We start from the raw sequence: 72,089 nt of genomic DNA on the forward strand, positions 1-72,089 counted from the left end.
TTGAAATTTGCACATAGCAAGGAATTAGGTTTGTGTTTCAAGAGCCAGGTGTAAAACTGTGATTGAAGGTGGATATCATTATATTAAGTACCTATTGTCACTTGTCAGAAGTATCCTAGAATACTTAAGGATTGGTGGATTTTGCCCACAGGAATTTTGTGTGTATGGCCTTCAACAAGCTTCCCTCTTTTGAACCGTGTGCACCGTTTGTAGAGTATATGCCTCTTTTTACAGATTTAAGTATATATTGGAATGACTAGTAAGATATATCATAGAAGACTTTAAGTATTTGGAGAAATCTGCCATCAGGTATATTAACTTCATTTTACAGATCTATAAGCAGCTCGGATCAAACAATAATTAATATTCAATATGTGTTTTTAACACCTTAATATTAAAAATTGCACTGGTTAGAGCCTGAATTAAATATTTTGCTTTGTTATGGAATTCCAATTAAAAAACTCCTTAAAATTATTGGAAAAAATGCTTAAGCGCCTCCTAAAGGTCATGCTGTAAACAAAAAAAGTGTATCAAAATTTGAAAAGTATTACCTCATTCTCTAACCCATTGGATTTTTATGATCTCATTATTTTGATTGAAAGAAGAAATGATAATGGGCACAATTTTTTATATGAAATAACAAATAATGGAAAGGATGGTAAAATTATTGCAAAGGTTTAACTAAATGTTCCTGACTTAGAAGTGGGAGTGACAAGAATCTCATGATTACATGCATTTGGTCAGCTTCACTGGTCTTAGGTGAAAAGGAACACATTCAGCACAGAGCACGTCAATTGACATGCTCTGCTGGTAGGGCTGGGAGCCTTTTCTCCATACGTAACTAATATCTGCTTCCGAGTCTTCGGATTGTGTGAATGGCCTTCAACAAGCTTCCCTCTTTTTAACCGGGTGCACCGTTTGTAAAAAGCAATATTTCAATAGAAATTATGTCACAGAAACTCCTGCTATGTTTCTTTCATTTATTATATCGGCCAATTTTGATGACTTAAATGAAAATCAGGCCTGCATTGAATGTGTTTAAGAGGGTCTCAGTACTATTTATTTTGCCTTAATTTAGTGACACCTAGCATTCTATTCTAGTTTCATGTGAAAGAGGAGAAAGAAGACCCTCTCAGTGAAGGAATGTATCCAGCGATGTATACACCAGATCCACCAGAAATTTCAAGGGATGTCGCAGATCCATTGGCAACTGATGAATTGGTGAGTGTACTCTTGCATGGGTCAGTGAAGTTGCGCTATCATACAAATTCATTCCATGGTTGAATATTCCCAGTGCCACTCAGCAGGAAAACACAAATTTTTCCTTAAGTTGATGAAAGTTGAATCATAGAGTACAGAGGTATCATTCATGACTGTACCCTTCAAAACGAACTATGCATTGTGATGAAAAGAATAAGTTTGTTCTGCCTCTCAACTTGGCTCACTGCGGGTGCGATACAATGAATTCCACATTCACTCTAAGACACTTCAGACTAAAGTGTTGCGGAGCACCACGCAGGGGCTATTTTCTCTACAAGAATTTCTTTTCAGATGGGTCAGGAGCATAGTCAAAATGTAGAATGAATGAGGGGGCTAAAAATGTTAAGAGATGGTTTTGAATGCAAATTGAGGTAATAATTATCATTGAATATTAATGATTATGGTCAAATATCTTTAAATTCCAATGTCCTGGTTCCACAAAGTAGAGCAAGTAACTTAAGACAGAATTTGTCACACCTACCCCACATGCCATGAATGTTGATGAAACTCATTACCCTGGACAGTAAAAAGTATTAAATTGCTTAAAAAAATGTAGAAGTTGGCACTTTTTTCTGGTTTTCCAACAGTGGGAGCATATGTATTTCCCAACCAATTGAAGTTTCAACTTCTTTGATAATATTTCCAGAAATTAAGAATAAATTGATCTCTTACAAGAAACTTCCAACATGATAGTGCAAAAATTAAAAACCAGTGAAAACTGACTTTTGTCCCTGGGATCAGAGAAATAGGCTATTTTTAGAATTTTATTCAATGGCCATTGTGAAATAATGACATAGAATTATGAAAATGAGTATTATTTTTATTTGCCAAAGTTGATGTTAATAAAACGAAGTATAACCCGAAATGCACTAAATCTCTAACTAAATTCTCTGATATTGAATGTATAAGTTTTCTGTAAATATGTTTTAATGCATGGGTACTGAAATCATATGCCAGGTACTCCCTACAGATAAGTCATCATTACAAATAAGATGGTATCAGGAGGTAGACATCTCCAGAATATTGCTCTGAGGATCATTTTTGGCTTTTCACAAATTTTGCAGTGCAAAAAAGAGGTGTTATGAGTATGGCAAAGATAACCAAATGGCAACATGCAAACCAATTTGTAAGCAGTTAAATTTCCTTACCATTACTTCCTTGAGACAGCTTGCAGAGTAGACTGTAGATTTAGACAAACACTATACATATAAATCAACCTCTAATTTTATTTCTGTGACTAACTCAACAAGGTGTTTCCTCATTTTTCTAACTCTCTCATTATTTGTGCACTTATTTTATGTGGATTCTTGTGCAGCCTTTGACCTCTACTCCTTTCCAAGAAGAATGGTTGGAATGTATGGCTGAAAGCACAGGAGCCATCGTGACAGACTTTGACTGGAAGCTAGTTGGGGCTAAGGAAGAACCATCCCCAGAGGACAAGGATGCTGCCAAGGTATCCCAGACATTCATCTAATCTATTGATATTTGGGTGTAGGTGATACATATAAGGAGACATGGTGACTGATGTTCATGACTTGAATGCCAATCAGAGATGATAAATTTTAATGTAGTAAACCGTAATGCACAAACTGTAGGAATGTTTTCTCTTTGGATTTTTTGCACAATTTGTGCTTTGTGGGTGACTCCTGCTACAGTTATTGCCGTGGCTAATCCCGGTGTACTTTAAAGTATTCAAGACCGAATGCCTCTATGTGTTCAAAGTTCAGACTTTGGTCTCCGGCTGTGGTGCCATGTGCACAACTTGGAGTGCTTTTGGCATCATATGCTCAGCATTCCAGCATCACCTTGTGCAGTATAGTCCACAAATATCCAGAGGGGACGGCTTGGAATGTTCACTGGCTAAAAACACTCAGGTGGAAATCGAGGGATTGGAGCTCGAATCCAGGTGTAGGTGAATGACTTTTTCCCTCTGTGGATTTTTTCACGCAATAGGGTGGTTTCCTTTTATTATTTTATTGCCTAAATCGAAAGATTATTACTCCTGGAGTACGTATTTCGCGCTTTTAGATTTTAAAATGACAGTATCTATTTTTCGTGTTTAAATGAAAAGTGAAAATTTTCAAGCGCACGAAAACGCGACGCATAAGTATGAATGCCGGGAAATCTGTCGGTGCGTCGTATTTCTGGTTCCCACTCCCGCCCGGTGAGGTGACCTTGAGGCGAGGCTTAGCGCTGATACGTCGCAGGATGCTAGTAGGTAGCTGAGTACCCTTCTTGCAGGTAGTGCTTTGCTCAATTAAGGATTATTAATACCTCATCAAACGAAGAAAACTTTCCGACCCTATCCAGTTTTGATAAGTGATTATTAAGTTACATTTTCCTGAGCTCTGTGCCTCATGCATGCATTGGTAACCTCAGACGATGTATAACTCCTATCTTCTCCTATAGAAACTAGGTCCCTGTGAAGTCACGTGGAGTGGCATCGCATGGACGCCAATCTTGTCCTTTTCAAATGAGGATAAAAATGAACCATTGCCATTCGTCTAAAAGGCATTTCTAAAACGAAATAATTTGTGTATTGTGAATACACTTATGTTGGGTAACGAATGGCAATTATTTCCTTTTGTTTTCTTTGATGAAGGAAACTACACTATTTACAACTTTCATTCAGTTGAGAGCCAATTGTGGTGTTACAATCACTGTTAGAGGCTATGCATTGTGATTGGCTGAAAGAAAATACTAGCAACGGAAAAAGAAATGGGATTTCCATCCCTCAAGCTGTTGAGATAATTATCTGTAAGAAATAATAAATAATGGAAAGAGCAGTTATATACTACTGGAGTTGAACTGCAAGCAAGGAGTCATAAAAAACTTATGAGTACATACATGCTTTTGGCTAGCTGAAGTGGTCTCAGCTAGTAGAGGAGGTTTTATTATTATTTTATTGGGGTTATTTTTATTGTTTGACCTATATTTAGTGACACTCAGCTTTCTCTTATAGTGTCATGTGAAAGAGGAGAACAGAGACCACCTTATGGAAGAGAGTTATCCCATGCTGCACGTACGAAACCTTGCCAGAATTTCGACTGATGTCACGGATCCATTGGCAACGGATGACGTGGTGAGTGTACTTTTGCATTGTTTAGCTCAGTTGTGCGATGACACAAATCCATTCTCAGGTGGAACATCCCCACAGCACCACTCAGCAGAAAGGCGAGACATTTTTCCTCCCTTGACCTAACAGGAGCAGAAATGCTGTGTTTTTCATGAACGAATCATTTAAAATGAATGAATTGTTGCGACAAATAATTAGGTGTATTTTACTATACTGGTAGCTTATCTTACTGTTATTTTTAGGTTTGAAACTATTTCATTGATTTTCATCCATTTTTATTAGAAAATCACAAAGAATTTTTATAATTAAGTGGGCAGGGGCCATGAGAGGCGGAGATACCAGGAATTGACCCACTGGATGTATCAAATCATCCACTTTCAGGGCCACTAGATCACACCAGGATAGTATAAGTCTTTGGCTCAATGTGGGCAGACTCAGGCTGTGCTTCCTCCAAACAGCTCTCCTCACCCATATCCTTCTCCTCATGCTCTTCTTCTTACTCTGGTGGCGAAGTCATCTGTAAGTTGAAATACGCCATTCGATGCATTATAAGGTGTCCCTCAACAGAAGTCATACGATCAGTCTCAGCATCTCCTTCAACTGAGCGGCAAGCATTGAAAGTTTTACCCTAGTCGCGACATGTACCATTAATCACATAATACTTCTGGGGAAACTGAGGATCAATGTCACCCCTAAATCCCTCAGATGCCAATGTGCACTGCATCTCAGCTGCTTGTATTTTCTCCATTCCATTACAGCCATGAAAAGGGGCCAAACGATTGAAATGGACTACTCTTTGCTTCCCTCTTGGAGGTTTCTTGATCGTGTACACCACATCATTGATCCTGGTAACTACCTCATGCGGTCCTTCCCACTGTTTCTAGAGCTTTGCAGAGTACCCACAAATCCTTTTTGGGTTGTAGGGCCACACCAAATCTTCATCCTGGTAGCCACCCTGGTCAGTCTTGATATCATACCTCTCCTTCATTTTGCCACTTGCTTCCTCAAGATTGGAATGCACTCTTTGATGGGTTTCATCCATACTCTTCCTGAGCTTTGTGATGTAGTCTTCTATCTCCACATCCTCCCCAGGCCTGCACCCAAATTGGAGATCACAAGGCAAACGCAGATCTCTCCCATAAATGATGCAAGCGGGTGTCTCTTTGGTTATCTCATTGAGAGAACTTCGGTAGACCACAAGGAAGAAATGGAGATGCAGATCCCAATCATGTTGATTGATTGTTGAACCATTTTTGTCAGGTATCTACCTAGGGTTCGGTTCATACGCTCAACCATGCAATCAGACTGTGGCTGAAGTGCTGATGTCCTGGTTTTCCTGATACCCATCAACTCACACACTCGGGTGAATACTTCTAACTCAAAGTTTCTTCCCTGATCAGAGTGAAGCTCTAATGGCACCCCAAAGCGACTGAAGAATTGTTTCAAAAACACATCGGACACTGTAGTAGCCTCTTGATTTGGAAAGGCATATGCTTCAACCCACTTACTGAAAGTGTCCATGGCTACAAGGATATATTTGTTCCCATCCTTTGTCAGAGGAAAAGGTCCAGCTATATCAATAGCCACATGCTCCAAAGGTGCCCTTACATTGTAGGTCCTCATTGGTGCTCTTCTCTTTTTCAGTGGACCATTTGCCGCTGAACACACTGTACACTTCCTACACCATTCTCTGACGTCCTTCTTCAAATTTGGCCAGTAGAATCTCTCCCAGACTTTTTCTAGTGTCTTGTGTAGACCAAGATGTCCTCCAGAAGCACCATCGTGCCAACTCCTCAAAACCTCAGATATGGGGTTTTGTGGAACGATAACCTGATGCCTCTTTATGCCTCCAGTTGAATTTTCAATCACCCTTTTCAGCACACCATCATCTTCCACAATCGACTTCCACTGAGCCCAGTATGTCTTAACACATGGTGAGAGAGGAGCCACTTCCTGCCAAGCTGGTCTTCCTTCACGAGAAAATTTCCATCCCCAGAGATATTTGAGGTTAGGATGTTCCTCCTGGTGTTCCCGAAGTTTGTCACTTTCCCAAAGATCAGCAACCACAGTAGTTCTTCTCAAGGTGCCTTCCTTGTTGTCATGATGTGAGCAAAAGGATGCTACTTTTTTTATTGTTTTTGGGGTCTTCTTGTCGCGGGTTGACAGCTGCCCCTCCCTATCAACCCTCTTTAGTTTACCTGCACCTTATCAAATGATTTCGCAGTGCACTTATTCCTTATGTGCCCAACCTCACCACAAGCCCAGCATCGAATTTTCCTCTTCTTATATTTTAAAATTTCCAACAACATCTTCAATATCTCTTGAATACTACCAGCTCCAATGGCGTCAGCTTCCAAAGCTCGTACTTGGAAATGTCCTGTCACTGATTGCCCAGACGATTGAGAAACTCCAATGGATTCGGTCACCTTTCCTTGATTAGTGGAAATTCCGGCCCCACACTCAAGCCGCCTTGGTCGATCCCCAATTGCTTTCAAATCATCTTTGATTTTATTCAATTCTTCATTCATAACATCTCCAAGTCCTGCAATTTTTTGTCCAAAGAGTCTTGCAATGCATTCATATCCCCTTGGTGAGCTGAAATACTTTCATGAACTATCTCCTGCCAATTTTTCAAGGAAGTGAGCAATTGGCTTATATCTGCTGTCTCAAACAGAAAACTTAAAGGGTCCTTTCCTTCCTCCAATAAGGCTTATCTAAGTTGGTCTAGTAACGCAGACTTCTTGCCCGAAGTATCCAAATCGCGTTCCTCCAACTCGCGTTTTAGGTCGGCCACTTTTAATTGACTGAGTGTAATTTTTCCAGCCATTTCAATTTAATCAAAAACAAATATCCCACTTCAGACACCAATTGTTATGGGTTTTCAACTAAATAAGCTGGTTACACTTGCGAATAATGCCGAACTTTAATTAAAACACTTTAAAACAGTACGATATAATATCACAACCATTTACTTCCATCACAGGAATCAATCCATGTCCATAAACAACTTGTTACCGAGCGATGCTACAACACACACAGGCGCCGCTACACTATATTAATTGCTTAAGTTATCTATGTCAGTTGTTTATAAAAAAATTAAGTGCTTGCTTACTTAAATTACCTGCTCATTCAGATAATTTTTTGTTAAATGAAATTTTGTGTACATAATTTTGGTGCTAACTAAGATGGAAGTATAGTTTTTATTTATTTCACGGTAAAAGTGGGACATTCCTATAGGTATGATATTTCTAATAGATTCTTTTGTTGTGAAGTACTATTTTCTATGTACAGTGGCGGAAAAAATTAACGCAAAGCTCGTTGGCGTCTGAGAGCGGCCAGTTCAGGAACTACTTGTCTTGCAAAATTTTGGCCTCGTAATATTCTCATACAACCGGGAGTTTTAAAAGCAATATATCCCTTGTACCGGGGAAATAATCATCCCCGTCGCATTATGACAAGGCGCAAAAAATCCAGCTACGAATTCTTCGCCATATTCTCCGAAGTATGCTTCGCCATCGACTCACCTACAATGGAATCTGCTCTCGTCGGGACATCGTGGACACAGCCGACATATTGGGCATTGAGACTGCCTGGGAACTCAATCGTTCCGGTGGTGTAGTGGGTAAAGTATCATGCTTCAAATCAGAGGTTCCACGGATCAAGTCCCAGTGACGGATGACTTGATGCTGCACACAAACACTGTAAACATTTTTCTGATCTTAAAACTTCGCAATACCTATCAATAGGTCCATAAGATGTTGCATGGCAATTGAATTCTTACGCGCTTATTTATTTGTTGAAATTCAACCACCGTATTGCATAACCATTTGGGCAGTTGACTGTGGAGTGAATTTTGACTACCATTTCCGCGTCGTCCAGCACCGTTTCAAGACCCCTAACATTAGCTGTATGTGCAATGTGTCACGGCCTACTACTCCTCCCTCATTTCAAGGGAAAACTCCTATAGAGCTACTCAAAGCAGAATGAAAGCAGAATGAAGTTGTTTGTTTTCAGTTCAGTATTGCACTGTTTTGCTCAATATTCTAGTCCCAATAATAGTTTCCCGAGGATTATATTGGAACAACTTGTAACATACTGCAATTGAAAAGAAGTACGAAGCCGAATTGATTGGGTAACGGAATATGTTATGGCCATTTTAAGGTTCAATAATTTCTTTCATGTAGTTATCCGAAGAAATTGATTAATTAGGTCAGTAAACGATTTCTTTAATACTTAAATGAGAGGAGTAAATAGAATTTTTTGAACTTCATAATATCTTTAAAAGTTGATTTTTAATCACAAAGATGACCCATATGAACGCAATATTTGATTAAGAACTTCAATTAAAAATTAGATCTTTATTAAAATAGGTGTATAGGAACTAAGCGTTAATTATTATCAATTTTATAAACTAACATAAAATGAGAATCAGAAAAGTATTATAATTTTCACTTATTGAAAAGTTATTTAGGAAACTGGAAAGACTACGAAAATTTGATTGGGTGGAAAGGAACTTCATGGAATTCGACTCTATTTTTGAGTTAATAGAAGGGAATGAATTTTATCTTGAATTTGTTTCCGTGGTAATCGAATTATTATTAATATTTTCTTGCTACAAGTTGATACATCTCATGGACTGATATATTTTTCCTTGTGAATTTCTCGTTCAGGCACAATCAATCAATTGATTTTCGAATTTATTTCTCCTAATTCTAGTGAATATTTTTTTGTTCAGATCCGATCTTTGATGCTAGCTTTCTTCATCAATTCCTGCATAATTCTCCTTTACTCTGAAACACACATGCTGAACCTTGCAGTCATTTACCTATCTACTCAGTTTTTGTGTCCGAATCGTTCACCGCAAATTATTTAATGTCCACAATTAAACTCATTTACTTTTCTTTTACTACCTAGACTGCTTCAAAAGTCCATCTTTGGTGCACATTTCAATTATGCATCAATCATGGGATTAAATCCTTCGTAATAAAGTGAAAAGAAAAAGTCTGCTGCATATATGGTAAATTTTTGTGAGCATTGCGTGGCTTACTGGAAATATATGCTTTGAGGAGACAATAGGAAAATTCGGCCACACACTATAATTCACGGGATGGTCAAAAAAACTACATCGCTCCTCTTCAATGAATAGAGAATACTGGAAATTCGGCCATAAAATGAAGATGTCGCAATGAATAGTTATTCATGTAATTACAAGAATAAAATTTCTTCATTGATAGGTAAAGATAATGAGAAATCATTTTTATTTTTTTTAAGTTAGTTTGTAAATTAACATAAGTGTCTTACAACCGCATTTCGGACGTGAAATAACCTCGAATAGTTAATTGTGTGATTTATTCTATTCCTTAACCTATGTTGAGTGCTAAAAGTAATCAAAAGTTCGAATTAAGGATTAAATAAATAGCGGAAAACGCGAAAAGTCCAATAATTCTATGACTTCGAAATAACATTAGTTCCATAATAATGACGAAATATTTTTAAAATGTATGCATAATTCTCAATTTGTTGGAAAATTTAAGGGTAAGTCTAACCTCTGCTAACTTAACCATTTGCTTAATGTTTCTGATGAAATACATACGCAGACGCCCAAAATTACCCGATTGAGAACTACTGAGTTTGGACGGCTTGATGTTCTGCCTTCGCTCAGGTCTGCAGAACTCCGAGGAATTTTCCCTTGAAATGAGGGAGGAGTAGTAGGCCGTGACACATTGCACATACAGCTAATGTTAGGGGTCTTGAAACGGTGCTGGACGACGCGGAAATGGTAGTCAAAATTCACTCCACAGTCAACTGCCCAAATGGTTATGCAATACGGTGGTTGAATTTCAACAAATAAATAAGCGCGTAAGAATTCAATTGCCATGCAACATTTTATGGACCTATTGATAGGTATTGCGAAGTTTTAAGATCAGAAAAATGTTTACAGTGTTTGTGTGCAGCATCAAGTCATCCGTCACTGGGACTTGATCCGTGGAACCTCTGATTCGAAGCATGATACTTTACCCACTACACCACCGGAACGATTGAGTTCCCAGGCAGTCTCAATGCCCAATATGTCGGCTGTGTCCACGATGTCCCGACGAGAGCAGATTCCATTGTAGGTGAGTCGATGGCGAAGCATACTTCGGAGAATATGGCGAAGAATTCGTAGCTGGATCTTTTGCGCCTTGTCATAATGCAACGGGGATGATTATTTCCCCGGTACAAGGGATATATTGCTTTTAAAACTCCCGGTTGTATGAGAATATTACGAGGCCAAAATTTTGCAAGACAAGTAGTTCCTGAACTGGCCGCTCTCAGACGCCAACGAGCTTTGCGTTAATTTTTTCCGCCACTGTACATATTGAGTAATTTGTCCCATATAAGAGTCCTCATTATAGTGGGAGTGGATATTAACCTCTTCCGTATGCAGGGCGTGATTTCACGGCCTGAATTTTCTGATGCTAAAGAAGGAAGGCCGGCTATTCACGGATTGAATTTTTCTAAGCAAAAGGCAAAAGGTCGTGTTTTCACGGTTTCGCGGTGAAGAATGCCAAGTGGGTCCCAACCGCCATTAGGGTCCCTCGGTGCGAGAGATTTGACCCTTTCCTATTGTCCGTGTGGAGATTACCTCTTCCCATTCCCGCTCTCAGTGTCCCACTAAAGGAAGGTACTCATGGTCACTTATTTGTTTATAAGTTAAAATAACTAAAAACGTTCATGTTGCATTTATTGAAAATCAATGCGAGGAATTACATTCTGTATGTTCTTGGTTTCAAATTGGTTTCAAATTTCAAATGGAATTCTAGCGTTCATTGTAACAGAGTTGATCATCACCTAGAACAATTTTTGGAGACGCTAATATTAGATGTTTAATTGTTATTTTTATAACTTACCAGCAAGTTTAAGGGACGGTATTGTAATGATTTACATCTAAAAATATACGTTACTCTGTTAGCTACATTCTAAGTGTTCATTTGCGGTGAAATTCGATAGAATATCCGATTTAACTTCTATGAAAAAAAAGCCCTCATAATGTAATAAAATATTATTCTCTCAGTTCTTTGTCGTGAGCCAAAATTACAGTGGCTATTTTTAATAACCTCTTGCCAACCTTTGCATACAAAGGTATTATAAACGAATTTCGCTATAAGTACTGATTAATGCATATCCTAAAAATTCGAAAATTTAATGTAACTATAGGGAATGTTTTACGTAGACATTCGTTCGGTGTCTTCTCTTACTGAAATATTTTCGTGGAAGATGATAACCTCACGCTTCTCGGAAAAGCTCATTTGGCTATGATATAGTGCCGTTTTGCTGGAAACCCTAAAAATAACCGTAGAACTTTGTTTAAAAGTTCTACACGCATGGCAAAATGAAAGGAATACATTGATGAACTGACATTTAATGCAACAGTAACAATTATAAAAAATCAAAATTGCACTGGCAACAATAAACTAACCGCAAAAGTACGCCGGAATGGGCTGTCTTCAGGGAAAAGGGTCGAGGATAATATTTGCCCAGTTTCCAAGGAAAGGGTCCGGGACTCCGCCAGGAAAGGTCATTAAGGGGAGGAAGCGACTACCTGCACTGTCCCAAGCCAAGAAAAAACTCTGTACGGGGCGAAAAAGAATTTCTCAAACCCTTCGCACAGCCAAAAGCAACTTCCCTGGAAGGAGCTTGGCGCGAAAAGGTTAAACTCTGCATTGCTTTTTAAATAGGTAGGAGTTGTTGCTTTACTGTTCTTGTTCAAAGGTTTGTTTACACCATACTTTTACCTGTAAGGTGGGATGAGTGTAACCCCTAAATAGCATATATCAACTTTAACTAGCCTAGGAAATTTTTCTAGGCTTGCTAAAATCCTGAGATTCAATGGAAAATATGTATTAATGACCAAAAAAGAAAATTATATTTACGTTCCTCTCTCAGTGAAGTGGTAATTTTTATAAATCATTTATTAAAATCTTGTCAAGGGATCGCACTTGCCCTGTGTATGGAGCACGTGCATCCCATGGCTGATGTGTCATATATTTCCACATGAAGTGGCACATGGGGTAAGTGTGATTTGCCCAGAAATTCAGTATTACATTGCTTTTTTAGGTACCAAATTATGTTTAACCATTCTTGAGAAATTGGCTTTTATCTAAGGTAATGGAAGTAGTTATTTTTGCATCTTCTGGTTAATTAGGTATTACACTAAGGAATTTAGTCATTGATCGATGGTGACAGTATTCCAATTTCATAAATTAATTTACAAGCATATTACAAATAGCTAATGTGTATAGAAGGTGAATAAATAGTAGGAAAAATAGCTTAGAATTTGTGTATGACAATATATCTGAATGTAAACTAGGTTGAAAGAAACAAAAAATTCATTCTTTAATGTAGCTTGCATTGTCAGTATAAAGAAACAAAATGAAGAAAAACTCATGGTCTTCAAACAGTTGAGCCTTCATTATTGATTAATTTTTAACTCAGGTTTTAACCCGAGAAAGATAGGGAAAATGTTAACTTATCCTCCACAGCCAACCAAAGGATTAGGCAATATTTTTACAACGTCTTCCCTTGGTATTTCGCTTGAATTCTTAATATGTGGATAGGTGATACTTATTTGAGTCCCACAACATGTTCTCAGAAAGCAAACCATGGGATCACCTGATTCATTGTTCTCCAGAATTATCCCTATATAGTGAGCAACTGACTTTTTAACACTGAATATAGCCAGAAACCAATCTCCACTACTATCCTGTATTTTCTGGAGGGCACCAACTATCCCAAACGTATTTTTCTCTGAACACTAGGGATATGGAACGAGAATTCGAGGGAAAATATTGTTTGCCCGTGTTCCATTACAATGTGTGGAATATGTTTTATGACCACCAGGTGCTTCGAGAACGGAAATACCATCTTACGTGAGGGAGGTAACATTTACCCCACCTACCTTACTAGTTATTGTCCAATAAATTAACCCATGAAAGCATACTTGAATAAATGTACACATTAATGTAATTTACCTCTGAAAATTGTCACCCTAAATTTCTAGTTTAAGAACTACCTTGTAACTTAAAAAGAAGGGAGTTAAGATACTTTGCATGACCTTGATATTCCAGGGTTACATGAATTTGCAGTGAATGGCATGGTTTGAAGGCATTCTCATGACCCCAATGATGCTGTAATAAAGCCATAATAGTATGAACTGAATTTCACCAAGAATCTTCTTGCCCAATTTGGTTTCTTGCGGCCATGTAGTTTTTGAGTGATTTATTTACAAACACGTTTCAATTTTTATTTGATGACATAGATACCATTTCTAAAATACTGTGTCATAAATATTAGCAGCAGTCCTTAGTTGTTGATTTTGAAGTAGGTGAGTTGTTATATCAGCGTTACTCTGTTTGCAGAGTGTTGCAGGAGAGGGGGCAGTTGATGACAATTTTAAGTCTTCTCCTGATACGAAGGACTGCGTTCAAGATGCGGTTGTAGGCACTGCACAGGCAGCATGCTCAGTCCAGCCTGCTGAAATATTCATTCCTGTGCCAGACATCCAACTGCCCACAGCCAATATGTTGGTAAGTTTTATTCTCATATACAGTAAAACCTGTGTTGTAAGATTCATTATTTTAGCTTTTTTTATATTAATGCATCGTGTGTATGATGAAAATAGGTTTGCCTAGCATATGTATATGCATTTCTATGGGAGTCTTCTTTAACATTTGGATCATAAGTTGTATGGTAGGAGGTAAATTGCTTATCCATTTACTCATAATTCAATCTTAGTTGCGCAACGCGGCTAATGGGGTGAAATAAATGTTGCCCGTCTCATGTAGTAAGTCTATAGTGAATTCTCTCAATTCTACTTACAAGCCAGTAGTCTTGGCTGTTACACAGCTATTTGTTTAACCAATATCCCTTCATAAAGTCAGTAAGGGAACTTGCCTTAAGATAAGCATGGAAGAGCAAAGGAGAATACAGTTATCGATATACATAAACATATATACTTCTCATACAAGTAATTATCTCCAAGTTTATTACAGCTAGGATTTTCAACCACTTTGCAATATCAACTTAACCTTTAAGGGACAGCTTTAAATCCCAGATGTATCACAGCATGGCAGGGCATTTAAATGGCCTTGCTGTAACATATAAGCAGCTCTCCAGTCAACTCTTGAGCGATAAAACTCATTATAAGCCGATTTTATACGAAGTGTGTCTCGTTGGTCCTTAAATTACCGGAGGGTCATGAACGAAAACATTTGGTGGTCCTATTTGCGACTGCAATGATGATAAGGTTAATTTATGTGCATGGATGTGAAATAGCCCCTCTAAAGCCATCCTATGGTGCACAGAATTTAAGTAATACTACCTGAAATGTATCTCTCACTTACCAATGCACTTTTTAGGACAATATCTCTAGTTTTCAGTGGGGGTGTCTGTTAAAGTTAAAAATATTAAATGGTAAGACTTTTTTAGGCAGACCCTGATTTCCTTTTAAGAAGAATAGTATTTCATGAGGCTGTCAACCGGCTGTGGCTTCATTGAAGTCCTTTCTCCCTCATGTTGCCATCCTTGATAAATGGTGAGGGCCTAAAATGTGGTAACGTTAGCATTGGTGCAGTAGCCGTAGGAATCTGCATTGTGATCTGCACAGTTGCCTGGATAACCATGGTCAATTTGCAGTATAAGGGAATTTTTTCTCATTGCAATTCATGTGTATTCCTTTATAATTGTAACTGAAACACGAATAGGAAACTGTTGCAGTGAGCATGCCCTGATTTCCTCATTTAAAAGAGAAAAATTTAACATAAGTGTACCTAAGTGTTAACTGTGCATTATGCTTCACTGTAGAAGACAATTTCATGTTAGATTTGGTGAAATTTTGTTCATCAACAACTCAAAGTCTATGAACAGGTAATTGGAAGTTTATTCTGTGACAAATATCAGGAGGGAATGCAACTCTCTTCTCTCACTTCCATGCTGCAGAAATTTCTGTGAACCATTTATTATACATCTTATATGACAACATCAGTTGACGTTGTACGCATTGGAATGGAGTCCCTTTTACGTTGTCACTTCGCCAATAATGCTGTATATACTCTTGTCATTGCGGGCATCCAAGCCTAATTCTGATTCTCGGAGTAAGGATATCAATAGAAGAGGGGAAGCTTGCAACTGCTCTGGTAGACACATGTGCCATTCATATCAATCAAGTGAGTTTGGGGAATGTCCTCACCAATGAGCCCCAAAGGAATAGTACTGAAAGTATAGAAAAAGAGCACCAATAGTACTGAAAATACTCTTATCTCTGCTCTCACCCATACCTCATTCTCAATCTTAGAGAGGAGGACCGTAATAAGATTAGAATAGGGGAATCTGGCAATCACTCCCGTTAAAACATATGCCAATCATTCGCATCAAGTGAGTTACTGTGAGAGAATATTTGTTCACCAACGAGCCCTATAGGAGAAATTAAGCAACTCCCCTAAGAAATAATGTACTATAAAACTCTATTTAGTGGTTATGTATAGTTATATACTCTCTTTAGTACTATAAAACTCTATTTAGTGGTTATGTATAGTTATATACTGTCTTTAATACTTGTATTCATTGCCTAATATCGTTATTTTATGGCTTGTAGAAGCATATAAAATGTAAATGTTGTGAATTACATGGCAAATGGTGTATCAAAACTGAGGGTTTGTTAAGTCCCCTAGTAATAGACCATCAAACAATTGGCAGATATGAGTGAAGGGTTAAAATTTATTTATACTCAGTGTTTTTCAACAACAAATACATCCATCCATATCTGATAATAACAATTAAAATAAGTGTGACTTTAGTACTGTAAAAATCGGGTTTAATGGAGAAAAATTAAGATTCATTTTTTCTAGATTATTTGTAAAGACGTGATAAATAATACATAAAATAGATGTAAGGGCTTGCTGGAAATTCGGAAATGAGGAGGGAAGGGTAATTTTATGGGTAAGGACAGAGAACTGCATAGATTACAACCAGAGATAAGTAAAGGTTAAGATTGCAGGCTGCGAAATATTTCGTGACTTTTAATCACTTTTAGGGCTTGATAAAACAACAGTATTAGGGATACCCTGCTCTCCTTTTTCGGTCTTAAATATTCAAATTTACCTTGAATGCAGGAGGGTGTCATTTTGACACCCAGTATATTTTATGATTTCTTCGTTCGGTTTAGGTGTTTCATGGGATGCAGTTTGATTATTACTAGCCAAATCAGTATTTTAAAATAATATATTACCTTCACGATTGTTAATGTTTTACATAATTTCAATAAATAACAGCTGTTATCATTTTTTTGAAAATTTATTGGCTCGTAAGGCAAGTATATTCCGCTTCATTTGCCATGAAACATAAGTGTAGTGACGGGTGCAACAATGCACTTCACTTCTTCCGAGCCTCTGTGACCGGCTGCCTAGCGCGGAATTTGACAAACTGGCTCGCTAGCATGTCACGACCAGTCAAGATGTGCTTCTTGACTTGCGTCAGCAGTTTGGTCTTGATAATGGCACTGTATAGACGTGTTACGCCAGAGAAAATTATTGCAATATTGAATGATATTCTTGTCTTAGATGCCATGAATTGCATGTATGGACATCTAGCTATATTTGGAAACAGCTGTTCGTCAATGGTTGTGTGTGGTCCAGGCTATGATAAGGGCATTTTAGTACTTCAGTAACGAAGGAAAAACATCTTAGCATGTACACATGGCTATCGGACAGAAGAAATTTATGCGTAGTCTTGAGGTTGTGCGCCGACGTGGAAGGGGTGCTCGCCAGGCTTCAAAGCGACGACACCTTCTCCTTCAAGATCCTACCTGAGAAGGAGATGGCCATTCTGTGGAACCATAGCCTGGGCCACACATAACCTTTGACGAACAGCTGTTTCCAAACAAAGCTAGATGTCCATTCACGCAATTCATGGCATCACAGGCTGATAAATATGGGCAAAATACTGGCTTGTAGCGGAAAAGGATAGTAATTATCTGATTAACGGATTTCATTACCTTGGCAAGGACGACTCTCGTCAAGCTGGGAATCGCTTTACAGATCATGCTGTATTGAAACTTATGCTTGACCAAAGGCAGAAATATCACTAATGGTCAATTTCTCATCACTTGGCTTGGTTTTGCTTGAAAGAAATGGTACAAACCTTTTGGGTGCCATAAAGAAGAGAAAGAAAGATATCTCTGCTGGAATAAAAGCCTTTGTATTTAAATAATAATAATAATAATAATAATAATAATAATAATAATATTTTCGTAAACCTTCTTATTCTGCATATACTCAAAGAATACTTCTTGAAACAGCTCATCACAATTACCCAAGTTCATGGGAAACTAACTCGACATGGTGAGGATGTAATCATGCTCTCCAATTACTCAGTAGTGTACAACAAGGTACCCTTTCTTATGGCCACAAAAGTAAAAAACCTTTTGCCTCTGAACATCATATATATTTCTTTAAGACATGAGTTCAAGTATAAAATGAAACTTCTTTGTGTAATTTAAGTTACTTCAGCCTTAAAGAGTTCTTCGAGGTGTATTCATATCACAGGGCTAGTAGATTGTTTCTTTATGTTGCTGCATGCATGCATGCATTGTATTTGACTTATATTTTACTAAGTAAAATAATAGGACCTATAAATCATATCTGATAATGGTATAGATTTAAATCAAGTGTAATATAAATATAATTGATAGTAGTACTGACACTTGGTGGAAATCCTTCATTGTGGGAGTTGAAGAAATAAAATCTTGGCTTTTTCTTTTAAGTGATTTATTGTGATGATGAACTTGCAAGCATGCTCTCTCAACAACTGTTACAACATAGTTGCGTATTAGTTTGATTCAACGTAGTGAATCTATTGCCAAGTATCCCAAGAAAGTACATAGCACTATTAGTGGAAATCACCCTAATCAAGTCAGATACACCGCATCCAGTGATAAGTGATGTTTGTTAACACCTGAATTTGTGCACAAATCAACAGTTTTTTCTTCATTGGCAGGCATTACAAACAGTTAGATAGCCTAGCTATGGGGTCACCTTTGTCCCCTGTCCTAGCCAAAATTTATATGGATAATTTTGATATACTTAAGTTCTCTATTATAGTTCCGTACTTCAAAAAGCATAAAATAATATCGATATGTAGTCAATGTGTACTGTGATTGACAAGGTATGTCATGACAGCTAATGCGATTTCTGAGAGTGCTCAATTCACAAGATAAATACATGTATGAATAAATAAATACAATTTTTGGTACAGAAGTCGAGGAGGAAGGCATACAATGGAATATAATGGGTGTAGACCGCAGACTCAATTGGAATAGGTTTCCACTGCTGTTTATGATTTTTTTATCGTTTTGAAAGGATTGAAAATCAGATTTCTTTACATTTGCTGTCATCCATAGAGAATTCATATTTTATCATAAATATTATTGATTTACTTCTTGTTCACATGGAAAATATAAGCTAATATGCGAGTTTATATGGTTTAAGAATTAGTTCTACGTAATCACCTGCTAAGTTAGTTTTAATTCCCTGTCCATTCATATTTTTGCCTACTTTCAGCCTACTTCTATGGAGAATGGAGAGCTGATTCAGAAACAGACAATGGCCATGGAGTCTATGACGGAGGCAGTAGGTGAGTGCTCTTAAGTGCTTGAAAATAACTTTTCGCAGAAAAGACTTGTAACGAGTTCTGACCAGGCAAATGTTCCAATACTGGATCTCAGAATTCAATCAAATTCTGTGATCCCAGAATTCAATCAAATTTTGTGATCCCAAAATTCAATCAAATTTTGTGATCCCAGAATTTGATAAAATTTTGTGATGAAATTTTTCGTACTTTCATTTTACTTTTTATTTTACAGAAGCCTGTTATTCATCAATATTTCCATAAATTTGAAGAAATTTTTATTTTTATGAGTGGTTCGACACCCAGACCGCTCTGGGTGACAACTGGGCACTTAAAGCACGGGACTAATGCTAACCCTTTTCAGAGTGGCTCTTATTTATTAATACGTTTGACCTGCAAATGTTTAACTGCATTTGTAGTTTAAAATATTGGTTATACATGTAACCCCATATGGGGGCTGGTTCGAGGACAACTCACAATGGACTACAATAACAAAATTAGGTTGAATTCTTAGATCAGCTTTTTGGACATTCCCCTTGTGAAGGATGTAGCACGTGAATTTGTCATCCTTCTATACTTTCATTAGTTTATGTTCACAGTTCTGCTGGATTATTTAATCAGGTTGGCAAATTTCTAGTAAAATTTTCTTCGTGTTTCAGTGAAATATAGCAATATTTGGAGTCATGTGTATTCCTATGGGAACTCCCCCCTACTTTGCCTTAAAATTTTGCCATTAAGAGTGGTCAATAGAAAGCAATTACAAAAAATCACTTGTGAAGAATAAAAGGCGTGAGATTCCAACTCCCATGTCAATTGTGTGGTATCGATAGACAAAGTTAACATGGAAATTGTTAAAATGAGGACAAAAGGTTTGGTTCAGTTTTGAAATAATGGGAAAATTTTAATTTGATACATAGCACTTCCAATTCACTTTGTTGTGCTCATGGAAACTGTGCTTTATTAGGTCAATTACATATTCATGGAAGAAGTGAAATATGGAAAAACACTGATTTGGCTAAAAATAGGGAAAACTCAATTTCAATGTCTTGTGTGCAGAAGTTCTGGTTCTGGAGATAAAGGACAGTAAACGACCAGCCCATGCTTACTTATTCTTGTTAGCTAAGATTTCAAGGCTCTAGTTTCATCAAAATTTTTCATGGTTGTACAATGATGTACAGGGCATCACCCACATTGAGGGTGGATATGAGAGGTTTGAATAATTTGGATGTAGTTTTACAAATAACTGCATGGTATATTTTTTATAAGGATGCTCTACTGCCATTTTGTGTGAAATGGTGCACTGGGGTGTTTTTTTGAGTAGATATTTGAGGTTATAATGTAATGCCTTACTTAATCTCTCTGAGTTGCAGTGCCACTCAATTTGTGAAGAAATGTTTGGAAAACAGTATAAAAAATCATTTGCAACATTGGTTATGTGTATGGCATTGAACAAAAAGATCGTTTGAAGTTGCAACTTTGATATCTGACTAATGGTTGTTATAAATTAGGTCAAAGAATCATAGATTACAAGTCTGACTTCACTTATCTTAAATGTGAAATTCTTTTCCAGATCTCCCAGCTTCTCAAAGAGCCTCAACTTTGTTTGCTCTACTTCAACCAAAAATTACAGCATCAAATCCAAAGAAAGAAAGGAAGGTGATGGATAAAGACATTGAAAAATGTGGTACCCATCTTGCTGATAAAATGACTTCATGCTCAATTCCTGGTGATGGACAGCTTCATTCGAAATCTAAGCATGTGTATAAAATAAGAGGAAATGGAGCAACAATGACTGTTGCTGGGGAAACAAGTAGTTGTGAGAATCCAGACAGCATAAAGTTTTTCGGGGTCACTGACAATAGAAAGAGTTGCCATGAGGCAGTCATGCGAGAAAACAAAGATATGAGTAGTAGCATGATAAACAATCCTGGGAAGCGTGCTGAATCAAATGACAATTCATATCGTTGCTTCGACTGTGGAGATGCATTCAATGCCAAGAATGATCTCATCAAGCACCTCAAAATTCATTTTGGTTCTGGCAATTTCGATATTGATGCTAATTTGAAAATTGGAAAAGATTTGGCCCTCAAAACTCTTGTTTCAGGAGGGGAAACAAATAGTTCTCATCGGCCAACCTCCAAGAGTTTAAATAAGCTGATATATAACAGACAAGGGATGAGACAAAACGTAAATGGGCTTTTTAAGGCAAACTTTGGAGGAACAAGGGAGAACAAAAATGTGAGGGAAGTAAGGAAAAGCTTAAATGTAGATGGGACATCATGCACAGATAGTTCACACTCAGCAAAGAAAACTTATTCCTCAAATGAATGTGAACAGTCATTCGCTAATAAGAGTTGTCATGTCCATCACATTTGGACTCATACGAAGGCGAAACCTCATTCCTGTGGTGAATGTGAAAAGTCTTTCTCTCAAAGGAGTGACCTTGTCCGTCACATTCGGACTCATACGAAGGAGAAACCTTATTCCTGCGGTGAATGTGAAAAGTCCTTCTCTGTAAAGAGTCACCTTGTCCGTCACGTTCGGACTCATACGAAGGAGAAGCCTTATTCCTGCGGTGAATGTGAAAAGTCTTTCTCTGTAAGGAGCAACCTTGTCTGCCACATGAGGATTCATACGAAGGAGAAGCCTTATTCCTGCATTGAATGTGAGAAGTCTTTCTCTAAAAAGAGTAACCTTGTCCAACACATTCGGACTCATACGAAGGAGAAACCTTATTCTTGCGGTGAATGTGAAAAGTCTTTCTCTCGAAAGAGTCACCTTGTCTATCATATTCGGACTCATACGAAGGAGAAGCCTTATTCCTGCGGTGAATGTGAAAAGTCTTTCTCTGCAAAGAGTAATCTTGTCCTTCACATTCGGACTCATACGAAGCGGAAACCTTATTCTTGCAGTGAATGTGAAAAAACTTTCTCTAAAAAGAGTAACCTTGTCCAACACATTTGGACTCATACGAAGGAGAAACCTTATTCTTGCGGTGAATGTGAAAAGTCTTTCTCTCGAAAGAGTCACCTTGTCTATCATATTCGGACTCATACGAAGGAGAAGCCTTATTCCTGCGGTGAATGTGAAAAGTCTTTCTCTGCAAAGAGTAATCTTGTCCTTCACATTCGGACTCATACGAAGGGGAAACGTTATTCTTGCAGTGAATGTGAAAAGTCTTTCTCTGTAAGGAGCAACCTTGTCTGCCACATGAGGATTCATACGAAGGAGAAGCCTTATTCCTGCATTGAATGTGAGAAGTCTTTCTCTAAAAAGAGTAACCTTGTCCTTCACAATCGGACTCATACGAAGGAAAAACCTTATTCCTGCGGTGAATGTGAAAAGTCTTTCTCTCAAAAGAGTGACCTTGTCCGTCACATTCGGACTCATACGAAGGAGAAACCTTATTCCTGCGGTGAATGTGAAAAGTCCTTCTCTGTAAAGAGTCACCTTGTCCGTCACGTTCGGACTCATACGAAGGAGAAGCCTTATTCCTGCGGTGAATGTGAAAAGTCTTTCTCTGTAAGGAGCAACCTTGTCTGCCACATGAGGATTCATACGAAGGAGATACCCTATTCCTGCGGCGAATGTGAAAAGTCTTTCTATCAAAAGATTGACCTTATCCGTCACATTCGGACTCATACGAAGGAGAAGCCTTATTCCTGCGGTGAATGTAAAAAGTCTTTCTCTCTAAAGAGTCATCTTGTCCGTCACATTCGGACTCATACAAAGGAGAAACCATATTAATGCAATGAATGTGAAAAGTCTTTCCCTTTTAGGAGCAACCTTGTCCGTCATTTGTAGACTCATGCGGAGGAGAAATGTTATTCATGCAATGAATGTGAAGTCTTTCCCTGTAAGGGGCAACCTTCTCTGACATTTGCAGACGCATGCGGAAGAGAAATGTCATTCATGCAATGAATGTGAAAAGTCTTATGCTACCAAACGAAACCTTGTCTTACACTTGCGTGTAGATAGGAAAGAATCCTTCTTGTTGCATTGATTGTGAAGAGACTCTCTCAATTGATTCATGTTTTCTATCATTTAAAACAGTGTTAGGTCTTAGTAGTCTAATTAATTATTGTTGATTAGTCATCAAGATAAATAATTCTCATTACTGCGATAACTGCATGTTTGAAATCGAAGAATTGCCTCATAATTTTCATGTAATACAACAATATTCAATTAGGTCTGTGACCTTATTTCCTAATGTTCGAGTAAATTTACTCTACTATATTGTCAAGGATCAATAAATTATTAAATTACCTTTAAATGCTATTTTTAATGGTAGTAAAGTGTTTAAAATAATGTGGCTTTTTCAGTGTACCCCTCACCTACATTTCTGGTGCTCCCCACAGAAATTTCTCCGAACTTCCTCCGAACTTATCCGCAGAACTTCTCCCGCTAAGGACTTTTCGCGTTAAGGTTTTTCGCGCAAAGGCCCTTCGACTCAAAGGCTCGGAGACTCGAAGTGTCGGAAACTCTTGTCACTTAAAAATCCGGCCTCCGGAAAATTCTGCCTCCGGAAGCCCAGCTCCCGGAAAACCAGCCCCGAATCCAGCCATACGTGGAGAGCAAGACTTATATAGGACTACTGCGGAGGAATACCTACCCCTTGGCAATTAAAGGGAAATGGGTGCTGAGGCACCAATATGGAGTTTGGAGTGAGAAGTATTACCATATTCCTATCACTACTCTCTCTCCCTCCAACACGTCACCCCACTATCTCTCCCCTCCATGTTTTCCTATGAATTTCCCTCTGATTCGAGTGATGTCTCCAACCCAGAAGATTGAGGAGAAAATTCCGGCCCGCACGCTGTTCCCCCCTTCTACCCCAGGTAGGATGACGGATGCTTGGCGGAGCTGCTAGTCGACAGGGGCATATACGCAGCTGACTGAACATTGTCCTTTTTACCCCTACACTTTGCAAAATCCCTCCCCTCCACCCTGACAGGTTGTGGAGTATGCAAGCCCTCTCTTTTGCTCGGGCGCTCGTGGTGGATGGATGGCGTGACTGACATGGGTGATTTTAGAAAAATTATACAGCTGGTACTTAGCTTGGCTATGTTTCCCATGGGATCATTAGTTATCATCGTTGTTTTCTGTAATTATTCTGATTTTGAATACTTCTACTTTCGATAGATATTGATTGAAAATAAGTCGTAAATATTTTGAAAATTGTTCCTTGAGTGCTGAATTCTTGTTTGTGGAGTCTTTCCCTGAACCAGCTTGTGACCGACGATTGGAGTTCCCTATGTCTGGGCTTACGTGGACAATAGGCCGGCCCTTATTTTTCAGAATTACGAAAAGTTATGTTTTCCTAGTCTCAAAATGATCCAAATGAGGTCTTTATTCACGTGTTAAAATTTGGTTACTTTAAAATAACGGCAACCCGTGCCCCAAGGGCCCTAAGTACTAAGGACCCTCAATTGAGTATTTCGGGGTCAAAAATAGGCTATTCCTATGTAAAACGTAAAAGTAAAGTCCTTATGGGCCAATTTTCTGTTTGTTTTGACCTATCTCTAAGCGTTTAGGAGATATCGTCTGTCGTAATGCAATCCCCCCCAGGGCGCCACCCAGCACCGCGGCACCGCTGAGGTACGGCCCGCACCACTTACTGGAGACTTCCCCTCCACCCCCTCCCCTCCCTTGGCAAAGATTTTGCTCCTGATGACAAAATTTACATGCTAGTGGTACAGTATTGAATGGGTTGTTCCTCTTGTGTCATGATTAATGTTGTTAAAGCCTATAATGTCAATTTTAACCCTTCAACGCCGTCCTATGTACTGGGTACCGACCCCTTAAAGCTTCATTTTTTTCCACCATACGGCCGCGAACCATTCCATGAGGCTTTGTTCCAATGTGCTCTTTATGTACAAAATATTATAAGCATGTGATACAATTGTGTCAATTATTTACAAAGAAATTAAGGTAATGAGCAGGGCTTCCAGGGCTCCAACAGTAGATACAAATATTCAAGGAAGAAGAAATGAGGCAGTCAGTTCACGCATGTAGATCACTGTGGAGATGTAGTTCTTGTGTATAGTGTGCAAATGATAGAAGGTGCTAAGTTTTTTAGGATGTAAGGAGATAAGTGGTGAAATAAATTCTTTATCATGAATATGACGTTACATTAAAAATAGACCAACAAGGAAAGGCATGTAATCAAGACTAAATCTAGGCATTGAACTGGCTGGAAAAGAGAGTGAAGAAATACTCGGCTCAAATTTACCAAGAGTGAGAGAAGTACTCTGTTTTCTGGGTACTGGTTCGAAATTTGTAAGACTTAGTGCGAGAAAAACCGTAAGAAATGCGTCTCATCCATGGTGCAAAACTAGAATTCCTGTAATTACGGAAAATAAGGCGATTGAAAAGTTAGAAAAATGACGCAAAGAATGGATGAACGTGCAACGACATAAAGATAGCGCGAACTACAGTGGAGAAGAAGAGAAGAGAATCTTTCGTGACAAAACTTTATGATTTCTTTGAAATTGCAAGGAGCGGTACCATTGAATTTTTGACGCACGAGGAGGAAAGTGCAGTCAATCTCACGTATAAATGTGCTTGGGCTGAAGAAGTAAAATTCTTACGCAATCAAAGAGGAGAACGAAATGAAGTTATTGGTGGAATAGATTTCAATATATTCAAGGAGAAAGGAAAATATATGGTTCTCCGCTCCTTGTACTGCATTAGCTTCCGACAGTGACCCGCAGTTCCTAAAAATACTTGTTAATTATGTAAATGTTTGCCTGGACATAGCGAAAGCAGCACAAAAGAGGTTTCCAAACCACTTGTGGTACATTAGTGAGGAGTTGGTAGGCCTATCATTCTTTGACGGATCCATTTCTAGGTGTGAACAGAAAAACGTTATACGCCGTATGTGGTCATGTGAAGGAGAATATGATCCACTGAAGAAGGCATTCTATAAACATAAAGACATGACTAAGGTATCTATACCAAAGTTTGTCGCTACTAATTCGAGAAAGCTATTTAATGCATTGTAAATATGCATTGCATTCTTTGATGTGCACATGCGAGAATGGGATGAACATACTAGAACGATTAGCAAATTATTCCGGGGTCATCCAGTGGGAAATGATAGTGCAGCGAGAGGGGTGAAACTAATTCAAGATGTTTAGGCAGTCACGTTGAAGGAAGGGGGCTTTCAAAGTGTATTGTGTGTGTGTAAACCAAGTGTGACTTTTCATCGCAATACAACCCTTACGTGCGGAAAGGCGCTTTGATTGCCAAATATGGAATGTCAGTGAAAAATTAGAAATACAATGAAAATGTATTTTATTTTGGTTAATGTACCGAAATTCATGGACAGAGTGAAGATAAATTGATCCCTTGAATTGGAAGTATTGTTATGGCAATTAAATTCTTTCTAAGGTAAGCAAATTTCTTCAGAGGCTAGATATTGCCAGTGTGAGCAAAGTCTTTGCCGAGGGAGGGGAGGGGGTGGAGGGGAAGTCTCTAGTAAGTGGTGCGGGCCGTACCTCAGCGGTGCCGCGGTGCGGGGAGGCGCCCTGGGGGAGATTGCATTACGACAGACGATATCTCCTAAACGCTTAGAGATAGGTCAAAACAAACAGAAAATTGGCCCGTAAGAGCTTTACTTTTACGTTTTACATAGGAATAGCCTTTTTTGACCCCAAAATACTCAATTGAGGGTCCTTAGTACTTAGGGCCCTTGGGGCACGGGTTGTCGTTATTTTAAAGTAACCAAATTTTAACACGTGAAAACAAACCTCATTTGTATCATTTTGAGACTAGGAAAACATAACTTTTCGCAATTCTGAAAAATAAGGGCCGGCCTAGTGGACAATCTCCAAGATTTATCGACGTAACGCTACATCTATATAAAATCCATTCATTTCAACACTTTTGATAGAAGTTTGAGGCACTTAATCTCAAGAATAATTTTCTATGTGGCATTAATTCTAATTGTGTGATTAAATAATGCTTGTTTGTCTGATAGATATAAGTTCACATAGTGCTTCTATGTAATTTTTATGAAAATGTCAAGGTAACGATAATGTACGATTAATTAAGATAGATCTAAAGTATATAGTAAGTATACTAGAGGGCTAATGTCATAGGAGGGAATCGCATTGACTGTTTTAATTCTGGAAGAGCCGATAAATGGCCTCGGAGTTGCGAGCAAGAGGTGAGAGTTCCATCGTTCAAGGTCGTTCTATTTCTCTCTCTTCTCCCCCTTCCTTTCCTCCCCTTGTTCTTTAACTAACTAACTATCCCTCCGTCTTCATCGCATCCGGCTGAGGGAAGACGATCTTCGCCTCGGACCGATAGAAAAGTCCAATAGTCTCTCTCCTATCAGCATGCAGAATCGGGACCTTGTGGCAGGGTCCTATTAGAGGGGTTCTTTCACGCTTGGCGAGCTGCGTCCTCCACGAACCCATCGATCTTTTCTTCTGCTTGGCTTTCATCATTACCACTAAAACAATTTAACAACATGCAGCTGAAAACAAGTGTTGGAACGGTCTAATGTACTTCAAAGATCGAAGTCTGAAAGCCAGGCAGAAGAGGGAGGGAATTATCAGGGAGCCTTCGGTCCTGTAAATATATTTTCATAAACTAAACGAATAGGCTTTCAAGTTACAGCGTCACGAAAATATTCACTCAACCAACAAGGATTATGACGAAATTGTGAGAAGAGATATGCTCGAATATCGAATGGAGGTTGGTGGGGTTTTCATATTCAGCATTCTAATAATATGCGTCCATAATGATTCGTTTGACAAAGTACTGCAGCCTCCCTCAATGCGGTACTGGAAGATAGGCAAAACTGAGATTTAATATCGGCATTGGTATTTTGTCGGAAGACGTGGTACTGAGCAACATTAAAACACGGAAATCAAGCTAAAACACTGTGAAACCAAACAATCACGCAGCACAAACACTCACCTTGCAGATTTGCTCTAAGGAACAAATTTCCGCGAATACACACACAAATACTCCCCAACCCCCACTTTGCCCACCGAAGAGCACGGCCGTGGGGATTTTGTTCTCTTTCAGCTGTTCAACAGACGTAGATCGTCCATTCATTTATAAAAAGAAGTTTCACATTTTATGCATTATTTTCTATTTTATCACTACCCAAGCTTACTAAATGTAACAGTGAAATGATTTCTTTTCTCGATGTTACGCACATATTTGACGCAGGGGGAGGAGGAGGAGGATAATATTTCATTTTATCGCATGCATGCACGACTTCAATGACGTTTTGGTTAACTTTTTTATGCATAGACGACAGGCTGCTTGCACTACTATTGGGTACACCCACCTTTGACTTTTCTTTCTTCCGATCCGAAGTGGCAGGAGATCCGTTACTCGAGCACCTGCTGCACCCAAGGGAAGTGGGAAGCGGTCCTTCGTAGGGACTTTCTGCTATTTCGCATTGGTGCACCATCCAACTTGACTTGATTGCTACACTAGAGGCAGTTTGACTGCAAGTAAAACACGTGTTTACACTAGAATGACCGGGGCAAGCCGCACGCCTATAATGACCGCCAGCGGTCGATTGACCGTTTGCCCTTTTCTTGCGCTCTCTCATTCGTTTTCCCTTTTATAGCTCAACGTAACGAGGATAGAAATGTTCTGATTACTTTTCATGTTCTGATTAGTTTCACAGTTAGATTTAGTGTTTAAATTACAAAAAATATCAATTACACCAAAAAATATTTCTGAAAAATAGAAATGCGTATCACTTGCATAGTTAAAATATAATATGTGATGTGTTTCAAAACTCAAGTAGCGTTTCAGAACACGTTATTTGCTGAATTTTTCTGGGTTAAAAATATATCTATTTGAGAAAAAACAAAACATTAAAATGAAGCACTACAAATTTGGTCTCAAGGTATGTATTTCTTAACTCTCTTAGCACTTTTGCAAATATTCTGATTACTTTCACGACGTTCAAATATGAATTTGGGAAACACTCATCAGTGTAAAAATGGAAAAGTTTTCCTGGAACATCGAGAAACATTAATTTTGCCCATGTAAATAAAAAACGCGATGGATTTTTCTGGGTCAGAAAAAGTGGTACAAAGGAGATGCAAAATGCCGATATCGGCACTTCTAAAGACGCCCAGTGGGATCCAGGAGAAACTGTCGTCACCCTATGACAAACAACTCGGTGAAAACTCGAAGCTTCAACGAATCAAGAACGCTAACGTAGACTACGAGAGAATAAAAGAGACAGCGCTTAGTTGTATTTGAATCTCGAGGAGGTAGAAAAGAAAGCCTTTGGAATGTGACGTAATGCATTTCATTTTATCGATACTCTGAGCCTGTGACTAAACTGAAATTTCTTAGTAAGATATCTTCATGATACCAAGCGCGGAGGGACCATGAGAGTGGCATAGGGAGAACCGATCGACCCAGAAATATATTGAAACACGTTCATTGAGAGCGTTGTAGACAATATCTATGGGACGTGCAGAACGGAGGAATGTTGAGGGAAACCATCAGAAGAAGCAGCGATCAAGGGAAAGCAAGGCGGAGTGAAAGCGAACAAGTTGACGGGGAGGTGTGTGGAAATATCCGTGATCGTTTATATGCAGACAGTACGAACGCAACAATGAATTTCAACTGAATGAATGTTTATCACTGCCCATAGAATGCCTATTAGGCTTGGTTAGTGGTGACTCTTTAGGACGACGCATACCATGGTATTGCTTATGTCTCTCCTTCACCTAAACTGTAAAATCATACGTAAGGAAATGAGAATCAAACTTGAGTATCAGTCCTGTGTGTTAAAGTGCACGCTATGATATTTGATGAAACTGACATTAAGGATGGGCAAAGTGAGCTAAATTATGGTATATAATACAATAACGGCCATTTGATCTCTCACGGTCATTCTAGGTAAAAGCTGACATTAATCTGGACATGGATTCTTTTCACTCAAAAAACTTCATTTTCAGGTTATGTGTTCCGAAATATCAGAAGTCAAAAATCTTAGCGTTATCGGTCGGAAAATAACGAAATGATGCACGTAATAAAATCGCGAAATGTTAATTGACCGCCTCCGGTCATTTTTGTGTTAACATATGTGGTTTTTACCCTCTATATACTTCCACTTGGATAGGTTTGATTACAGGTCCGCCGCTAGAATGCAAATCCGCGCAAAATATAAATGCGTCACATTTAATTAATCGTTGAGGGCGTAACTTGGTGGAAATCCATAAAAGCACGAATGCAAGGATCAAGAACTGAATATGTGGAAATAGCAAAGTTCTTGATCCTTGTATTCGTACATCACATTTCTTACTATGCGGTACAACCATATCCCTCCAAGTTATACTGGGGAAGACCCAGGTCCCTATGGATTAATTCTCTTTTTTAACTCTTACAAATTTCGGTCGAAACTGTTTGAAACATTCAGTTGCACGCTTTCTGCCGATGCCCACCACTTATTGACAAGTACTCTATTGGTTATACTTTTTGTGATTTGTAGTGATCTCGCAAGGAAGTTCATTAGTTTGGATAACTATAAATGTTGTGGTTCTGTGACTCAATAATTCCTAACGACCACAGAAACAACGATTATTCATTTGGCACTTTGGTGGCATTTATTTCCGTTTTTAGAAATAGTTTTGAGATGAGGAGAGATACTGAATCGTTAGTTTTCCCTTGAATTAAAAATGAAATTTTCCTAAAGTGTAGGCTGTTGTGTTGCCTTTGCGAACAAGAGATTTAAGGTGTTGATTTTCTCGCGGAGAGTACTGCTGGAAAAAATACAGGAGATACAAGGGAAAAACGTGGATCCACGAAAAGGGACTTTGAACGAATTTAGAGATAAGAGATTTTGTTCAAAATATTTAACGATCATTTCCACGACAAACTCCAATGCAGAAAATTTATAAGAGATTTGTAAATTTTTACGAGTACTGTGTGGATGATTTCTTAGATGAGTAAATTGATTTAAGGCCTGAAAAAGTGATTGGAGTGAAAATGTGAGTGCTACTGTGGGAGTTCATAGGAGTCTTCAGGAAGGAATTGTGAGGGTACCCCGTGCGGACTAAATCTCCGACCGAGGTGCACCGTTGCACCTTTCTGCAAAAACTGATTGACAACAATTTTTATTGTGACGGTTCATTCCACCTCGCCGCTATCTGTGGTGGCCGCGGCGAAGGCGGGGGAACCAACAACACTTGTGGAGGGTCCTCGGCAACAGGGTGGGACGTTTCGTCCCCACGGCGACCTACAACCCGCCCCTATATTGATAAACCCCGAAGAATTCCTCCTTTTTGGTAGGTTGTTTTCTCATTTATCGAAGGATTTGAGATCGGGAAGTGGGTTAGGAACGATGCAAGGGGGAGGTAATCAGGAACAACGCAGCCCCAGCTCCCCAGCTGACGCCCCAAATAACCACACGTCCTCGAAATTAGTTCAATTTCACATATATATATTGCACTGGTTAAATTTACAATTCCAAAAAAATAACCCTTGGCACAAAAATACAAGAATAATCCTAGTGAGGGATGTGATGGGTGATCAATATTACGGATGATGTACGTGAAACATAAATGAATTAAATTTTAGCAACACACAATGATTTAACAATGTATTTACAATAATCGTGGATCAATTACCCTTCTAAGCTAAGTGAATATTAGGCAGATGTGAGTCAAATACAGTTCATTAGAGCACTGAATTGATTATGAATTGCTGTAGGCGATGGAGTCCTTTGAATTACTTAGCGATTGTGGTGAGAAAAGGGAAGTTGTCTTATTGTCCAGTTACACAGTGGGAAGTAATCACTGGGGATACTTGGAGGGCGATTATACGGTGTTTTCTGGGGGGGGGGGTTTATATGGCAGGGCGACACAAGTTTGTGTGGCCGATACACACCCACTGCCTCGTCGCTCGTAACTTCTCGCTCCTCTGCAGGCTCAAGTGGGGCAGGATTGGTGCTCTCCAATTTGCACCTCAATATGCCCTTTGCCTGGCCCAGCTTTCCCAGCGATGCTCAGCGATGGTTGTCCAAGTCTCACTCGTAAGACAAATTGCTAACACTTTTCGTAAAGTAACTGACAACTTTCACCAAATCAATCACAGGACTTCGCAGTACCTCACCACCAGCTAACGCGGAACCCAAGAAGGAAGCCTCTTATCACTCCCTTCCACCCGCCTTATATTCACCACTTGCGGGGTGGAGAGGGTCACATGACATAGCACAAAAAGACTTATATAAAACAACTCGGCCGGGTCAAGTGGCCGTTACATCATTATATAACCACTTGGTCATTCGACCTAAGATTACCAGAATACCCATTCACACACACACGCATGCCTGGGGGCTGGAACGCTAAGGGTGGCGGGGAAGGGGAAAATAAAGGAGAAAGACCAAGCTTTTGAAGATTACGCGAGCCCAGGGCGGCCGCCGCCCAACCCCCGGAACAAGACCGTGACGGGAGTGACCACAATATGTTAACTGAAGATCCAATTAAAAACATGTTCTCATAACCAAAAAGAGTGGCATTAAGACATAATTTATGTTTCACTGCTTACTGTGAACCATTGTAATAGAATACTTTAATCGTGAAGCATAAATACTTTTTGGGGATGAAATTCTTCCTTTAATTTAAAAATTAACTAGTGTTACTTGCCAGACAAACACAAACTCACAGACAATTCTTGCGGCGAGGTTATGTTGTGCTGCTCAGATGATCTCTTTTACCAACATCATATTGCTGAGAACATCGTTATTCCTAGGTACACCTAGGTTCAAGGTGCACCACTCTCCCCTACTGAAATGCATATTATTGGAAACCTTCAACAGGCAAGAAAATATGTCGAAGGAGTCCTGGTATATGGTGATTCTTTAGATTGTTCATCTTTGTTGATTGCTGACCAAGATAGAAGAAAAAGATGCTGAGCGAAGCTCATGGCCCCTTCGAGTGAACTAATGATGTGGACCAAACTCACATGGGGCTGGCTGTAGCCGATGAAGCGTAGAAAAGATAGATAAGGCTTTGAACATCTAAGGAGGATATTGTACCTCAAACTCAAGAAGCTGACCCATTTTGACGTTCAGAAGATAGTGCAGTTGGAGAAAGGCAGTGATTTTGAAGACCAACTTGGTAAACTCGCCGGCTTGAAACAGAATTTCATCAAAAAAATTTAAAAAACCTGAACATAATAATTATGATGAGATTTTATTTTAAAAAAATTTCTTGAAAAAAAGAAGCAATCAGTTTTTTTAGGGATGGACGAATCGAGGATTTTTATCGGAATCGAATCGGATCCTTGATTTTCGGAGCCGGATATTTCGGAATGGATATTTTTGGATTAAAAATGCATTTTCAAATTCCTTTTGCTGAGATTCCTCCGATGATTGCTCAATCTCTTGGGAAGAGTCACACTAAGTGCCAGTCGCATTTTGCCTTTTTTATTTTCCACGACTGAAATTCTCCTGCGTAACCTCTGCGAGAGCTTTCAAACAAAACAGTTCATGTGTAGGACAACAATCGAATGCGACGGCGCATTCGAAGATATAATCGTGAATAGAATCTATATCCACCCTTACGGGCACTGAAGCTATTATTCAAAATTTCGGATCCATACCCGATGTCATTCGCGTCTTTCGATCCGATGTATCCGATGAAGGGCAGTATCCGCGGATATTTGGATCCGAGGTATCCGATCCGACCATCCCTAGTTTTAAGTTAAAATACTCTACTCGAAAGAGATAAATTCATGGATACAGAAGTTCAGGACGCGTACTGAGTACGCTTAACGGTGGCAAATTGAACTAAGAGGTGGCCCACTGGGTACATATGATTAATGATTTATCATTTGTGGATTATGCATCCCTATGCCTCAGCTGCATCCCAAGGCAAAGAAGTGGATGCTGGGATTTGATTTTGCCATTCTGATTCCCGAATGTATTCATTTAAACAATTATTGTAAATATGCTTCTTGCCGCTTTATGTCTGTAGCGATTCCTTTTTCCTTGTGGGTACAAGACCACTCAAGCTGCCTGAAAGCCTGCACTCATGTAATGGAACCAAGATTGTCCCTACTTTACCATGCATACTTACTAGCAATTGACAAAATGGAATCTGATATGACTGATAATGGTTCAAGTGAGGTAACATTCTCGGAAAGTCTTGGAAAACGCCTTAACTAAACCCAATGTCACGTGGCACCTACCAATCATGTTAGATTATATGAGAATTATTTTATCGCATGGTAAACTTAAATTGATGACTTGGAGTGTGCATTCTTGACTTTTTAGTGCAATTTGGCTGCGAGACAAATTCATTCCTTGGTGGAACCATTTATTTACAACTGGACAGAAGCGCACCATCTTTTCCCTCACTTGATCAAACGTGAACAAGTACAGTGCAGCTATGTCCTTTTATAAACAAATCATTCAAAAGGAACAATTCATTGCAAGAACAAAATGGGTGAATACTGCCACACTGGGCGCTCGTCGTATCTCATAGAGCAAGTGAGTGCTCCGACATCACGGGATTTCCCATTTTTGTGACCGTAGAAACGTATTGATCACATCTGATCACCTCGGAGCATAGGGAGGAAAATAAAAGACTTCGTTTTGTTCCATACGGTACGCTCTCATCGAGTGATCATATTAAATTAATTAATATACCCAATGATTGGAATCATGAGTTAGAGGTGGAATTATTCATAATGAACAAAATTATTCATGGCGGACGATTAAGCCGAGTCCAGTTGAGTTGGTTGTGTTCGCTTGCATTGTCAGAGAACCAAGTGATGGAGCTGCTAGCTGAATCCATCGAACATAATTCGCTCCTAATTATGGAATTTTATTTAATAGGCTTACATTGTAGTAAAAATGATTGTACCAGCAACAGAAGTACTTTACGTAGTTATACTTCTAAATAGATTAAAATTTTGTGGGCATAATATTCCCTAACTCTTTATTGGTTGCGTGTAACCAATAAAGCTGCAGCTGGCTCATGAGCTCAAGTGAGCCCATGGACTCGCCACTTCCCTAAACTTTCCGTAGCTATTCCAGCGTAATAAAAAGAGGACCAACTACGAATATCATTTCTCAGACAAAAAGGCACTGTGTCTGCTCCCCTTTAATTTTTTCGACGAGAGTATCCTGCGTTCCACATCCTGTTGACAGTGTGGGCTCTTATGGGGATTCGTTTCCCCTGATAATCTCCATAAGGCCGGGAACGCTGTGTTTTCAATAGGAGCATGAAAATTAATACTGCGCTATGCACCGTGAAACGCTGTATTCTAATCTAGAAAGAGACGCTGCATTCATTGGTGCCAATATTTTTTCGATAAAAATTATAGCAAAGGGCGTATAAAAACTTTCATAAATTTCCATTACAAAGGTGCGTTTTTTTTATTTTATCTTCCTCTCGTAATTGTCGCATAACCGTTGTTTATATTGGATTGAATCTTCTACAAAAATTCTTCACACTCTTTTCTCTTTAGAGGTCTTCACTTTTTAAAAAAAATACGTTAAAACGTTTTTATATCGACGCTGCACTCTTAAGGAGAAGAAAATTTGGATTTTTGCTAGGTAAAAAAGTAGTCGCTCACTAACTTCCGTTTCTTTACGTTATAGATCCCTTTATTTTCCGTATCAAATTGGGGGAAGAGGTGCAAAATTTATTTTTAGTGAAACAATCATTAACTTTTATCAATTCTGAACGGAGTTCAAAAGTTTTTAACATAAGAAAAAATATAATATCGCCGCTGGGACGAGAAGAAATTTTCAAAAGTTGAAATTGTTGCATCTTCGAATCCATGAATCGAGATATGTGTTGTGGAGTTGTTTCAAAAAGGAAAAAATATTTTTAATGAGAGTTGAGGGATCGAAAAGCGTATCAATAATACCATGGGACAGTCTAAAAGATATTGATAGATTGCTTTGAATAAACATAGCAAAAATTTAAATGGTATAGATAATAGTAAATACTCAATTTGTTAATGGCAATTGAGGATTTCCTGCGCTCTTCTCCCCCTAATTCCTTAGATGTGCCTTTATGAATGAGACAAGTCTTTTGGGAACCATTTTTAACCCTCTGACTGCTGTTGAATCTGCGAAACCCTTCCCCTCACACGCGGCGGAAATTTTAAAATGCGTTTCGTTGGGACATGGAGCAGGTACTTCCAGGATGGACGTAGTACACCCTCTATAGGGTCGCTAAGCCAGAATCCTTTTCTCGACGAGCTCAACCTCGCTGGCCCGTATCAGGGACCCTCCGAGCATGGGACATGAAAAGTGACCCTTTTGCTGGTCGCTTAACTATTACTCGTTTAGATGCACGTAATTAGCAGAGGGGGTATTTTCTGGACTTGCATTCGCTCAATTTTGAGTGTTTATACGGGGAAATTATGACGGTAAGCATTTTTACGCATCTACTCCGGCGGGAGAATCCGTCGTGTAAACACGCTTTTAAACCTTATGCATACAACGCAAAAAATACCCAAACTGGCGCAGTAATTACAACAACATTATGGTAGTTGAGCATGCTGCTTACAAATCCCTCCTTCTTCGAAAGTGGAGGATGCGTAACATCCAATTCAAAACAACGGTGGAGTTAGGTGCCGCTCGATTCGTGAAATGCAGATGAATTCCACTGATCGTATTTTCAAGAGTCTAGTTCGCAATAATGAATCAAAAAGCCGATGGTGGCAGCATCATCGCCGACAAAGAGTAGATCGGGTACTAACGGTTTTGATTGAAATCGTTTAAATATTTATTTATTTCAGACAAAAAAACAGCACCAGGCCAATTACAGAGGAATCACAATAACAAGAGAAACAATTTAATAATATTAACCCTTTCGCTGCAGTTCAAAAATTTCGTACATTTTGACGTATCTGCCACCGTTTAGCCAAAAAATGCCTAATTTGAGTCCGTGAAGAAAATATTCCAACGCCCATGCAGCGTCGCGGATACAAGAACCGCTGGCCGATCCCGTCCCCAACCCGCTCACTTCTCACCCTCCCACGCCTCGAATGTAGCAAAATTCATCCCCCGTGTGCTACAAGGAGGGCGTTCATATTTGATAATATAAATCGGAAGATGGTAGAAGGTAAAAAAAAGAATGCGTAGTGAGAGGTCTTGTCCCTTATTTGGACCTCGTCGACGTTAAATCGATGTTACCAGCAATTAGAGAAGTGATGAAATATTACTGCAGATTACAAAAACCCGTGATAAAAATGCCTATCATATCCTGAATGTTATGCATTGCAGCCTTGCCAACTAAATTAGGGGTGTTGCGTTTTATAAGGATGACCACTCATGGCTGGAAAATGCTGGCCTGTTTGTTCATGTATTATTTTCCAATAAAATGTTTCACATCGAATATTTGACCCCTCAACGCTGTGATGTGCACCGACAACGCTTACTGATTTTCTCCATGTAAAAGTTTTTTCTCCCTCAAATATTTTATTTTAAATTATAACAAATTACAGTGTTTTTTGAAAGAATGTTATTTCTCTATACGGTTTTCAACGTGATATTATTTCTTCAATTTTTTTGCTTTGATTCGATGAAATTCTGTTTCATACCGGCGATTTGACTAATTTCGTCCCAAAATTAAGGGCCTTTCTTCAACTTTACTACCTTGAAAACTGCCGCCTACTCTGCTTGTGAGACGTCAAGAAGGGTCAGCTCCTCTAGCATGAGACAATACATCTTCCTTATTAGCTCACTGTCCTCGCTTTGTCCCTCTCTTGTGTGTCATCACCTCAAGGCCCTTGTGTGTTGGGTTCGCTTCGTTATTCCTTACGCGAAGGGGCCACGTGGTTCGATCTGCATTTCTCCTTTCACGGACAGTAGTCAACGAGAATTTTGTAACAGTCAGCATGTACTACGGCTCCTTCGAGATATTTTCTCTTCTGTAAGATTTACGACCGCTGCTGGTCCGTCAGAGAAAGTACAGGGAACAGAATCGAAAGATTGTGAGACGTTAAGACCATTCTTTTATTGATCCCCAAGTAGATGTTGCTCTCTCTACATCCCGCGATCGACTCTCCGCTGCCAAGCTGCTTACTCTCCCAAGTGCACCTTAGGCGTCCCCACGTGATCGGCATTCACCTCTCCGATTCGTTGCCATCGCCGTGGCGTGTGAGGCTCGTAGGTCGCTGATGTTGCAGTACCTATTGGTGGGAAAGGAGCGACCGGAATCCAGAGGGATGAGCAGGTAAGGTGCAAGCAGAGGAAAAGAACGGAGAGAGCGTGGGATGCTTAGGTAGGTGCTTTGAAACATGACGAGCCAGCTTCCGGTCTCTTACACTTCTCTCGATTGAGTTCGAAAACACGCTTTTCGGTCCTCCAAACCGTTCCTGCTGTGTGGTTCTCTTTCAGGCTGTGTGTTGTGATTCTCGTCGGGTTTACTTCCTGTGCGTGGTTATTTTTAAAATATGGACACCGCGTAATGGCTTCAGAGGCATAAAAAGATTACAATTTCCAATTTACATCGAAATATGGAAGAAATAGTAGCAAGTGACCCAAAGGAGAGTGTAAGTTAGAAAAAATGATGGAGAAAATTATATCAATGAACGCTCTGAAATTGATCCGCTACGGCTGAAACGTCTATTTATCAGTATATCAATGTCTTAATAGGATTGATGGCGTCACTCGCAAGGATGACTCATTAAATGTTTTTCCCTTGGTTCTAACCTGGCATGGATTTGCAATAGAAAATACTAACCCTTGTTAATTTTTGAAGGATCTAAGGTTTTCCCGGTGAATAGACTAGAGGAAGAGGTCTCGGGTTTCTAGCTGGGTCCAAGGGTTCCAAAAAAACCTATGACCCGGCTGGAAACCCGAGAACTACTCCTCAATGGTAAGTTTTGTTTGCATAAACATGCATGTATATTTTGCTAGCATGCGTAATATTTCTATGACCTTGCGGTGTACATGTGGCGGTCCTCTTGCAAGCTGCATGTTGGCGATTGGTCACCCCCTGCCAAACACCCTAGAGGTGGCTCGCAGGGTATTATGTAGATGTAGAAGTTTTATATCCGCAACGACCGTTACTTTCATATTGTAATCCTCGTGTTTATGCAATCAAAACAATATTGAGCCATTGAGGTTGCACGAACATTAGGATACGTCTGTGAACATTTCATAGTAGGTAGTGGGTACTTCCATAAACATTAGTTGTCTTTTTTGCGAAAATTGTTCAACCTTGACCTCATGCAGTTACGCCTAAGTTGAAACTACAATACATATGTTCCTAAAAATTATTAGCCCGGTCAAAATAAACATCGACCCTTGCATAAATTCCCAACAAGCTAAAAATTCACAGAAACGCTAGGAATATTATTCTAATAAAATCCTGAAAAGAACCCATCGATCCCGTGTGTGCAAAGAATTTTATTCAAGGTCAAAGGTCACGAAAATGAGTTGTTTGCATTTTTTGGCCAAACGGTTAGTTTTTCAATAAAAAATGCTCAGATCAAAATTGTAGACCCGATATATACGAAATTGTTTGTGTAATTTTTTCTTTAACATTTACCATTTATGATTGATTTTTTGTTGTGATTGTTTGATTTATGTTAATTATGAAAATACAAGAAATTTTAGTGAAAGTTTGTAATATCCGTGTTTTCCGATTATTCGTGTCACTCATCCTCATCATTAGCCCGGATAATCGGGAGTTGCTGCATAAAAAATAAATAAAAATAAGTGTGTAACTTTATCTTTCGATAAGGCGAGAACCGAATGACTTTATGAAAGGATTATTCGACAAGGTTATTTTTTTAGGCTTTTAGATTCCTGTGCAATTTCAAGGAAAAAATTCACCAAACTATAGACAATAGAAACACAATGCAAAATTATATTGTTTAAGATAAGAAATTACATTTATAATGAGATGCAACCTTTCATAGCATTTTTATTAGCAATTGGAACCGTCCATTAATGTTCGGAGAGCGGAGAAAATACACTCGCAGCTAAATTTCGAATGGCTTTTTCTCGGAAATGGTAAATCTAAGAGAAGATATAAAAATTATAATTTTTCAGATAATTTCCTGATCTGAAATTAAAAATGGGTGATTTCCTATTTTATTTTTTATTGCCTAAATCGAAAGATTACTCCTTGAGAACGTATTTCACGCTTTTAGCTTTTTAAATGACGATATCTATATTTAGGGATCAAATGAAATGTGAAAATTTTCAAACCGGCGAGAACGCGACGGCTAAGTATGAATGCTGTGAAAAGCCCTTGAGACGTCATTCTGATTCCTGACGCCGCGGTGTGAGGCCATCTTGGTGCGAGGCAATAAGCACCGCTGTTAGCAGGTAGCGCTCTAAATACTCTATCAATCGAAGGAAACTTTCCGACCACAGGCAATATTAATTTTAATTGTTTCAATTAATTAATTAATTTAAATTTACATCAAAATTTGATACAACTGACGCGCACCCTGTCCCACGGTCAAAATTTCATCCAATTGGCTTTTGGTCCTATCGTTTGTACAAATGGATAGGACAGGTTCTAAAGGGCCTTTGACAAAAAAGCATCGCCAAGCGCTGACACACAGGCCTCAGAGGTTAAACTTATTTATCATCTGCACGAGCATTTTAATTAATAAATATATGAATTATGGACAAAAAATTAACTTTGTTGTATTCCACACAGTATGCATTAAACACCCAACCGGTTTCCACCTTTTCAGGTCATTATCATTATCGAAAACCTCTAGATAAAGACCTGAAAAGATCGAAACAAGCCGAGTTTTTTCATTAGTACTGCATGGAATACTAAAAGGTTGTTTTAAATTTATAATATCACCATACCACGAAGTGAATTCACTAAACATTGTTTCAAATATATATATATATGTTCGTGATCGTCTATTCCATCGCCTGGTGTGGCCCTAAAAGTAAATATGAGCAAAAATTGGTCTTTGTGCTAGGCGATGGAAGCTCTCAACTAGGAAATTCGTAATAATTAGTTGATCTGTAATAGAAAGGAAGCGATCTTTAGAATCGCAATAGGAGGTATTTTTGGAAATAATAAAAGATTTACGTAAGATATCGAGGCCAAATTTTACAGGTTAGCCTTGTGGAAGGCATATATTGCGAGCGAGCAGCTGGAGAAATGACTAATATGGACCGACGATTAACCTGTGAAACAGCAGCTGCCCATTTCTATCACTATTGTTATATGATGAGAATCTTATTTTAGCAACTGCTAGATAAGGAGAGAAAAATGTGATCTAAATGAACGTTTACTGTACTATCCATAACATCTTCTCAACCAAAATGACCATCATTTATTTATAACTGTCGTGTCTTCGAGGATTCGCCAGCTTTCAGGGGATCAATCACTAACTCCAGGGGACAACGTGGTTCTACTTCAACGGCTTTTATTCAGACTCCCATTCTCATACAAAACAATTGACAAGCATATTTCGTAAAACAAAAGCACAACCTGTGCCGCCAACACATATTGGCTTAGAGATACCACACTACCCCCCTCGGCAAAAGAAAATAAACACATAAAACAATTACATAATTAACCTTCTTTGAAACAATAAACAGAAAACAAACATTACAGGACAAAAGAATTAAGGTGCACATAAAAATTTGCATCACTTATTTAACAGGAAATCACTCATTCTGAGTTTAACAGGCAATCTTAACTGGGACCTATCACGCAATTCACGCCTGGGTGGTGTGACTGCAATTGGGCTAGAAACAGTAAGAACATCATTATTAACTGATACAGAGATTTGTTCTGGCCTATTTATGGGTGATACTACTTGCACATCAGGTGCTATTACTTGTTTGGGTAACACAATGGGCACAGCATCTTGAGAGGGTTCTACCATAAGAGGAAATTGGAATTTGTCATCCTCCTGATGGTTGAAACCAACATTAGATGTAAGCTGAATTTGATTAGTGCTCACTTTTATGATTTTACAGGTGTCAAACATTTCAACATGCACCAGTGTTGGACCAACTATTTTAACAATTTTAGCAAGAAACACATCATGATTCTTTGATAGTTTGACTTTAACAATATCATTGATTCTGAACTCTCTTTTAGATGGCACATACTTTCTAAGCTTTGGTTTGATAGCATTCACTAAAGTCTTTGGCTCAAATGCTAACATGAATTCTGAAGGACATTTCTTTGTAACAGTGGACGGTGTGGTCAGCAAAGCTAACAAATAATTTGATAGTTTGATAGATAGAGAATTACCATCAACCTTAGCCAATTCCTTGCCTAACCCTGCTTTAACTGTCTCGACAAATCTTTCTGCCAATCCATTTCCTTGTGGATCATTGTCAGTTTCCTCAACTACTGCTTCAAATGACACTGGCAAGTCCGGCAAATCTACCACAACATTACAACTTTCATCACAAGCATACTCTTTTACGGGCAACCTCGAAAGCATATCTGCGGCACCCATTTGACTGGACTTCCTATACTCCAATTCATAGTGGTAGTTTCCTAGAATCAAAGACCATCTTTGAAGCCTTTGAGCGGATACCTTAGGCGTTGTTTTCGTAGGAGAAAACATGGATTTTAGTGGCATATTATCCGTTACAATGGAAAACTTTCTCCCCCACAAATATTTGTGAAACTTTTGCAAAGATACTATTATTCCTAATGCCTCTCTTTCTAATTGTGAATACCTCTGCTGTGTTGCAGTCAACATTTTTGACATGAACTCTATTGGCCGCTCTTCCTTCCCATCTCTTTGAGCCAACACGGCACCTATGCCTACAGGGGATGCATCACATACTAAAACTAGCTCCCTGGATGGATCATACACAGCCAATGCATTACTATTAACCAACATTTGCTTACTCAAATTAAATGCTTCTTCACATTGGTCATTCCATTCCCACACTGCATCCTTTGCCAACAAGTCATACAATGGCTTGAACAGCGTACTAGCTCTAGGAAGAAACTTGGAATAGAAGTTTAACATTCCAACATAGGAGTGAACCTCAGAGGGATTTCTAGGTGTAGCACAATTGAGAATAGCCTTCACCTTCCTAGGTGATGGTTTGTAAAAATTATAGCCCAGTACATAACCCAATATGTCAACCTCACTTTGGTACAATTTTAACTTTTCAAACTTGACCCTTACCTTGTGCTTCTCCAACCTACTCAAGACTGCATTCAAGTTATGCCTACAGTCTTCCACATCTTTTCCCCCCACAATAATGTCGTCAATATACGCCCTTGTACATTTCAAATCTTGCAAAATTTGATCAATGACAGATTGAAAGCACGCACTTGCACTAGCTAGTCCATATGGCAATCTAGTGGGCTTGAGCAAACCAATGCAAGTATTGAGAACCAATATACCCTGGGACTCCTCATCCAATTTCAGCTGCATAAACGCATCAGCACAATCCAACACACAATAACATGAACATCCTTTCATGGCATTAAAAATATCAATAGGTACAGGTAAAGGATAATGGTCAACAACAATGCAAGGATTAACAGTTCGCTTGTAATCATGAACTACCCGTATGTCACTACTGTTGGGTTTAGGCACTGGCCACACAGGCGATGCCCACTCTGACCTTTCCACCCTGACATACCTCCCTTCCTGCACTTTCTGCCTTAGCACGGTAGTTACTCTCTCTCTCTCTCACTGTAGGGAACAGAATACCCTTTATGAAACACTGGACGAGAATTTGGCTTTAACACTACTGAGGCCGTGAACCCCTCAATACATGAACTGCCATCATCATTAAACACAGACGGGTACTTTGCTTTCAACTGTCCCAACTCAGCACTCACGTTATCATTCTCAGCGTTGAACACTGCCTTTACTTGAGACTCCTCAGAAATTTGCTTGAAACCTAGCAATGAACGCCATTCGGGTACTATGGCATCCAACCATTCCCTGCCTAGCAAAGGGAAAAAATCATCTTGATTATCACAAATGATTAACCTCAACCTATGTTTCTGCCCTCGCTCATGAACAACCACTGGCACTTCACCTGCCGCACACAACGAATGCCCACTCAATGATGCAATTTTCACATTAGTGCCTCGCACAACAATACCTGGAAACATAGCAGAAAATCTAGTACGTGTAATTAAACTATGTCTCGAACCATTATCTACTTCCATGGCCATATCCTTTCCATTTATATTAATTTTCACCATCAAGCTCTGACCACTCTTGCCTTCACACATGCCTTCAACTAACTTCACCAAGTCATAATGCATACAAGAATCACTTTCCCCTCTGAAATTTGCACAATCAAAGTCCGTAATATCACTAATATTTCCCTCATGACCTTCACATATTTGCATTTCACTTTGAATACACATTGACAATTTTGTAGCCTCAAACTCAACATCAAGCTCGTCAGCACACACATTTTCCCAACATCTATCACTGTTACCTACACTGACTTCACGAATCCTCTCACGCTCTACATGGTGGGACAACACATTCTTGGAAATGTAAACTTCATCTTGTAAGTGGCTCAAATCCTCGATTTCATCACTTTGCTGCAGCTCATCATCCACCACAGCTTTGGTCCTGGACACGGGACACGCCTTCTTAATGTGCCCCTGGCGGTGACACATATTACAAGTATAACTCTTGAACCGGCAGTTAAACGATTTGTGACCCTCATCGCCACAGGCATAGCACCGCACGGACCCTCCATAGGCCCTTTCTCTAGACTGCTGCGATGGTTGAGATCTCTTCCCTCCTGGATCTCTAGGTTGTTGCGGTTCATATCCACCACGACTCCCGCGCTGACTAAAGCCGCCACGATTCTGCGCGCCATCTCGGCTGTAGAGCTGGGAAGCTCCACGCCCTCTCACAAAGGGAACACGCGCCCTGCTGGACGTCTTACACACTACGTCCGTAGCCCGGCTCTGCTTGGCTTCTTCAAAGCTCTCAAACAATCTCGCTAGCTCCAAACACTTGGAAAGCGTAGTGATGTCGTCAGCTTTGGCCTTATCAAATTTTGCCTTTAACTCGGCACTTCTAACATTACGCGTAAACGTGTCCACCAACACAGTTTCCAAATAAGCATTAGGGTAATCACATTTGCTGACTAGAACACGCAGCGCATTTGCAAATTGAGTCACTGATTCACTCGGATGCTGAACACGAATAGCCAATTTGCGCCGATAGGATCTGGAAAGGGGCTGGGACTCATAATTTGCCCGGAAAATGTTGCACAGTTCATCAAAAGTCTTCTCCGCCGGCTTAATGGGCAAACAGGCTTGGCGCAGTACGGTATATACTCTAGGGCCACTGAAGTGAAGCAGCGCACTAATTTTGTCCCGTTGTTCAGTCACATTCATTAAGCTCAAATAAACTTCCAATCGTTCCAACCACTCGTCGACTGTCTGCTCGTCCGGATTAAATTTCTCAAGATCGTCCGTCTTGAAATTGACCGCCATTGTCACACACGTGCTTTTTCACAGTTGACGCAAAAAATATCAAACAATTAAGTTACTATCAATGTCCCAAATAAAACAATACACGCAAGTTCGATTAATCTCGTCGCCAATGTCGTGTCTTCGAGGATTCGCCAGCTTTCAGGGGATCAATCACTAACTCCAGGGGACAACGTGGTTCTACTTCAACGGCTTTTATTCAGACTCCCATTCTCATACAAAACAATTGACAAGCATATTTCGTAAAACAAAAGCACAACCTGTGCCGCCAAAACATATTGGCTTAGAGATACCACAATAACATTTTCGTCGCAAGAATAAACTGCCTCACGTTTGTATCCTGCCGTTTTATACTGCCCTCATCCTTTGCTGATAAGGGACATGAAAATATCCTCAATTATTGTCAATTACTATCGGTAACATCGGCGACCAACTCCTTCTCCAACATGTTTAGCATGCTTACCCCAACGCTTTCATACCCCCTTTCCAGCTAAGGCCAAGTTCAGCATTCCTTCTGTTTTCCTTTTTTCGCCTCTTTTATGTTCAAGAGGCCTGTTCAGACAATTTCCCCCCTAAAAAGGGCAAGAATCATTCACTTCCACAAGCTTCCAAATTTGTTTACATAAATATCGTCTTTAGTTTTTTTTATCGAAATGAGATGCATCGTGGGACACCCCAGTCCCGTAGTATCAAAATATTTATGCTAATTTCACCGTGGGAAACCGGATTTAGTTCGCACAGTGGCAAATACATTTTGAGGGAAAAGGGACGCTTGCCCCCTCTAGCGGGGCCGCCGGCATTGCCGAACATTGCACAACCACAATGTAAGTTTTTTTAAGATTGTTGTAAGTTGTATAATAAGATAGCATATTCGTATAATGAGGGTAAATACTCTCTTAAATTTTGCGTTTAACTTTTTTTTATTACGATAAAGTGTACGTAACTAAAAATGTCACTTGCGCCCCCCCCTTGACTCTTGTCTGTATCTGTTACTATTTCCGCGATGGTCCGGTGTGATGATTAGCTCCGAGGTAACTCTAGCGGAGCTGAAGAAACGTATCCACTGGTTACCAATGAGGTAGTGAAAGCCTGAAGTAGCTCTGGTGCGAATTGACTGCATGACCAAAAGTTTATTCACCCTGCACGCGTCTTTTTAAGATTGTTTTAAGGCAAGACAAATCAAAAGCATCCAATAGGAAGATGACAAGGCAATTGCTACGCAATACCCATTGCTACTGTAATTGCCTTACAGATGGGAAAAAATCTGTCGATTCAATGGACAATTTCAATTGAATATGCCGCTATTAAAAATGCTTTTCTTAAAATGTTCAGCATGTTTAAAACGTTAAATTTGTGGTTCTTTTAATCATAACAAAGATTTTACTTTCAGTTGACCACTCATGATTGTTAGGACTAATAAAAGATGCGGCTGTGGCAAATTTGTCCCGATAATCATAGCAAAATTGTTAGAGGCGATGTAGGAATTGGAAATACCTATAATTAATGATCTTATGACGCTGCTTCAAGAAATATTTCAATTGTCATGTCTATTTACATATATAACTTATTTATAAATATGGATTCGTGAAATTAAGATTTTAAGCATATCCTACCTCATAAATTTACTGTACTGGATGAATTTATTTGCAATTTTTTTCCATTAACAGGGTGCAGTCCAAAAACGCTACTAATGCTTTGGAGCGCCAACAACAAGCTCCCAAGCAATCCGTTATTCACTACGGAGTGCTACGGCCCTATTTTTTGCTTTACCAGGGTAATGAGTTTCATTTAGAAGGGATATGCAGGAGTAGGTGTAAAAGATACATTTCAAAGCGTCTTGCTTTACTTCATGCAACCTCGATATTGCAAAATAAAATACAGTTTTTGATATTCCAACACAATCATTAATATCCGATGACCATAATTGCCTCAATTTGCCATTAAAACAATCTATTCAATCTTGAAATCCCAGTTACACCACCCTCGTTCATTTATATAATTTTGACTCCAAGGAGAAATTCTCGTAGCCATCCCTCAGTCTATTGACCAGTGCTCCCGAGAACTTAGGTCTGTAGCATCTCGTAGCGCTCTTTGGACTTTACCAATAGCTTCACCACCGATTTATTCACTTGTTGCCATTTTGCATTAGTATGAAGTGATACATTCATCTTTCTAAAAGTAATTAAGGCTTTGGAAATTTTCAACTTTTTTGTGAATGGTTTTATTAACTTATCATGAGCAGACACCAATATTTTTCCTTCATTGTCAATGAAATAATATTAACACCACTATATTACACACTACGAGAAATGATAGGTTAAGGGGGAATGTACTTCCATGTGATAAATACCTGAAAAATTCGTAAATTTCAATCTCTGTATTGCACCAGAGTATGTAACAACATTTAACCTTTTCCCTACCGTACACGTATATATACGTGTGGACGTTTCCTGACCCGGCAGACCACGGGCGTATATATACGTGTGAGATTTTCCCGGTCAAGAAAGCGAAACCCATATATATACGTTTTCGAGCTCTCCCACTTTCAGGACGGTCGTGGGTTTAGGTCGCCTTTGTCTCGGGACCCAACGCTTTGGGGTTTAGGATTAACCCTCCGAATTCGGGAGCAGGTACCCGGACCCTTCGTCTTTAACAACCTCTCTCAGCAGTAAAGGACAGCGGTCACACAATTGTTTATAGAGTCAATTTTCGAAATAAATATGTGTTCATTTCTCAAGAAATATAAACTAAGAATTGAATTGTTTGTCTTTTGAGCAGCGTTTACAATTTTTAAACGAAATTCTACGACATATATTAACTTATATCTCGAGTTATGTATAAACATCAACATGGAAATTGTTGCTGTTTTAAATGCTTTGATAATGGCCTTAGAACTTCGTTTAAAATTTGACAATGCTCAGATAAAAATGAGGAATTATATTCAATGTTTGTAATTTACGTGCAAGCAACAATTATCCATTTGCTAAATACATATAAGCAATACATAAATTGACCGCGAACCAATGCCGCAGGTATGGTCGTAAACCCGGAAAGGAGGGAGCACAACTACTCTTGGAGTCAGAGATAATGAGTCCCACCATGGAGGGGTCGAAAAAGGTTCAGGGAGACCCTTCTTAACGAATGCCCTCCAAAAATGCTCCTTACCATGAGAAAGAAGAGTCTCTTGGGGAGCGGTACAGCAGTCAAGCCAAGACGAAAACTCCGCGGTCTCGAAAGGGTTAAAAATAAATAAGGCCAATTTTCTCCCCATATTAAATTTACAGGCGCCTTCACAACAAGGTAATATGTATATGTGTACCACCAATCCACTATAAGATGCGAACCCTTAACCATTAAAAATGAGTTCAATCCTTGGATTAGGAGGACATCCTTTATAACTAATCCTATTTATGTGTTAAATCAAATTATTATTATTTTCAATCTCAATTCATATCTCAGGTTTACAAAATTGAAAAATAATTTCTCAGCTTTCATCAGCGATAGAATAATTTTTCTACAGAATCTGACGTACTACAAATGATACTAATTTCTAGGTTAAAAAATTACTGATAGTGAGCTTGCTAAATATTATTTTATCTGATGAATGATTTGCTAAATTGGATAAAACTTAACAACAATTAGCTGCACACATTAATAAATTCCAAGTTAAACGATATCATATTCAATGTAATGCAATTTATTGAATGTGCTACGCTAGATATTGCATCCATCTACAGAGATAGGGCCATAAATATCAGAAGGAATAATTCATCAATGCATAGTTATTTTCATAGATACCTAATCACTATCCTGCATTAGCAATTGCAAATTATAAATCGCTATTAAAATGCAAAATATGTAACTTTGGACAAGACTATGAAGTCACTATAGAAATCCAGAAATTATAACATCACTTGTGTTATTTAATGAATAAAATATATTACGCTCACATCACTTCAAACAATTTTACAAAATGTTAATGGTTAGTCTGGCTATGCCAACTGCTATTTTGTAACACAGGTATTACCATAAAGATCAATCCGTGAATATCTTTTTAAAAAATCCAATTATTAAGAGAACAACATAAAAATATCAAACATGAACTGATTGAGCAACATAATAAGGCTGAAAATGAAAAAAATAGTGTAAAATTGTGCAGCATATGAAAAAAGAAAGAAACCAAATGCATTCATTCAATGAAAGATTTGACGAATAAATATCCATTACAAACAATAGGCCCTGCAATTGCAATGACTCCCAAAGGATTGTAAATTTTAAAAGCAGACTGGAAATAAGACAAAAATGGACAAATTATACTAATGTAAAGGAATAAAATAAGATAACTTTTTAAATTAATTAACGATGAAATTTCTTCCAACATGTTTCGACATGTTTTCCAACGTTAAAAAAATCTAAATTTAAAGAATCACATCAAAACCTTTGTGAAAGTATGACTGAGGAATGCAGCATTAAATTCTGTGTCAAGGATTGAATTATAAAGCAGACCTTTGATCTTAATATTTGATGAATACATTGCCCTTCATAATATTATGCTCACAGCATCAGGGTTGCAAACTACACAGAAATGTCTTGCAATTGCATGGACCAAGCAATGTCATATTAATCAACCAAAACATAGCAATATTCACTGAAGGGTTATACAGACATGAGTATATCAGGCAAAATATAATCTTGACAATTAGAAAAGAGCAGCATATGTTGCAAATTGACTGTGTATGATGGCTTTCAGCCACATAATGAGTAAGATTACATTGCTAAGCCAAATGGTGCATACCTTCCAAAACACCTTGCATACATGAGATCAAAATACAAATGTCCCCAAACTAAGAAAAGACTGATTAAATGATTTGTCTACATACAAGATTACTACAAATATGAAGTCAATAAAAACAGGTGACTGTTAACATAAGATTGCTGTATCATTTCCTGGAAACACAATACTAATTAAGTTGACCCAACTGTTTAAAGACAGAGGCTAGATGAAAATCTAATTAATATAAACAAAATTCTCTTTTCAGGACTGGCTTTATGATGTCCTCACCATGACCAAGTCATGTCCAAATATATTAGGCCAAATTCATCTCTGAAAGAAAAGAGTAGAAATTAAGTGATTCAAAAATGAAAAACTTACACAATCACAATGCAAAGTTAACAATGGGTCCAAATTCATAGTGAGATAAGAAATTACCTCCTTGCACAAAACAGCAATAGCAATAATGAAACCAAGAGTTGCACAATATCTTCAAACTAACCTCCGTACTAAAAGAATCTTTTATTTTACGAGTCAAATATATGGGAAGACTTTCACAACTATTTGGAATTAACGTATGTATCACTAGATTGATGTTGCATGGACTCAATGCTCAAAAATCTTCCACTTCCTTAAGTTGTATTAGATTCAACTTCAATATATATCCATTGCATTGGAGTTGTTGGTTTTGAAGTCACTATTTTACACTTATGATATCTAAGAGCATACAATTGCTACATGTCATCTTTTGACAAGAAATCTGCAACTCGGAATATGGAATAGTAGGATGTTTAACTTAATTGCTATTTAATATGATAAAACTGCAATACTTTTCTACCTTTTAAACAAACTTTAAATTACACAAAAATCACAGGACGAAATTGTATTATGTGCCACATGTTCCAGGTCACTACCACATGCCAAACATCTCCAATAAATTATGAGGTTTTATTTCAATTATTCAATACTGTGGTGACATTTAAATTAAAGCACAAATATTCTATACTTGGATAATAGTTTTTAATCTCTTTTACCCATAGCAATGAAAAAAAGACTCCAGAGTAATGTAAAGGCATGTATTTACTCCATTTCTTAACATTGTTTGTGCTAAAGCAGGGAATAAAGGAAGGCGAACTGATAATTGAGAAAATAATTGGTGTTGATGGAATATACTGAAAAGGGAAGTCTAAGTATGAAAAATTGAAATAGGACTCACCTCCACCTTGGCTAGCAATGTAGGCATCACATTGTTAGAATACAAAGGGAGGAGGATAGGGGCTTGCAGCTGCAGAATAGCTCTTCCTTCTGTGGATCCATAAAAAGTGATAATACGAGGGACAGCAGCTGCGAGGTAATTAACTCTCGCTAACCCTGTCCTCCGTTTCAATGCATCCCTGATTAGCCAATCTAATTCCTCACCCCTCTTTCTCCCCTCCTCCTCCACCTCCTCTAGAGCCCTCATCCACTCACGCTCCTGTTCAGCATCTCCCTTGCTATAAGGTCTCCACTCGTTATCAAACACTAATTTCAGAGATAATTGTGAGAGGGCCCCGGCTAACCTAGCACATATGTATTTCTCACCATCACCAGAACAATCCTTAGCAGCCAAATATACAATCTCACTCTCAAAATCACAACAGGAATACCATTGACTCCCGTTCCTTCCATCTAAATCTGCAAGTTCCGCCTTCATCCGTCCTATGTACTCAGATTCCACATCCACCATCACCTTCACCCGATCATCACCACTCAAATACTTAATAATACAAGCACTGCAGTCATCTTCATCATACAGCCTCTCATAAAGACAACGCATTAAATCTACTCCATCTCCAAACACTATCATAGTCCTACGCAACATTCTGTCCACACACTCCTGCCTAGCTTTGGCTGGATCAGGTAGAGGAGTTTCCACGAAAGACTCCCCTCCTATTCCAAATTTAATTGATGTCACATCCTCTGCAGTTGACGTCATGGCCTCCCCAAGGCAACGCAGCTGTGTGTCACATCCACCAACTTTCGCCTTTAGTTCCTCTAAGGATGAGCTCAGCTGACACACAAGAGATTTCATCTCCTGTCTCAAAGTATCCACAGAGGACATCAGAGATTCAATATCACACTCGGGGCTTGCCATGGGTGTGAAATTGTCAGTGCTCCTACTCGAAGATGCTTCCAGGCGACGCATTGTCACTTGGTCCCTCCTGTGAACCAATGTTACCAACTTTAAAACCAGGGAACGGTCCACATCTTCAGGGAAACGTCGCACCATCTCCTCAGCAGAGGAAAGTGCATTCCATTGAGTGTCATCCACGAGGTCTGGATCAGCCCCTCTTGCCAGCAGCTCCTCCACCCAATCAGCCTTCCCAAGTGTCACCCCAACATGCAAGAGAGTTTTTTTCCGCATGTATTGTACATCCACATCTTCCAGCATGTCAAGTAGCTCTTTATTCTGGAGAAATGAACCAGTCACTAGTCCTGCAATGAGCCTCTCCTCGACTAATTCCTCCCAGTTGCTAGCAGAAATGTTGTTCGCCATTATTGGAAACAATAAAGTAATTATTTGAGGGTTTGTTGGACTTAGCAGACAGGAATTTGCCGATAGAAAAGAGGTATGGTGGCGATAGTCAGCCAGGAGTAACACACTCAGTGTTGGCACGAAAGGATGAAATATAGACTGAAAGGAAACAGAATGAATATGAAATAATAACTTTAGTAGTTGTCAATAGCAGTGTTGGAACAATAAAACTTGACATTATTTTGACAAAAGAAAAAACAAAAATACCTGCTCCTTACATAACCTAGAGTAATATATAAATTGGCATCACACACAATCATTGTTTCCAAGGCAAAATAAGAATTCTGCTGGAGACCAAAACATATTGGGCAATGAAAAAGACTTCCACAAAATTTTGAACATGCAAAAAGAGGGAGTACCCAATACCTTCTTAAGATTATGAGCCTTTCTATTGAATTTGGTATCACCACGTAAGCGGAGGCCTATCCAATCTATGGTGGTTTGATTCTCTTCCCGCCGAAAATTATCAATTAATCCAGTGTGAAGTGAGGAACTGTTTACCGTTCCAGTTCTTTCCTCCAGCGAACAACTCTGCCTATGCTGCATGCCCATCTTTATCTTTACGTCACAATTGAGTTAATGCACGATTGTGACACCAAGTTGCACTCTGCAGGATAACATCTCTCCAAGGTCCCTTGCTCAAGTAACTTACGAGCAAAGTCTCAGAATGCCTCTTCTTTGAATGTCGAGGAATTAAGCGTAATCACGTATATTAAACTCTTCACTCTGAAGCAATTTTGCATTGGGATTATATGTATGGGAGAAGAGACAAGAAATTTTGACAAAGTATTTGTTGCACATGAATCCTTAAAGAAAACAATCATACTAACTTCATTCTACAAACCTCTGGCTTTACAGTGCTTTGAACTTCGTTATCCCAAGAGTCTACTCAAACTGTTGCACCAACTGGGCATAGAATATTGAGGAAAGCATTGCAATACTGAACTGAAAACAGACTACTGATTTCTCGGAAGTGACACAATAAAGTGCTTTTTTCTGCTGTGAGGAACTCTATAAGAGTTTTTCCTTAAAGGGGAGAAGAAGCATAGTCCATGACACATCGCACATGCAGCTAATGGTTTGGGGCCAGCTGAGTTGGACGCGGTGGAAATGGTAGTCAAAATTAACCTAACAGTCAACTGCCCGAATGTTTATGGAAGATAGTAGTTGAATTTCAACAAATAAATAAGCGTGCAAGTATTCAATAGCCATGCCACATCCTATGAACCTAGTGTTAGGTATTGCAAAGTTTTAAGATCAGAAAAATGTTTAAAGTGTGTGTGTGCAGCATCTAGTCATCCGTCACTGGGACTTGATCCATGGAACCTCCAATTCGTAGCATGATACTTTACCCACTACACCACCAGAACGATTGGGTAACAAGGTAGATTCAATTCCCGATATGTCGGCTGTGTCAACTGATGACCCTTGAAGAGTAGATTCATTCTAGGTGAGTCGAGGGCAAAGCATACTTCGGAGAATATCGCAAAGAAAACGTAGCTGGATCTTTTGCACCTTGTCATGATGCGAAGGGCATGATTATTTCCTCGGTATACAGGATATATTGCTTTTAAAACTCCCGGTTGTATGAGAGCATTACGAGGGCAAAATTTTGGAAAACAAGTAGTTACTGAACTGGTCGCTCTTAGATGCCAAAGAGCTTTGCATTAATTTTTACCGCCACTACCTGGGTAGAGCAGTTCTCCTTCCAGTCATGGTATGGGCTGCATCGCACAGCAAGTTTCTACGGAAACCATCCCTTACATAGGTAGCAAAACGTTAACGGCTAAATTTTAATTCACACCAAAAAAATTTTGAAAAGAAAATGAGTTTTTTCTCAGAAGAGTGAGGTCATTTTCTTCCACATATTTCAGTAAGATACTTACACCAATCTACTCTTGGATATGCCAGATGGAGGGATATATATTATGTGTTCCGAGGGAAGCCAGTGATGTTCACAGGGCAGACCACCTTGATGTAACCTGACCAGAGAATCAAGATAAGAGAGTAATTACCCCGGTAGAGCAATTCTCTTTCCAGCAATAGTATGGACTGCTTCCCACAAGATGTGTCTACGCAAAACATTCCTTATTTCTTCATTAAATTCACGAATTTTAAGGATATGCATTAATTAGCATTTATAGCGAAATTCATTTGTGATAAGCTAGTATTCAAAGGTTGATAAGAGGTTATTAAAAAAGTTGCTTTAATTTTGGATCGCGACAAAGAACTGGGAGAATCATAGTTTATTGCATTACAAGGGCTTTTTTCATAGGAGTTAAATCAGATATTTCATCAAATTTCACCGCAGGTGTACATTTTGAAAGTGGCTAACAGAGTATCGTGTATCTTTAGATGTGAATCAGTACAATATTGCTCATAAAAATTTGCAAGTAAGTTTTAAAAATAACAATTAAACAACTAACATTAGGGTCTCCAAAATGTGTTCTAGGTGATGATAAACTCGATTAATATGAACAGTAGAGTTCCATTTAAAATTTGGAACTGATCCACAGAACATCCAAAATGTAATTCTTGTAAATGCAACATGCATGTTCTTAGTTATTTTAACTTGCAAACAAATAATTGACCATGAGCACCTTCTTTGAGAGAGACATCTAGTGTGGGAATGGGCCCAGATAATCCCCACACGGACAATAAGAAAGGGTCGGACCTCTCGCACCTAGGGACCCTAATGGCACTTGGGATCCACTTGGCATGCTTGACCGCAACACCGTGAAAACATGGCCTCGACCCTTTTACGTGGAAAAATTCAAGCTGTGGAAACACGGCCTTCTTAGGGAAAAGGTTTGCGTTTAAAGCTGTGAAACTCTCCCTTCTAACAATTTTTTCCCTTAAAAAGTTTTCATAAACTGTAATTTGGTAATTACAAGACAGAATAGCATCAAAATCCATTCTTGGGAATGATATATCCTAAAATTTTCCAAAGAGGGTCCCACTCCTGAGTCACCAGACCATCTTATCTTCCTTGAAAACTCCTTTTCACTTCTTATCTCCCCCTGATATCCTATTTAATCATCCTGGAAATTTTCCATCCCCTCTTGTGATTAAATTTAGGGTACATGACCACATACACCTGAGTCCCACTGCACACACAGACCAACAGAAATTATTCAAACAGATAACATCACTGTAAAATTTCAGTTATCTGGTTAACAGGACATAAATTGTGATATTAATTCTTCAAGGTAGTGTCCTGACTCATGTAGACAATCTTTTTCAGTTTCCAAAAAGAGAATGCAGACGAGACAGATATTGGAGAAGGCATCACATCATAATTTAATTTTCAAGACTAAAAAAATACTAATTAAACAAATTATAGAGTAAGAAATGTGTTACTCACAAACATGCAGAATGCCAATGCAGAATATTGAATAATACATTGCCTCAGGAGTAACTTTATGGAACAAAATCAGCATAAGAAGTAAAAAAAACGTAAATACAATACAATACAATAAATTCCGGTTAATGGGTCCACCAGTTCCTTGAGGCAGCTACTAAATTGGGCCAAATCTTGAAGAACAGAACCCAATGGCTGAATATCCTAGAGTTTTCCCCACTTAAATGGGACAGCATGCTGCTTTATTGGGCCAAGAGTTGGCAACTTCGACTTTATTCACAAAGAAATTAATTTTTCCATCAGAATAGTTTTTTACATTCTCCCCCTTTAATTTAGTCTTTATTCTCGCAAGGGAACCTATAATTCCCTTATTCTTAAAGCTCTTGTTGTTTTAATATCCGTTAGAGAATTTGGATTCTGTTTCCCAACCATGATGATGATGGAATGAGCCCAGGATGGTGAGAAAGAAGTAGCGACATCAGTGGTGAGGGTTTAAGAGCATGTACGGGCTAATTTCTCAGAATTACAGGCTGATGTTAGTGGAGGAGACTGGTCGAGATGAACAATGTTGCTTACAAAGAGCCTTTTATTAGCAACAACTTATACCTAATACTACCTAGCAATACCTAATATTCAAAAGACCTGTGAAAAAATAAAGGTGAGGAAATAGAACGTTGAAACTTTAATGGGAATATGAGAATAGAGTACTAGAAATTTCTGGAGACTCGTATGGAAAAGAAAACGCGTACAACGAAGGAAACCAAAAAAGAAATGGTGGTGATAAGGAAGTGGAAGAATTTAGACAGAACCGGGAGAATTCTAAGTAAAATTAATCATCTATTATGGCGAGAAACCAAGAACGGAGAAAGAATTGGTGGACAACATGGAGAAACACTGCGAAGAAATGGAAAAGATTCAGATGTAACGAGAGGTATACGTGTTGTTCGTCAAGGTGAAGTCACTATCTGGCAGCAAATGAGGACAAGCCATGTCAAAAATTAATGCTGAAAAGGAAGGATGCCAACTGAGCAAATCGAGGTTCAGAGTAGATGGATGGGGAAAGAGGAGGATGACAGTGGAAACAGGCAGGAAATATTTAACATGTAGAAGGGTCATTATCTTGTGTAGCATAATCTTGAGCCAAGGAAGAGTCCGCTTCTAAGACATGGACATTGAGGGAGCTCTTATCTTGCTTCCCAAATAACAGAATTCATCCACTTCTATCAGTTTTTGCCTCCCTATTTTAATGTTGGTCTTGACTTCTTCTCTTCTGCTACACCCTTTTTTAAAATCCTCCCCTCTGGTTTTATATATAAAAATATCGAAAAATCGTTAACTTACGAAAGACTTATTTAAGAAAGAAATTAGAGGGACAAGGCTTTATGGGAAAATCTCATGGCGGAGAAGTTAACCATATTTAAACGAAGGGTTAAGAATTATTAATTCCTTGGTAGGAGCCTGCTAATGGCATTGGAACTGAGTTAACGACCACGTCTTTATTTACATAAAATCTGGTACTACTTAATCTGTGATAAATACCCTTTAATGATTTTCTGAGGTCTTCACGGAGCTTATTTACATTACAACGTTCAGGAGTTCGATTTCAAAAGCTATAAATTACCTCAGATTTGAAATTTCTGTCGATTTAGTAAATCCTTGATACCATTTCTTTCTATCCTAAATCCTATCCTAATCTGCTTTCGTCACCAACATATTTTTTTGGTCGACAAACAGGATACTACTCCATCATTCATCAACCTCTTTATTTTCTTTTCGTATGCCATTGCTCTTTGCTAATTACATGCAACTGCGATGATAGGCAAATGGTAGCGGCGTAGCGAGAGAGCCCCCAAATTTTAAAAACCCAATCGCTTCGCTTCTTAAAGGAAAACAAAATATCTAAAAATCGTTCATTTACGAAAGAATTATTTGACTGAAGAAGTTTCATTCGATAATTGAATGTTTGAAGTTACGCTTTAAACCACCTACCAGCTACACCCTTTTTTTAAATCCCCCCCTCTGGTTTTATATATAAAAATATCGAAAAATCGTTAACCCATTATTCCCCAGACTGCACATAGGGCGTTTAACTTCGGTTATTTCGCATTTTACGGTTAATTATGGCCTAATTAAGATTAATTTTCGGACATAATTATTATATTCAGCATAATATATGATTTCCATAATGTTGCGTTTACGCAACGCTGGGAAAACTCCGGAAAATAAAAGCAAAAAAAAAATTTTCAAAACTTAGGTTGCATATTTTATTTTTCATCGTCTTTTCTGATGTAATGTTCAATAATATGCTGCGTGGAATTAAATTTAGCACTTTTAACAACATAATTATCCTTGATTTGCAAATTTGACATCTTCGCCGGGAATTATATGTAGCCTGCGGATGAAATGCCCTATTCTCCCTTGACGGGCATGCTGCGGTTTACCCCACATACATGTTATTTTTTCTAAGGTGTCCCGCATGTGGACACCGATTTTTATGCCAAATGTCATCAGCCATTGTATTGGAAACGATTTATTGTCTCAGTAAAGTTTTACGATCTCTGACCGAAATTCCAACTGAGGAATTGCTTTGCCCGTGACTTAGGCGTAAAATCACCACGGATTCACCACTGCACTGTCAACCCCTTTTCGGAATAGAGGCCACCTCCATTTTTTTCTCATAATCTGGGTACAGTAACATGCAACATAATTATCGAGAAAATCAACCCTTCCATTCCCTGATTGTAATCGTTGATGATATTTCGATTTTCTACGGGAATCTCCGCGAATATCTTTTCGTCCTAACTATGGGTTCCATATTCCCATAATTTAAAGCAACAGCGATGACAGAGTTATCATGCCATCGCACTGAGAGAATATATTTTGACCTGTCAAACGAATAGTAGAAATCCTTGTTAGGTTTTTTTGTCAAATCTCTCAAAGACATGAGTGCGCAGTTTTCCATTCGATTTCCTCTTTTTTCCCGTTGAAAAATAACAATTATCACATAAGAGTTGCTAATAGATTGTAACTGATGAAGAAATTATCAAAATACTTGGCAAGAATTTTCGGAGACTAACAAAAAAATTCAGTAAATTTATTACTACCGTTTCTTCTAGTGAACTTACAAATTCTAGGCATATCACTTTCAAGTTCCACCTCTCCATATGGCAAAAATTCATATAGATAGCCTGTAGATGAGGCCAGACACCACAATGTATAACCTACTCTAAATTGTTCCCCACGAATGAACATTTTTGCTGTGTGCCACCTGAAATATGGAACCATTTGTTAGGAAAATTCCTGACTGAATGTAATTTTGGTTTAATCTATTGAGAAAAAGTCCAACTTTCAAAAATGTATCACTTTGTGTAGTTAAGAATTATCGGAGAGCTGTCGATATTTATTTAATTCATCAAACCAAGTCCTCGTCATAAATTGCCTCACAAATGCGACAGACATCTCCTCTTGGCTTGTCCAGTACAACTTAGTGCGTGGTAATATATGATACCCCGACAACATTACGATTCCAATTATTTTTTTTATATCTGCCTCATCTGAGTAAATGTATGGTTATTTATCTCCTCAGCGTAGTTATTGAGTAGCTCAAAATTAATTCAATTAATTTTCCACTGAGAAATAAGTGACGGAGCTCAATTGGTGAGTGGCCTCCGTACTGAATAATAAGTGTTCCTATTGCCTTTTTCACACATAAATTCGGGACTCCTAGGGAGGTAGATTCTATTTTTTCACATTTAGATGAACCACTGTTTGTTCTCTGCATCTTTTACCTGGGCGTGCGCATTTACTGGACGATTTTTCTTTTGATACTGCTTGAGTAAAATGTGATTTACCTTGCAGCACCTCCTGCAATATTTGAAATACTGAGAAGATGTAATCCCCATTGTAGTTCCAAAGTTAAGAAAATATTATAAATCGCCTCTCCTGTCAATTTATATCCTTCAGTTACCTTCTTGACGCTTCTTATAAAGTATACGCCTGAGGCGTAGAAATAACGGATAAAATTTTCTTCAATTATAAATCTGAAGGAAACCCCTGAATAAATTATTTAGCAAAAAGCCGAGCAAAAACGACTGTGGTATGATTGATACAATTACTGAATGAGAATTAAAGATGCATTTCAGAGGACAATTTCACTGATACGAACCCAACTGAAGCTAGATTATTAGCCTTACATCACCTAAGCGATAGAAGAAAAAATAGATAACTCAGGATTGCACGGAGAAAATTCCAATAAGCGACTAGAGGAACGCTCCACCTTCCATCACAATCCTGCTTCAACTAATAGGTTTCTCACCCTCTCATTCCACCATCTCTGAAAATGAATGCATCTGAAGCTGAATTTAACGTCTACGAAGTAATCCTTTCACTCAACGACACGGGAATGACATTGCCCTGTATCGGTTCCACGTGTGCGCGCAACAGCTTGACTCCACGAAGTACCAGAGTGTTCGATGTAAAATTCGTACCGATGGCCATGTTGGAATTCAAGATGCCATTCACCCTTTAATATGTAAACTCACAACCTGTGAGTGCCAAAAATGCATCGAAACTGCCTCCAAAAGACTACGTTGTCGATTAAAAGCCATATTGACGATTTTCGTTATGCTTTGAGACAAGCCCTCTGGTCTACCATAGAATTCCCATCGTTGCGTAAACGCAACATTATTTACAACAACCATATTTATACCAGTAACGATGAAAGTTCGTGACAAAATTAAATATGATGAATAAAGAAGCTTAGAACTAAGAGAAAACATTACCTCTGGTAAGATCACGCAATAAATCTTTGTAAAACAATATTTACAGTTTGTAGTACTTCAACGGTTCGAAATAGACACATTTCGAAGTAATATAAGAATTATTATTTTAATGAATATTTTTCCAAAAATAACTGAATAAGAGCGAATGGTATTTCAGGAATTCAGAAACCCTGAGAAAAAATTATCCTGAAGCAAAGGTTTTTTATAATAATTTCAATTCGATAATGTTGCGTTTACGCAACGCTGGGGATTAATGGGTTAACTTACGAAAGATTTATTTCAAATAGAAGTTTCATTCGATAATTAAATGTGTAAAGTTTTGTTCAAAACCATCTACCAGCTACACCCTTTTTAAAACTCCCCCCCGGTTTTGGACCCCCTAAACGAATTTCCGGGCTACCCCACTGGCGTATTTTGACTCATCATCAGTTCACTCTCTCGATTATTATCTCACACACATTTTCTTTTGCTCGACAAGGAGGGTATACGTCCAATGTTCATCCATCGCTTTTTCTTTTTGTCTCGTGTGGATTCCCTCCGTAATTTCCAAATAACCGCAATGACGGGGAATAGGGCCGATACAGGAAATATATCGATTAATCAGTTCTCTCCGTAGTATTATTGTTAATGGTACAAAAGAAAGAGGGGTTGGAGACGAGGTGTAGAGGAGAAAAAGTCCTTTTCTACACTTTTTATTGTTTATTCGCCCGTTGTGACGTGCAAGTGTTAGATTATTCTCATCCCCTCTCCGACCACACTTCCCTATCAATCACGGCGATGAAAATAAAGAGAACGCTGAGAAAATTATCCCTTGCAGAGGATATTGTTTTTTTTGACCGCCAGTCGAATTTCTTTTGTCCAGTAAAACAGCGGAAAATCAATGCGAAGACTCGATGCCAAAATGAAATCTATTCCATGATAAATAATGCTACTAAAATGTTGAAAACAGTCAGTAATGTTTGAGTAACAAATTCACCTCAAAATACTTTGACCAAAAATTGAGATTAGAGGGTCTCATACCCATATACTGAATAACGATCTCATAACGTTGCAAAATTTTCTAATCTCAGGTTATAACCTTTGGGTATAATGATTAGTTGCACGAAGGTGGGAACACTTCTACCAATGTGCTGCATTAGTATTTTACTCGTTGTCTTGGAATCAAAACGAAGGTGTATATAATCCATCGAATTGAGTTCAAAGTACTTATGTTTACCAAGCATACGATAATTGGAGGTGCAAGCTATTTACTTCTACTTCCTATGTCTCCGCTTTTCTGTAATATTTCAACGATCAAATACCATACTCTAGTATTCTGTATCTGGTAACCCCAAGTGAGTACAAAGTATTTGAGTGGGAGAATCACTCCCTAAGGTTGCGGATTGAGACGCGATCGGGCGATAAGGATGTTAATGGGGGTCTGCTTCCGATTACACGGCCCCCTCCGCCATGATGGCCAAACTCAGTCCACATTAACCAGAAAAGAACAAAGCCATTGGGATGATAGCAATTAGGAGACGCAGCATTCCTACGCTTTATCTCAATGGAGTTCTTGATGAGTCAAAAAACGTGTCTGCACTCATCACGGCTGGCCAGTGGTCATCACTGCCACAGTGAAGTTCTTCGTTTTAGAATCGGCTTCGTAAGTGGAGCGGATATATAAATTGGAAGTCTAAAATCTGGGATATCCGACACATTAACACGCAATAACAAATGCCTGTACGTATGACATTCGGAATGAAAGCCAAAATGGGCCATGTTATGCCCAACTTCTGCGAATGCATGAACTAAATATGTGACCTATTCTAATTTGATTCATAAATTCCTACATGCTCTGGTCCACGGAAATCGTTCGAGCATGTTTCATATATTATTTAATCTCTTAAATAAACAAGCTTTCAGTTTTCTTTTAGAAAATACGTATTCAGTTGTCTTGAATTACTCATATTAATCAAAATCAAATTTAATTAATTCTTATCAATGACGTAGCTATGGGAGGATTTGGAGGATAGATACCCCTAGATCTCAGAGAATTTTACGTTAGAGCTCAATTACCCAGGTAAAGAGAAACGGAGGTAACCCCGTGGACGTCAGACAAAACCACTATGGTATGGAGTGAAGGTAATCTCACTGACTGCTATTGGATATTTCAAATTGGATGCCTGAGAAAATAGTTTAAATATCGTTTGAAGATGGTATGATATCCTCAGCAGCAAGGGAAATTAGGCTAGGAGACGATGAGAAGGCATGACAATACAGGTTAACACATTGCTGTTTCTAAGGGCCGTTTTACACGGGGCTCGGATTTGCGTAGGTTACACCTGCATTCATTTCTAAAATGGCGTGGAATTGCACGAATGGATAAACGAAATTAGAGCAGGGGCTATTTTGCCACCTCACGTCTATGCATTCTCGCATGTGTTGTAGCAATTCACCGCTTTACACGACGATATCATGACTGCGCCTTGGTACGCACTTCAGATTGAGCAAGTACGTGCCCCGTGTAAAACGGACTTAAAGAAAATCAAAATGTACACGTAATCACCTACATCTACATAATACCCTGCGAGCCACCTCTAGGGTGTTTGGCATGGGGTTGTCAATCACCAGTATGCAGTATGCAATTGGATATCCACATGCACACAACACTGTCGAAAAAACGTTACGCTGTATTTTCATTATTATCAGCTCATTATTTTCAGCTCTATTCAGGAAATTTTAAAGTACGTGGTCTTTTGTGCTGCTAAGTTTAATGGCGGAATATATAGCTGCCACAATAATTATGAGACGGTAGAATGTATTCATTTCTTTAAAATGAGAAATCTTGAAATATATTTCTCTAAGAGGAAGCTCAAAGTAAAGGTTATCAAGGTTTATCACGGGAGAATGATGTCAATTAATGTAAATCGATGCAGAGGTAGACGGAGATCTGTAAATAATTAAATGAAAATAGAAGTTCATTGAGTTTATTTCGGTGAACAAAATAAATCCATTATATTGGGAGGCTGTACTCGGTGGCGGATCTGCGGGGGGTGGTAAAGGTGGTAATAGCACCCCCATTGGGTCGAAACACTCAGTAGGGGTTACCACTTGGTTCAAAAATATTTCTTCATATCTTCCTACATATTTACCTGCTTCAATGAATTAGAACACAAATTAGCTCTAAACTTACTTAGGAGGACTTACTACTTAGTAGAACCCATTTTACTTGCTGTTGGTATGTAACAATCGAGTGATAGATTCGGAGATGTTCTAGGCAGAAGCGCTGACTCCATGGAGCCTGAGGGGGCCCAAGCCCCCTCAAAAATTCGTTAAGGGTGAGAGGAAAAATGTTTCGGGCTTGTGAATTTTCCCCGGAGTGTCCAGATATCGAGATTTGAGTTATAAGGGTTCTAATGTTGGTCATATGACTCTTCTAAAATTCTCAAAAAAAAACTTCACTATGTATCAAAAAAATATCACTACATATAAAATTTCCCGCGGCAAGATCCCCGGTTTGGGCCCCCCAATACTTTTTGTATGTTGGCATCCTTGGTTCCTGGGGGCCTATACCCACCCCCCTTTGGTATCCAATGTACACTGATTACACAATTTATAGAATCATAATCTCAGCCCCCCTTTGTCCCTATCCTGGATCCGCCACTGGCTGTAATCAAAGGATTAAAATTGCAGCGCAGAGCATTCAGAATTGCGCACATTACTGCAGACTGGACATGAGATGTAACGTTACATAAAATTGCTTTATTTGAATGATAAAATGTAAGAAAGGATTTTGATGCAATTATAAGCAAGCTATGAAGAATTTCTGCTATACGTGTCCCACAAGGAGAGGTCACGTACCTTGCTCCGCCTTTTTGAGATTTCAATTTTCCAGCGAATCAATTATGGGCGTATCTTGAACCGCTCGTTCACATCACAGGGCCTTAGGTCGTAGGCGGCGGAAGACTGACTTGATTTTTGTGTGTAAATTGATGTTGCCACTTAGTTTTCCACCTCTGGAAGCACTTCCTTACTCTAGAATTTTATTCATACACTCTTATTATTAATAAAACATGTGCACTGTCTCGTACACAGTTTCGTATTTACCTGTGAAGCCAATATTTGCAGTAAATATGCCGCAAAAAGCATCTTTTTAAACGCTATATTTTCTTACTCATGTCTCGAAATGAAAGCTTTGGTAGAATAAGTTATCGTCTCCAGAATCTCCAGAAGAACAAAGGAACACATTCACCTATAAAATTAACTTTTTATGTGTACACATATTATGTGAACATTCACGCTCATTCTAACATTAGCAACAACGTCAACCAACGATATACCGCCTGAAAATAGCCAAAATGATTGAGTCCGTCGAGCATCGTTACCTATTAATTAATCTGTAACATATTATAAAAGCAAAATAGTAAAAAGAATAATAAAATTAACTTTTGCGATAGATATGCTTCGTTAGTTTTCACATGAAAGACTTCTGCCGGGAATTGCATTTGAAAAGGGATTTGTGACAAAGGGCACAATAAAATGCATAAACCAATATGCAAAACAAAACAAAATACCTTGTACCAAAAAAAAGTTAAAAAGCCCTCAAAAAACCATTTTTTACAAAATACATGTCCCTTTATAACTTACAGAAACCTCAGTACAAAATGACGGTGATATTCTTCCAATATAACAGGATTTGAAGAAAAATATTGGCGGATCCATTCGTCAGAAGGAACTCTTAACCCGCCGTGACTCGCGCCCTAAATACGAACGTGAGAGCTCGCGTGGGGTGTTTCTGACACCCCACTCGTTTTTTTTGCTTTTTTCAATTGTTTAATTGTATTTTGCCTTAATTTTTGCTATTTACCTATCCTTTCATAACTCCTGATAATATTTGTTTGTTTGATATGAATAATTGTCGCATAGGAATATTTTGTTGTAATTTTATTAATTTTCAGAAGAATTTGAAGTACAACGATGCGGACGTTGGTACAATTTGTAAACATTCTTACATAATGGCTGTATTCTAATTAAAGCAATAATAATTTTGTTCACATAAATTAACAAACTGCATTACCTGGCTAAATAATTTTATACGTTACTTCGTTTCAATATTTTATATAAATTGAATTTTGATTATTTGATGGAAAAACCGGCCGCGAGTCTTGCGATTTGCCTGCTTTTGAGCTAATGGAAATGATTTGATGATTAGGGTTTTTTACATTTGTTATAACGATCAAATAGTATTCTAAGTTGTTAATAATGATTCTGAAAAGTATTTTTGAAGAATTTTATCTCAATCACTGGCTCTTTCAAGTGGGAAAATTCTGAATAATCTTCTAGTCTATAAATTCCAAATTTGCCTGGGAAATGCAGTATCTTTTCGGAAATCGAGGGTGGACCTGTAGTCTGTTCAAATAAGGAAGGATGGGTAAGAGATTTGGCATGGATCGAGGGCCCAACGATAACCGCGTACCTGCCGTCAGCCAAAAATTACCCGGGGTCCAGTCGATCACGCTCGATATAATGAGTCACGAATCGCACTCCACTCGGAAAAATTATCTCATAAAGTAAGCGTGATATGTAATTTTTTATTATATCTTTGATTTCTACGTGTAATTTTATGAAGAAAGAGTCTATACGACGGAGCTACGTCCATTAGTTATGTAACACTTACATAGCGGTTGCAAAAAAAAACCAGTAAGTGTTGCATAACTACTTGACATAGCTCCGTCCTGTTTACACTCTTTTTTCATGAAATTACACGTAGAAATCAAAACTGTAAAAAAATACAAATTACGCTTATTTATATGCAGTAATGTTTCAGAGTGGAGTGCAATTCATGACTAATTATAGCAAAAGCGGTCTACCAGACCCCGGCTATTGTTTAGCGGATGGCAGGTAGGAAGCTATGGTTGGGCCTCGAGCGGTGCCTAATCTCTTACCCGCCTTCTCTGTTTGGATAGACTATACCAACGATCGGAAAATCTGGACTACTCCTTCCGTTGTTTATTTCTCACGCACAAGAACCCCCTACACGGGTCTAACTCACGCCATTCATTGTGCCCTAGTATGCCATGTTATGACCGACTATCTCGAATTTTCGTCATGACTCACGCCAGGCTTGGGGAAGGACAGGGTATGGCAAATACCGCAGCAAGAAGTGTGAAAACCCCCCTATGCACTCAAGACTGGAAGCAATAAAAAGGTTTCACAAATGAAGCGGCGGTAGACGGAGGGGGAAAGATTCTCTTTCCTTTGTACGCAGCTGAGTCAGGGTCATTCGGATTTCGGAAATTTTTTGGACTTAGGCCGGAAAGGATCTGGGTGAAGGTCTTCCCTACTCTCTTTGCTGAGAGGTTTACCCTGCAATAAATCCTTTTGTTCTGGCGGTCTCTGTATCCCAGTAAAAGAGAAGTTTGCTCTCCATTCGGCAATTCAAATATGAATTTTTACTTCTCCAAACAAGATTTGTCTTCAAAAAAGGCTATTCGGGCAAGATTTGTCTTCGTTACTTTGTGCATGCAGACATCACGATAGTTACCACAAAAATTTCCCTGCGAAATCCTCGCTATTATTGATCAATATTCGTATGCTCCTTTGGGATAGTTGCATTTTGATCAACTTTAGATATTATTATGTGTAAAATGAGACGGAAAATATTTACGAATTGTAGCAAGTTGGTATAACCTCAGTTGACATTTAGAAGGGCTGATGAATGACACGAAAAAATCATTTACACGTATTCCTTCATGAAACTATTTTTTAATATTTTTCAAGCACTCACTACATACTTTCAACATGTGCGATGCACACATATTCCTTTCACAAATTTCACAAAACAATTTAGTTTTTATGTCTTTGGCTCTGGGGCAAATTACACACCTTCCACTTCCTCTTCTCCGCTTTTCCTGTGGCTCCGATATTGATGGCTCTCCGTATTTCTCTAACGTTTTCCTAAATTCTTTTGGCAAACTTTTTTGTGTACTTCTCTGGGCAATAAAAGGTTTTGTTAAGCCTTTAGCAATTTCTCGGAGGAATGTTCTTCTATTTGTCTTAATTTCAGGGTGTAAGTTCCTGAAAATAACGAACGCATTGATGCCCAATGTATTCATCAAATGATAAAAAACCACCATAGGCCATCTCCTTGTGTTTCTGGCAACACTATAGGTAGCGCACATTTCATCTACCGTATCTACACCACCTTTCGTAGAGTTGTAAAAGGATATCATTTCCGATTTTTTTTCTCACCTGTGGTCGGATCAATGCTAATATCGCTGTGCATACTCGAAATCATGAGGACGTTTTTCTTCTTTTTAGGAATATATGACACAAGAGTCATATTTTTCCTGAAGAGAAAAATGCTACTATACTCATCTCTATTTTTGACAAAAACAATTTCAGGGGGAAGCTCTGCCTTATTCTTCCTAATGGTCCCCACAATAGTAAGTTTTCTTAGAAGTAGATCTTCCAAAAGTGGCACACTCATGAACCAATTGTCCACTGTAATGTTCCTCCCCGGTCCCAAAATTGGACTGACAATCCTTTTTACAACCTCCTGGGGGCTGTTGTCTACTCTAAAAGGACCATCTGGCTGAATACCTAGGTAAACCTCCATTTTTTGCGTGTAATACACAGTAGCATCTACAAGTGCAAATATTTTTATGCCGTACTTTGCGGGTTTATTTGGTAAATATTGGCGGAAAGAACATCTACCCCGAAAAGGAACTAATTGCTCATCTACTGTAGCAAACTCACCGATGTTGTACAATTGTTCAAATTTACAGATTAACATTTCAAATACCTTTCTTATCGGAGCCAATTTATCAGTTTTTCTCCTATTTTCTCTGTCTCTGATGTCATCAAATCTTAGACATTGAAGCAGCAATTTAAACCTCTGGTAATTCATTGATGCCCTAAATATCTCCACACCCAAACCATCTTGATCCCACATATCTTTCAAGTTCTGGCGACCTGATTTGTTTGCCCCTAAATAAAAAAGCAGACCAATGAGACATCTGATTTCAGATTCGTCTGTTGGCTTAGCATCTCTTTCTCGAGAATAATTTTGCACCTTTTCTGCAAGTTTGATATTTGTACTATTTACAATTATGTGACAGATGTTCTCATCAAAAATTATGTCAAAACAATCTAGCGGAGAATTTATATCATTCTTATTTCCCTTGAAGCCAGCTGCCTGAGATACAATGTTATGAACTGGTGTTCGAACATTACGTCGTGGCTCAGAGGTACTCCATTTTGTCACTCGATCTTTGCCCGTTAAAAAATTATCGTTAGTCACAGTTGTATACTCAGTCTCTGAATCACTGATGTCCTGATCGCTACATGTGTCGTGCTCCGATTCCTGTGCTGAAGCTGAAGAGAATTCAGTGTCTGAATCAAATTCTTCCTCTTCGGATAGTCCACTGGAAAGCAGAAGAGTAGTTTCTATGTCCCTCTCTGATCGTAAATAGGTCATATAAGGGAAAATATAGTTTATATAAGTATCTGAATGATTTTCAGTGATTCCTAAAATTTAAATTTTTCATTTATCAGAAATTGAAAATGACATGAACTTACCTCGAGGTCTCTAGAGAATTTCAAGGCTTCCCACTAGTAATCACTTCTAAGAGAAAAAAGTTATACGAATTTTGGGATGAAATTCTTCCCTAAAATGGAAAAATAAAAGATATTGCGTATAGTCCCCTTTGAAATGATGAAGTAACGAAAAATAATGGTGAAATAAGCGTTGAAAATTTATAAAACGTAATGAAGCATTAGGTATCGAAATAATGATTGTAAAAATAAGATAAATTTTATAATTGTAAGTGAAAAGACTCACCAAATAAAAGAACGAAGTATACTTCGCGGCAGTATTCAGTAGAGGATCTAATGAACACAAAAACAAGTAAACGCAAAAAAGTTTACGGCACACATTCAAGCATGAAACCAACACTCGAAAATTTCGCTCCGACGGAATGCGCGCTGTCTTCACAAAAGCGTCTGATCTCGGCCGAAAACGGAAAGAAACTAACCAATTTTCCAGGACAGCTAGGAAATATCCCTAAACTCAGCTACTGAAAAGATGAGACCATAAAACTAGACCCGAAAAGAACTCTAACCAAAACAAGACGCCGGGGTGCCTGGGACACCCCGCGCGAGTCACGGCGGGTTAACAATGTGTGCTTGTCCTGTGACTTAAGAAGGGGCCTCTATGCAGAGAGCGGGGTTATTTAATTTTTCATGCCTTATGAACAATGGAGGTGAAGAGATTGCCAATTAAAGATACTGCCAGTCAATGTGAAAATAATTGCATTTCTCTCAACTGCCTATCGTGGGTAAGAAATATAGACATTAAGGATGAGTCTGTTCTTATAATTTTTTGGTTATCGGTTCCGGTCCCGTTCTCTCCCATTGGTTCTCTGTTCTTGATACTCGGTTCCAAGGATAACATCTTATCATGTATGAAACTGAATTAATGGCAAATTTAAATGAGCAACCACAAGAAGTGAATGACAATAATTCCACTTAAGATGTAAATTAACTGGGAAGCTTTGTTAAAAAACTTAAGATTGTCTCCATAATTCCATTTGCCAAGTTTAAAATGGCAAATAGCATAGTTGAAAAGTGTATGATCGACCAATATATCAAATTACATCAGGTAGCCACTGGTTCCGTCCACTGGTTTTGATTTAAGAAATCAATTCGGATGGAAATTAAACTGTTATTCCACTAAAATTCCACATACGTTTTTACATGGAATGACATAGTTTAATTTTCATCTGATATGAATATTACATTAAGTAACACCTCTAAATATCAGCTTAAAAAAATTACCATTTTTACCCTATCTGAGTCTAATCGATTCCTTTTTGGCAGAAATATTGCCTGCAGTACTGAGCAGGCATACGCTGAAAACAGTAGTGGTCGATGTTAATTTTGAATGGCCACGTGAAAGATGCTTGGAGCAGAGTTAGCACACTGCATAGCATCAGGATCAATAGTGAAACTTCCCCAACTTTTGTCTCATCATCCATTAATTTGTTGTAACTTGTGAGTCAGTTCCAAATGAGTGTATTCTGCGATGCAGCCTAAATTGTGATTTACTCGCAGGCTTCACTGCGACAGTTCTCAGAACCTCAACAATAAACTGCTCAACACACGACACTATGGATAAATGAGGGGCCTTGAGTTGACGCAAAATTGTAATGCAATTTTGGATTCTGCAGGATAACAACACTTTTCAATGCTTCACATAGATTAATTAAAAAAACAAGCTCTTGGAACACATTTTGATCATATGTGGAAGAATTACTTTATTTGTACATGATTTAATCATAAAACCATTTTCAAAGGAAACCATTTTCTGCCGGCCATCGTTCACAACACGACATCTGAAAGCTGCCTGAATTTCACGAGAACGGCAAAAAGTCGTTTCATCTGAAAGCAGCCTAAATGTAGCATTGTTTTTATTTCATGCTGGAGACATCACATGGCCGGGCCGGATTAAAAAGGGCGCCGTCAACTAGTTTGACATAGTGAACTATGGTAAGTTGAATGAACCGCACCGTGCCATGGACAGCGACAGAAAAAAAGTTAGCTCGTTGGAAAGAAAATGTTATAATTTTGACGAGAACGACAAACTGACGAATCCTTAAATTCATGTGTTAGCGAGGAACTCCCCAAAGAAAAAAATGTGGAAGCCATGCAATCGGAAAGTAATTTACACGGAAGTGGCATGCATCAGTGCGAATAATGAGCACATTACACCGAAATTTACGTGTAAGTAATTATATGTGCCCTCTAATTTGCATGGCACAAGGCACCATAGGGTGGTTTTCTATTATTTCTTTACTGCCTTAATTGAAAGATTATTACTCCTGGAGTATGTATTTCACGCTTTTAGATTTTTAAATGACAACATCTATTTTTCGTGATATGAAAAGTGAAAATTTTCAAGCATGCAAAAATGCGACGGCTAAGTATGAATGCTGGGAATCAGTTAACCAATTATGCATCCATACATGAATCATTCCCAGGTTTATTACGGGTGTGCCTCCACCTTCAATATCTTTTTTCCATTTCTGAAGCACCGTTATTTTCCAGCTTCAACAGTTTTTATTCAAAATATCATTTCCACTACGCTTTCCCTCCATTAGATTTTCTCCACAGCCCAGCCACTGTTTCACCAACAAATCTTGATCCTAACAACAGAACATCCTTCCACTC

The 72,089-nt window shown here is 38.6% G+C and overlaps 2 protein-coding genes across 2 annotated transcripts; one reads left to right on the forward strand and one right to left on the reverse strand.

Moving 5' to 3' along the window:
- The first annotated feature begins 18,969 nt into the window (after positions 1-18,969).
- On the forward strand, positions 18,970-28,444 carry LOC124173287 (zinc finger protein 436-like). Its single transcript, XM_046552806.1, has 3 exons — positions 18,970-19,003; positions 20,568-22,435; positions 28,334-28,444. Exons 1-3 carry the CDS (start codon positions 18,973-18,975, stop codon positions 28,442-28,444), a joined length of 2,010 nt encoding a protein of 669 aa, XP_046408762.1. The 5' UTR covers positions 18,970-18,972.
- A 13,143-nt stretch (positions 28,445-41,587) lies between these two features.
- Positions 41,588-45,396, reverse strand: LOC124173288. Its single transcript, XM_046552807.1, has 3 exons — positions 43,698-45,396; positions 43,563-43,615; positions 41,588-43,345 (listed from the first exon to the last, which is right to left on the reverse strand). Exons 1-3 carry the CDS (start codon positions 45,394-45,396, stop codon positions 41,588-41,590), a joined length of 3,510 nt encoding a protein of 1,169 aa, XP_046408763.1.
- Between the last annotated feature and the right edge of the window lie 26,693 nt (positions 45,397-72,089).

The sequence above is a fragment of the Ischnura elegans genome (genome assembly GCF_921293095.1).
Source record: "Ischnura elegans chromosome 13 unlocalized genomic scaffold, ioIscEleg1.1 SUPER_13_unloc_4, whole genome shotgun sequence".
Lineage (NCBI taxonomy): Eukaryota > Metazoa > Arthropoda > Insecta > Odonata > Coenagrionidae > Ischnura > Ischnura elegans.

Bases quoted from the DNA above. Each gene is read 5' to 3' on its own strand.
- LOC124173287 (XM_046552806.1), top strand. From the start codon at position 18,973: ATGGCCATGGAGTCTATGACGGAGGCAGTAG. The intron at 19,004-20,567 runs GTGAGTGCTCTT...ATTCTTTTCCAG, and splicing joins GTCTATGACGGAGGCAGTAG to ATCTCCCAGCTTCTCAAAGA. The intron at 22,436-28,333 runs GTAAAGAGTCAC...TCCGATCCGAAG, and splicing joins AATGTGAAAAGTCCTTCTCT to TGGCAGGAGATCCGTTACTC.
- LOC124173288 (XM_046552807.1), bottom strand. From the start codon at position 45,396: ATGGCGGTCAATTTCAAGACGGACGATCTTGAGAAATTTAATCCGGAC. The intron at 43,616-43,697 runs GTATTGAGGGGT...TGTTCCCTACAG, and splicing joins TAATGATGATGGCAGTTCAT to TGAGAGAGAGAGAGAGTAAC. The intron at 43,346-43,562 runs GTATGTCAGGGT...GCGTTTATGCAG, and splicing joins CAGAAAGTGCAGGAAGGGAG to CTGAAATTGGATGAGGAGTC.